At 35.0% G+C, this 72,089-nt stretch overlaps 3 protein-coding genes and 1 long non-coding RNA gene across 4 annotated transcripts in view; 2 read left to right on the top strand and 2 right to left on the bottom strand.

The window, feature by feature from the left end:
• The window catches only part of LOC128997431 (sarcoplasmic reticulum histidine-rich calcium-binding protein-like), an 18,791-nt gene extending 6,083 nt beyond the window's left edge, over positions 1-12,708 (bottom strand). Inside the window, exons 1-2 of the mRNA XM_054423069.1 lie at positions 12,586-12,708; positions 189-255 (exon numbers count right to left, since the gene is read on the bottom strand). Coding sequence (XP_054279044.1) covers positions 189-255; positions 12,586-12,708 — 190 coding nt within the window. The remainder of the gene's footprint in view (positions 1-188; positions 256-12,585) is intronic.
• Positions 12,709-15,635: 2,927 nt separating this feature from the next.
• On the top strand, positions 15,636-45,639 carry LOC128996998 (UDP-glucosyltransferase 2-like). The gene is made up of 8 exons (XM_054422569.1): positions 15,636-15,767; positions 16,175-16,283; positions 18,130-18,363; positions 28,632-28,940; positions 30,505-30,690; positions 33,204-33,432; positions 35,255-35,474; positions 45,363-45,639. The coding sequence occupies exons 2-8, from the start codon at positions 16,182-16,184 to the stop codon at positions 45,628-45,630; spliced, it is 1,548 nt and encodes a 515-aa protein (XP_054278544.1). The 5' UTR covers positions 15,636-15,767; positions 16,175-16,181; the 3' UTR covers positions 45,631-45,639.
• On the bottom strand, positions 39,129-41,430 carry LOC128996999 (uncharacterized). The gene is made up of 3 exons (XR_008491078.1): positions 41,404-41,430; positions 39,669-39,778; positions 39,129-39,278 (listed from the first exon to the last, which is right to left on the bottom strand). It is a non-coding gene; the product is annotated as an uncharacterized LOC128996999 (long non-coding RNA).
• A 2,913-nt stretch (positions 45,640-48,552) lies between the features above and the next one.
• LOC128996681 (uncharacterized) lies at positions 48,553-52,531 on the top strand. Its single transcript, XM_054422115.1, has 2 exons — positions 48,553-49,483; positions 50,273-52,531. The coding sequence occupies exons 1-2, from the start codon at positions 48,619-48,621 to the stop codon at positions 50,767-50,769; spliced, it is 1,362 nt and encodes a 453-aa protein (XP_054278090.1). The 5' UTR covers positions 48,553-48,618; the 3' UTR covers positions 50,770-52,531.
• The last annotated feature ends 19,558 nt before the right edge of the window (positions 52,532-72,089 follow it).

Genomic DNA, 72,089 nt, shown 5'->3' with positions numbered 1-72,089 from the left:
CGTTACAAAGTAAATACAAAGTATTATATTGCCTATCGTTAGTGATAGAAGAATTCACGGATAGGTCAGTGAACTTTTGCCAGTGTTAAACTGAGTGTATAGTTCAAAGTTTGGGACAGAGAGTGAAATTTTCTTGAATTAAAACTGTAATCGGATTCAAACAAGTATACTATAAATAATTGTACTACCTTCAAATGTAGGTTTGTCCACAGGTGTAGCTAGCACAGCCGAGGACGCAGTTAGAGCTAGCAATGCCTGTAACATGGGCATTTAACATTCAAATATTAAATATGAATAACATACAATCTAAAATACTGGTGGAGACCGAAAGTCCGATCAGAATAAAATCTACTTCGTTTTCCTATTTAATTTCCAAAGAATCAGTGGTCCAAATTTCAGCCTCCTAGGTAAATGGGAAGAGGTAGGAGAGTTAGTGATAGTGAGTGAGTGAGTGAGTCAGTGAGGGCTTTGAATTTTATATGTTTGGATTACAGATTTTTCTGTACATTGCATAGAATCAAGGTTTTTGGTTACTTTTACGTTTAATGGCCAAGGAAAGCCAAAACGAGTCTTATATAAGTTTGTGTTTGTCTGTCATTATGCCTGTGATGCTAAACCGCAAATTTATTCATCCTACTCCAAGAAAACCAGAATATATATCAAAATTCAATTCACTGGATTGACGAGAATGTCTTTGGACTGAATAAAATGACAAACGTTCAAAACAACAGTTTTGTGTGATTTTGGTCAAACTTTCTACTAGATGTTTACTACATACGTCAATAGTCAAATACCAACAATTTGTATACAGAGTACGTAATCTATGAAATAATTAACTCATATTAGATCAAGATCCTTTCTTCAAACTGTCACTGACATGTTTACATTAGGTATACAAGTTGTGTACAAGTAGTGCAATTATCGTGATCACGTTTTGTAAGCAAACCCAAAACAAATTCCTATGTTAAATTATTTGCGTTTTCAGGAAATGTGTAATGTTTAACTATAGGTCTATATCCCTATAAATAAAATGCGTATACAATATGTTATGTCATGAAATATTCCGTCTGGGTTCTAATAATAGTTCATGCTATGAAATATTAAACACATTTGTGTGAAACATTTTTTGGGCACACATCATTGAATTGTTTACGCTTTACGTTGTTTACATATTAATAGTTCGTGGCCTTTATATTGTACACTGCCTAAACTATTTATCCAAATCGTCTTTTGTACTTCATTTTATATACTAAACAGTTTTTTGAACAACAATCTAGGCAAACTTTGGAACTAAGTAAGTTTAAATAGTAATAACACGTGTAAAATTTTGTATGAGACTACAAATGATTTAAAACGTTAATTTTTAACTGTTGGGTTGGAGTATTATATTTTTTCCATATAATACAGCACCTGTGTCTCAACTCAATTGTGTCTTCATTCTGTATGTTTGTGTACATGTCCGTTATTAGTGCATTTTTTCTCAGCATTTCACGGAAAAGAGACCCGTAATGAAAATGTGAAACGGGATAAAGTGTGTAATTGACCCGTGTGGAAAGTACTCATTTACCTCAGGGCTCTGCCTCAAAGATCCATAACACTGCTGTTTCGCTCTAAAGTGGTTTGTATCAAGTATAGACTAAAAAAATGTCTATCCACGTGACATTTACTTGAAAGACATTTTGTTTCCATAATAGTTTTGTCTGCATACCTAGAAAAATTTGCAAACTTGATATGCACACAAACTGCTGTTCTGAATATTATAATATTTAAGTGACTCCAAAATCCCCGCCCGTAGAACGGGCACACTACTAGAAAATAAATATACAGTATAACATTAAAAGAAGTACCGTCGTCTTTGGTACTGCAAGTGGAACTCTTGTAATCTTATTAGTCCGCAGCAAACGGTTATGATTGGCAACGTTATCGAATAAATGTGGCTTCTATATTAAGGTCAATTTGACAGTGTGCTATAATATCAGTGAATAAAGAAAGAACTAGACAGAAGCAGAAGTTTGTAAATATATTGTTTGAATTGGTTGAAATTGGGGTTTTAAGTTTGGTAAAATAAAAAATACATAATAAACACCCATAAAAATTTTATAAACAAAGCATAGATTAGCATTATTTCCATGTTAACTTTAGGGATTACCGATTCATCAGGGATTATGTTTAACACATAGTGTATCATTAGGTGGTATGCATTATACAAATAATTATCCTAGTAGCCTAGTATTTATAGAGTGCAAACTCGGGTTCGTTATATTCTAATAAAATATTGACAGTAAAGGACAAATCATTTTTGCAAACATGCTTTAGATTTGAAATATTTAGATGTAACTAAACAAAAATAACCAAAGTGCCTAAAGTATAAAAATAAAATTTTAGTAATATCTAAACATTTTCCTCACTCCTGCAAAGTATTATTATAGTGTGAAACGGAATTTTTAATTTTGTCTCATTTTGAGAACTATTTGATCCTGAAATCAATGCTTTGATGATCTTAGACATTTATCATCTGATACGGGAATAGTTTTAGTTTATTTGATGTGCTTCTAAGCCTTGCCAGTGATTGTAAAAATACAATAACGCTTTAAAATGTTAAGCGACCCAGCAAAAGTCGTGCCAGAAGCGACCCTGGTAGTAGCGTGAGTGCCACTAGCGACCCATTGTTTGATAAAGGGTTTTACAATGTTTTGTTCAAATCGGTGTTAATGGCTTATAAACAAATCCTATTCTTGTTATAGTAATATGTACCACCTGGAAGATCTCAATATTCGCCTAAAGAGCTGTTTTAGCATCTCTAGTTACCAGCTGCTAGCATAGACTCGAGTTATGTGTGTGGTAACTTAATAGAACAATTGTTCTTGAATTTTTATCATTTTATAAAAGCCAAATATAATCAATTACTTTTCTTTTCTTTATTTTTCAATTTATTAAATAAATATGTAAATATGAGATGGTGGATGTGTGTTTGTATAGGTCTACTACTTAATCGCATGGGAACCACTCAAAAGATCTAAATAAAACTTCACATGGAGGTAGTTTATCAAATATAATCAAAATAATGTTTATTTCAGTAAGTAAAATACTATGTTACAATACTTTGTCAGTACATATTTTATAATTATGCCATAGTTATGTAATAATATACTGACATAGTCATTAAATAAGAAATCCCCCTCACATAGGCTACTGTCCGTGCGTGAGAAATTTCCTCTATCAGTAAATAAATATTCTAAATTGAAAAAAAAAAAATAGATATTTATAAAACGCTAGCTGGCCCGACAGACGTCGTCCTGTCCTAATGTGGTTTTATGTCAAATGCTTGTTCATTTTCAAAATTCAAAAAGCAGAAACCATTCGAATCGTCAAACTTTGGATTTTTTCTACTAGCCTGTTTGGAGATAGTGGCTTCTTGGAGCTTAATGAAGTTGACGTGTTAACAATTATTGTTAACATATTATGTTTGGATTAGGATTTGAAATAGATAGTTGGACTCTTTCTTCAACGTCCTGCCTGTTGTAAAGCGTAGGCCTAATTACAACAGCTTGTTTTCATTTTACTATTTTATTTCATTTCATTACGTTTAAAATGGCTCTCCGATGTTTATAAATGATTCCTTCCCTTCCCCCAAATTTACTGCATAATAGAAGTAATTGTATTTCCAAAACATATTTCGAAACTGAAATGAAATTGATCTTTAGGAAATACATATTTCAGTTCAGAAAACACAGCCAATCAGATAGGGACTTTCATAATAAAAAATCAACAGTCTGGCTACAAAGTTTTTTTTTTTATTTGTGTAACAATAACAGTTGGAATTAAAAAAAAAACAAGATTTGTATAAAGATGAATTAAGAGCAATAAACTGTTTGGTGATATAGCCTACAAACAGATAATTATATAATAACAATGCAATGGAGTTATTGACCTAAAAATTTTATCTAACGGTGCAAAAATATAAAAACAATAAAAATAGACTATATATTTTAAATCATTAAATTAAAAAAAAAAATATTTACAAATATATAAATCGTACATTTACTACAACATACTAGCAGGTGCAAAAGAAACAATATTTGTGACATAACCGGGATTATAGGCATAACAAAAGCCACAATTTTTATAAGCGTTTTAATTTTTTGGGAGTTTTTTTTATCTAAATCATCAGCTGTATAGATAGCTTCGTCATTATAAATATATAGAGTTTTTCTACAATAAATCCCTACCCTTTTCTTGCCTCATATTATTATTTTTGAGTTAGTAGAGTCTTAGTCATTTTTCGTGATAGCAGGTCAACAACATCAGGGGTTGTAAGCTGCCATACTATGACTAGAAACCTCAAAATCTTCTTTATTTAGTTGAGCTAGAATACTCTTTTCCATTTAGGGAATAAGCTGTTACCGTAGGTCTCATTGAAAGATCTAGACCCGGGACCTATTTTATTTCTCGTTTTGATGCCCCGAGAGAGCAAAAACACCATTCGTAAAAAATATATGTAATTTGTAATTTAAGTAATTTGGTTATAATTCATTTCCATTCTAGCTCCTGAGTTGTAATATTTAATGTGATAAATAGGTTTACATACCTTATAATCTGACAAACAGCTCAAATAGTAGGTTGTTTACATGTTTCGGCTTGTATCCACCATTGTCAAAACATTGCAGTTGGAAAAAAATACTTATCATTGTTTACTAATGTCCATAAACTTTCACACACACATACACGAAAGAATAAAAAAATAATAGGCCTATTACAATAAATGCACCTGGAGTCTACAAACTGTTATAGTTTGCTTATTTTATTTATGGATATGTGTTGGTAAATGTATAGTCGTATGAATTATACGATACAATTTACATAAAAAAACTATTATTTCTTCCCCAAATGGGAATAAATTTAGTCTGCAGGACTGCTGCGCAGGAGTACTTTGTTATGTATTTAATGTGACAGCAAATCGTTTTAATGGTTTTATAGTGAAATTCTGTTTAGTTTTTGTTAAGAATATAAGTTGAATCGGCGTTAATTCATACTCGCCTCCCGCCTTAAATTCTTGGGTCGCTAGCGGCACGGTAGAAAATTGGTGGGTCGCTAGCGGCACGGGTCGCTTCTGGCACGGTCGCTTCTGGCACGACACCGGCTAGATTTTAATTTTTCAAAAACTGTTCTCAACTATTTTAAACGCAAATCTGTGGATATAAAACTATTTGCTGTATTAACATTTAAAAATAAAGAGAGTAACCTGGAAAATACGTAGGATTAAAAAAATAGCCTAATACAAGAACTTTTTAACGAATAGTATGTCTTTAATTATGGCAAATCCCTAACTTATGACTGATAGTTGTTCCAATAGTCACTTGAGACAGGTTTTACCGTGAAATGAAAACACGTGTTTTACTTACATGATTCGTCACGAAAGCAATGTGGCATAAATTACCTTGATTGCATCATACAACTATAATCATTTTATAAACTCAACCCCATTTTCTTCCTTCAATTTATTAAGATATAAGCTAAATTCAATTAAATTATAATTGCTGTTATTTAAGATTAACTGACACATTATCTTTGCAGGCGTTAAGAACTGTAGTATATTTAACGTTATTATAACCGGAAAATAAATAATCAAAACTGTAAAACTCACCAAGATTGCGTAATTCATTTTCGCAGATGCAGTTAAGATGTCATTGGAGATCTCTAGCAGGCACAACACAAATCAAGACTGAACGGCTGAACTAGATGACAATTGAGGATGTAACCCTTATTTGTAGGAGGGGACAGGAAAAGTGGCCAAAACGGTCAACGCACTTTGGACCTTAAACATGTGGACAGTTTTGACGTAAGCAGGACTGTTGAAATTCTGCAGAACTCCGTTATTCTACGTCAAATTTATTGGAATTATGTGGGATTTCCTGGTTTGCTTTGGTGGAAATCTTGACTATTATCAGAATAGAAAATGAATAGCATTCATCTAGGATTAGTGTGGCAAAAAAATTATTTGGATTAGTATGAGAGTATTAAAGAAATATATAATATTAGGATTGTGTTTTCTAAATAATTCAAGTCGATTAGATGGACAAATTCGTCTATAATCTGCTTAAAGTAATTATTTAGTATTGTTTTAGAATGAATTTTTGTTTTTGTTTAGTAGTGCTATGTAAATTATTTTGTAATGTTATTAAGTGATTTTTTTGCCAGTTGATTTTTGTCATTAACATTGCATTGCGATTGTATTTAGAATATACAGATTATAAAGTCAATTCAATTATATTATGTTCTTCGACGGACTCTTTGGTGCCCATTTCAAGCAGAATATGATAAAGGTTGAGTGTAGAATGAAGTTGGATGATATGAGTTACTTTGTTACTGACTAGATCAGGTGTTTCTTTAGTCATCACCATTATTTTATTAAAGTTTTATTATTTTAAAAATAATATAATTTATTTAAATATACATAAAATATTATTTATTGTTTTATCATTTATTATATTAAAAGTATTATTTTAACAGGAGTTAGACTGCAAAACAATATTTTTGGGACAGATGACATTGACCAAAGAATACTTTCAGAGTATACTAATAAAGTTCCCTGTGCAAAGCTTAGTCCCCATTTACTTATTTTATTAAAAGAACAATAATCAATGACAGTAGGGTTCAGTTTGGAACCATCAGAAAGCTTCTGACTTTTCTCTGGATCGAACCGGGACCTTCTGAGTATAAGTCACAACCACAACTACAACCACTTAGCTACCAACCCCTACATGATAGGCAATTCAACATTTTGTAAACAAAATTCAAACAATCAACTTTTTGTGCTAGTGTTGCTTGTGTGGAAACATAATGAAGCAATTTTACTTTGCAGTTGGTTAATTCGTTTCAATTATATTTCCCAATGCATACATACTTAGAGTGTTGTTATTATCAAAACAAAAAGAAACCTTACACTGATCTCTAGTTTATGATTTTGCTTGCAGAATCGAAGGAGGTTTTGGTTTCAGTTTACCGTGAAATCAGAGTAAAATCAATAGAAAAATATCAATTGCAAGCCTCTTTAGTTTAGATATCAAAAGTTATTGTTTTAGTTTTCACATTTTACGTTATAGCAAGAATAACATGGTATTATTTCGTGCAACTGACTTATTTGTCACGTTAAGAAGCATATGGAATTTGTATGGTGATTCTCGGGTTTAAAAATTTGATTGCTCCTAAATGTTAACTTATATATAATTTACATCGACGTTACATATATAATAATTCCAGGGTGAAATCAAACGTAAATATAAAATGACACATACATACACAGTTTGAAGCAGATTTTATCAGAACATTTCGGGTTGAAGTTTAAATTGTTCACTATTATAACAATACTTTCAGAGGTCAACTATTTCACTTTTTGTCTGTGATGTCTAAGATACATTATCTAGTCATTTTAATTTCCTAATGTAGAATGTGACAAAATATGAGTTTTCAATGAGATGCTATATTTTACTAGGGAATTCTTTAAAATGGCTTTGACTGATCTGTTAATCTTCCCCAATTATTCTTCGTTCAACTTAGCCTAAAATTAGAAACAATTTAGTTTGCTACAAGGGCAAGTAGCTTTTTGATGGTTCGAAACTGGACTCAGCTTCCCTTGATCATTGGGCTTTAAATAAATGATCTCAGCTAGTAAAACGGCTTAACTTAGTCAGTAACAAAGCTACAAAAGGCATCACACTCCATTCTACATTCAATTGGTTAAAATACGCACCTAGGAGACGTCCACATCTCAATTAATAATTGCTTATAGATAAATTTAAATAATAAATTAAGTATATAGTCTTTTACGTAATTCTTAATGAAAAATAATCAATAGTTTATGTTTAAATCCTTTACGATTGTATTTTAAACGTAGCTAGAACTTGATAGCAGCAAACTTGTATGTAATATTTTTCCCTTGATGTCGAAAAAAAGGAAATTTCCGTTTACCAGCAACCTATTTGAATTTAATTTCAATAACTATATTTCAAATTGGAGTTAATAACTTGACCTAACTTATCCCTATAATACCTACCTTCATTTAAATACTACTCATTTTAACTTTTTTGAGGGAGTTCCCAATAAATAGGCGAATTCACTCTCCCATTTTTGCTATGTTTTTACTTTTCTAGATAGACTTTCATTGTACATGAAGTGTGGTCCAAACCACCGATCACGGTATCATTGCATATCTAGAATTGGCCATTAGTGGGATTCGAACCCGGATCTGTAGTACATAAAGCACGCGCTCTAACTAAAGCCGTGACCTAGACTCGCAATAAAACATGACCTTGAAACAGGATTGATTGTAAATGTAAACACTGGTTTTTACAATATTTGAGTCCTTGAACAAATTCACACACACGAGATGGCCATATACATGACTTATACATGAATAAGGTGTATATTTAGCAGACTATGCATGTGTGTGTGGGTGTATATTAGTGTGTGTTAGTGTTTGTGTGTCTCAATGGTTAGCTTGTATGACGTTATGCTTTCTCTGTAATTATAAGTTAGAAGTTCCACAAGGTTTAGCACTTGACGACTTCACTTGGAGACCTCTTTATACATACAGGGGGATTCGCTCTTCAGTCATTAACAGGTAAACTATTTTTATATTTGTAAATAACTTATTTAAGCACTGAACCAAATTGCAACACTCTAGTTGTCAATAAATAAATATTGCTTAGAATAAAGATAGCTCTATCTTTACATATTGCAATGATAATCCGTTTAAGATTTTCCAACCATAATGATAGTTTGGCATTTGATAGAATGTTCGAAATTTTGTCAATCAAACCTTCAGCTTGGGTTTCAAACCATAGGGCCACTGTGTATTGTAGTAGCGTAGTTTATTGTCAATACCGGGATTTGAACCCGATACACCTCGAACGTAGTTGTGCGCTTGACCAGTCGGATTTAGTCACAGTAAAAATATTTCACCTGGCTTTGTTCCTACCCAATTAGACATTTACTTAGCTTTACTAAGCTAAGAAAAATTATGTTTTGCAAATAAAGTTAAAATGTAAATAGCAAGTTAATTTAATATAAATAAACTCTTTTAAACGTCCTTTTTGTCATACGAAGCATTTATTGCAGTGCAAGATAATACAATTAATTATCATTCAAATTTAACATTTTTAAATAGGCCTAGTTATTACAGACGTTTAAAAATTCACCCGAACTTCCTCATAGTAAATTCAACAACTGAATGGACATGTTTTTACTAATGTACTGTTAATCTTTTAATCCCATCATCCGAAGTAATTTAACATTCAAGTCCAGTAGGATAGCGTTGATCTAGTAGTTATACCAACAATTCACCACTATTGGACCGCCTACAAATAGAACGATGACTGTTGAGCTATGTTGCTGAATTTACAATGAATATAGTGACGCATTTCATTATTGTTAGGTTAATTTTTTTTTTTGTAATGTGACTTTAGAAACAGAAAAGAAAAAATTGCATTGTGGTAAAGTAATATGAAATAAATAAACTTGGTCAAGTAAGCTTTTTGATTGATTATTTTAACCCTCTTAAGTGTGCTATATTTTTTCATCCTTGGCGATAAAGTAAGATTACACTTGTCCCATACTTCAAACCGCACGTTTTAATATTGTGAACAAAGGCATAGTATTATCTGGTACACAGTTCCGTAGCTGATTCTTGAGATAAGGAACTACGTTTTAAAACCTTGTCCTGTCCAAAATTGATACTGTTTGAATAAACCTTTGCTCTCCCAAAAAGAACGCCTTAGCCTGATACGATTTGTCGAATGTGATCGAAAAACTTGAATGATGTGCAGGCATGAAATAAAGGAAAATTTAACACTCGTTTGGTTAACATTTTAACCATTGCTGTAAAAATTACGGTTAAAAAATATTGTGTTTCCTTTGTGATTTCCTCCGTAAAATATAGTTACTCCCACCGCTTGCCAATGATAGAGGAAAGGGCTGTTTACAATATAATGCGAGAAAGGATGTGTCAGAATAATGGTATAGCTAGTTTATAAACTTCGTGGTAGTTTAGCTACGGTAAAATATTTTAGCTGATATTTAATGAATATAATACGTTTTATCCATGATATGATAGAGATTCAGCTATAATGTCTACCACGCCATTTTCGTCTCAGTTACTATCTAAAGTAAAATTTTGCATTTTCATGAGTTCAAACACATTTTTTACAATAAACAACAATTTAACAAATTTTTATTTCGAGTTTAATATTCAACACCATACTTAATACTTGCATGAAATGCCATTGAAATGTGTCGTTCTCATAACTGTAAACTCCAATTCACATTTGGGTGGCAATGAGTGGTTGAGAGGTTATGTTTTTATCACTAGTGATTTTTAGTCATTTAGTTGGTGGTAGTAGATTTAGTAGTATGGCATAAACTATCATACGTAACTCGTCCAAAATGTGTGAACCGGACTCATATGGTAATCCCGTATTCGACGTCCGGTAAACACTTATTTTCAGGACTAGTAACTTAATATACTATTAATAAATTAAATTATACATGAATTAGTAGAAAACAAATCACAGCTATAGCTCACATCTCATTAGTTTGACCTTGACTATAAACGATTAAGTAACTATGAGCTTTCTCCGGTCATCAGCCGTGTAGTGTAATTTCACGACTCTTGAGTTTTTTGACCACACTCGTCATTATTTTTGTCAATTCTCTCTTCTCATACTTCCTCGTCATTTCAGTTTGGAGCACAGTGTAGACAAGAGGACCTGAGAAGTGAAAAAACCCTTCTGTAAGTAAAGCCATTTACAAAAACAATTGTAAAATTCATAAATATATGGTTGATAAACACAAACCGATTATTTTCTACTTAATATGGTCATCTATAACATTTCGATTAGATTGATTGATTTTTATCATTATTAGACTTGAACCCGTCAAAATGCGAGACACTGAGCCTCATTTTTAGAATTTCTTATTTTTATTTTTCCTAAAAATTTTATTTTATAATGATAATTATTTTCTTACTTTACATAATTTTATTCTCAGTCCTCAGAGTTTTGGTCTAGGGAATATTATATAACATTCTTATGTATGTAATTTAGTGTTCCTGTAAACTAAAACTTCAGTGCCGATCTTATACTACATTTGAGAACAATCTTATCAATTGAATTTGTTGAAAGAATTATAAATACCAAGCTTTATTCATCAGAAGGTTAACCACTGTTTGTTATCAACTGACTATCTTCGTTATCTATTATTTACCTTACTTGATGACCTTTGAGTAAGTGGTACTTGTTTAACCACAATTTGAATCCATTGCCTTATTAAATAACAAATATATTTTTTTTAGAACGATTTTGATCATTTATAGCTGTCGTCATTGTATTTAAAATCTCAAATATCAGTAAAACAAGTGAGCTTGTCGGGAAACAAATTGAAAAGAATTCTTTACTAACATTGGCTACCTATATAGATCGATTTACTCAAAGCATCATACTATTTAGACAAAATCTGTTAACTTATGTTCCTAAAACAAAAATGGTTAATATGTTGATTTTTGTTATTTTTAATGCAGTGTTGTAGAACAAATATTTTACATTATTTAAGTCAGTGCTCTTAATGTTCAAGGGCCATTTACCACTTTCAGATGTTAAATACATTTTCATACACTTTTTATATACAAAAACTAACTTATATTTTGAAACAATGCATTATTTCTTAATGGAGGCTCTGTTTTAAACATGTGAATTAGAAAGTTTTCTCAAAATAACAATTTGGTAGAGTCTCTCAGTCATTAAACACAATATATATTTTTTTTCAATTAAATTGTTGCGTAAAATTGAACAAATTAAAAAAAAATGAATACACTAAAATTTATGTTTATTCCGTAATGTTGTAAAACGACAACTAAAAATAAATTTACCATAATAATGTTTTCAAGCATGACTGAATATTGTTTTTCTTACTAATGTGAACAACTAATGAGGGTTATGCAATCAAGATAATTATCTTTCAGGCCAGGAAAACTTTGCAATATAAAATTTGTATTTAGCATAAAATTAGTTTTTTTTATAAACTAATTTGGGTGTTAAAGCGTCGATCACCTTAGGTTAAATCGTAGCAACAAAACAAAGGACTTATTTCAATTGAGATTTGATGGAGACCTTAATCTACACCCATCAGTTGTAATTTCAGTTTTAACTATACTTTGAGATAAAAATAATCATCATGGCTATAATAACAATAAAGAAATTATCTTTTGGTTTCAATTTATAGTAATTTGTTTGACGCACAATATAGTCAAAATAGAAACTGTTCAAATATTTCTAAAAACTGTAATTTTTTACCCAGCTGTTATTTAGAGCTCAAATTAACGGCATTGTATTCTACTAAATACCTGGGTACCAAGCTTTGCTCGGGGAAAATCATTAGATTATTCTGACAGCAGTCTTAGTATTGCAGATACATTAATCCAACATTCCACAAACAGTTCCCACACTCCGCGCTGCTTGCCTTTAATACTTCCATCACCACTTCCTACGTATTACAGATACTATATTATTATTATATATATTAAGCCCCCCATACACTATCCAACGTCTTGTCGAACATATTGGACGGTGTGTGGGTTCCGACCCGACATGCTCGACGGTATGTCAGGTCGGATGCTCGGTCCGATAAACCACCCGACTCGAGCCGTCCGCCTGACATGTTGGACCCATCGCGTATAATACTCTACTACATACATCGATTATACATAGATTTTTATGCATGGGAGTTATATTATACATCGATGGTTGGACCGTGTGTGGGAAACCGTCAAACTGCTCGCCCAACTAGCCACAGTTTCCAGTTGACTTGTATTTAGCGAGTTGTGTGTGATAACCGTCCCATTTTCCCTAATGTAATTTAATTATAATAAACAGTTCTGGTCAGAATTTATTTAACTCTACAGAGACCAGAAGGTGTTGTGTGATGTCAAAAGTAAACTCTATTGCAGTAAACATGTGCATAAAGAGGAGCACGATATTCTGATGGAAAAGTGCAAGGAACTGTATCCAGAGTGTGATTTAAAGTTCGTTAAAAATAAAATTGAAAATTTAAATCATCGCTAAAAATCCCCCACAAACAGCTACAGTCGTCTTGAAATCCATCTCAGAACTAATATTTCACCTGACTTGTTGGGTAACATGCTCGAAAGTGTGTGGGAAACACCCGAAATAAGTCAGGTTGGATGATGGGTCCGTCGTCAGGTCAGGTTGTCAGGTCGGGTGGCATGTTTGATAGTGTATGGGGGGCTTTATTCTAACATGCCACAAACGGGTCCCACACTCCGCAATGCTTGCCTTTACTACTTCCTTCACCACTTCCAACGTCATGGACCTGTTTCCTTCCCTTCCCATAGCATTTAAGTATTGCAGATAGATACGTTATTCTATGCCACAAACGGGTCCCACACTCCACAATGCTTGCCTTTACTACTTCAGCACTTCCAACGTCGTGGACCTGTTTCCCTCCCTTCCCATATATCATTTAAGTATTGCAGATACATTAATCCAACTGCCATAAACGGTTCCTACACTCTGCAATGCTCACCTTAACTACTTCCTTCGCCACTTCCAACGTTGTGGACCTGTTTCCCTCCCTTCCCATAGCATTTAAGTATTGCAGGCAGATAAAAAAAACTAACTAACTATCTGCCACAGACGTTTCCTTCTTTCAACTATCAACTACTCATCTTACCTCTCTGAATTTTTTCCACGGGCGTCACCCAAGGGTTTGAGAGAAACATTACCATTACGGTATATGGGGCAGGCCACACTAGAGTAAAAATGTCCGTTAAAACCAGCGAGACTGACAAACAGATTTGCACGTGTATTCTCTACTAACATTCCAAGGATGTTGCACGTAAAACTAGTCACGGGTCATTGCGTCTTATGGGAATGAACACACTCAACTTATCTCGCTGAATTTTTCCCACGGACGTTTCTAGTTTTAACCTTACTTTTACTGTGTAGTGAGCAAATAGGTGGGGGGGGGGGAGTGTGGATCACGGACATGGACAATTTTTATTGCTAGTGTGGCATGGCTCTATCAGTCTCGCTGGTTAGCCTGAAAAACCTCAGGTATTCAATAAACATGCTTGTCTATTAATATACAGGGTGACAAAAAAATCTGGAAACGGCTAGATATCTTTTTAACTGAATTCATTAGAAAATTCAAACCTTACACACCAATAACTTATATGTATGAAAACTACTTTTTGCAAGCATTACAATTTTTTTACCTTCACCAGGGGACGGCCCATGAGGAGTAGGTACATAATCTTCAATGTAAGCATGGGTTGATATGCACATCATTTTAAAGGTCTGGTCAAGTGGAGTTCATTGCTGGAAACCGCGTCAAAAAAGGTTCATCCGTTACAAAATGGCGGCAGTCCAAAGTTCTTGCAGAATATATCTGCATGCACAGGCTTAGTATTGGTAAATTCATAGACATCATTAGCCGGGCAATCTGAAACCCGGTTAAATTTGTTTTTAAGATTAAATAAACTTAGTCTATGAGCTATACTTTAAAATACAATTTCAGCTCTCAAGCTTATGTTTAATACGAGTATTTACCAATACTAAGGCCTGTGCAGGTATTTTTCGCAAGAACTTTGGACTGCCGCCATTTTGTAACGGATAAACCTTTTTTGACGTGGTTTCCGGCAATGAACTCCACTTGACCAGACCTTTAAAATGATGTGAATATCAACCTATGCTTACATTAAGGATTATGTACCTACCTACTCCTCATGGGCCGTCCCCTAGTGAAGGTAAAAAAAAATGGTAATGCTTGCAAAAAGTAGTTTTCATACATGTAAGTTTATGTGAAAGGTTTGATTTTTCTAACGGATTTAGTTAAAAAGATATTAAGCCGTTTCCAGACTTTTTTGTCACCCAGAATGCCCATGTTAAATCTCCATAAGAATCCCACTTGTAAATCAGTCCAGTAGTATGGTCAGGTTGGATGTCGTAAGCTAAAAATTTGGCCCCATGTTAAATCTCCATAAGAAAAGTTTAATTTCCATTTTTGACCCAATTAACATAAATATTCTCAAAATACAAATAAAACCTGCACTTAAAGGACTCGATAACCTTTGTTTTAGTACAACCCCTGTGTTATTCGGTCCAGTAGTATGTTCAGGCAGTAGTATCTGTCATAAGTTTTGCAAAAGTTTTAAATATATAAGATTGCATCATAATTTTGAAAGCCCAATGAAATTGGGACCGAAACGTCACCCATCAGATGTGAAGGCAGGCTTTCTTTGTCCTAGTACACGAGGCTCTAGCCCGAGATCGTTTTTCACATCACTTGAGTTGCGGCATTATCACTTAAAAATCCATTGGTGATTTGTCAGGACTTGAACCCCGGACCTCAGGAACTGAAGTCCCGCGCTCTACCTCTACCACTAGACTAGCTAGCTCCCAGAAAGCATTAACCACTTAGTTACCTAGACTAGGTACTGGAGAAAATGTTGCTGCGTTTACAAATATAAATTAACATTACACCACTGAAGTCGAGCATAATTACATACTATTAAGCATATGGTAGCTGTTATCAACCATGTGTTGCTTAAACATCTGTGCATAAGTTGCCTGTGTACATTTTTTAAAATCTACTATGAAAACCTGAAACTTACAGCGTGGTTACGTTTCTAAGCTTATAGCTCTTCAAGGTTAGTGCTTCTTCATCTGTGGCATCGAGCGGTCGAGCTACCCTACTTGGTAATGCATTCAAAGTGTAATACAGTACTTGTTTTGTGACTAGTTGTCTAAGTTTCAGCCCAACTAGTGACATGACTGATTTGGAAGCTGCTTCCACTAGAAGTTTTATCTACCTTCACCGGGCAGGAAAAGATTTAAAACAAACTTCTGAAGCTGCATAACACATACCAATGTTGATGGAGGGTTGAGGATTTGTTTCCAATGAATGTGTGTCAAGATGTTATCCAGGTTGTATTGTGTGAGAATTAATTTTCTGTCAGTTACAAAAGACAATTTGTTATGGTGGATGCTGGATAAAGTAATTTAAAAAGAGTAAATCGAGTAATGTGATAAAGTTAGTGTATGAGTCATATTGCAAAATGGTTATGTGTACTTGTTGGCTCATTGGCTATTCTATTATGCTACAGATCCACAATGAAGTCAGCTTACTGGATGTCCATGTTGTTGCTGATTTGTCACCATGCAGCCGCTTCACACATACTTATGATAACACTTGGGGGAACTCGCAGCCATAAGGTTGGTTGTTTGTTAGAAATTTACATTTCATAGTAAGTGTTAAGGTTACAACACTACAGTACTGCAATAGTATATTTTGTACCTAGGTTGAATGAGGTACCCTTTTGAAAATGAGGTTTTGCCGGCTCGAGATAGTTTTTAAGTTAAACGATCGAGAGCTGCAAAACCATTTCGGTTCGTGGTACGAACGCTTTTTTTAACCACACTATACCTTATTACCACTATTCACCACAATAATAATGCACACTGATAGTCAACACAAGTACAACTTTTAGGTTATGTGAAGAAATACTTCAAGGAATCAGCAAAAATAATAATAAATAGTTGCTAGGCAACGGTGACAATAAAACAATTCTATTGCAATGCTATGGATACTGATTGTGTATGTCATGTTTTAAGAAAGTAAGCGGGTAGCTGATTTTGCGGCCCTAGGGATGTAAAAACCTGCTCGGTCCCCAAATGACGATGATAGCTGGCATGGCCAGCAAAACGTAACTTTCAGCCACCAATTAATGTATGTAAAACAGCTAAAACTTCATAGTGTGGTGAAAACATTATATCATAGAAAAATATAACTAAATATAGACCCACAGCAGTGCTGCGGTTAGCATTAGTTCTGACGTCCACTGCTGGGAGCGCCTTGTTGTTACGTAGCACGTGCGACGTAACTACACGGCGCTCCCAGGGGTGGACGCCAGAACCAATGCTAACCGCAGCACTTCTATATTTCATTATATTTGTCTATGATGCAATCATTCAACGACGGTAACATTAGTCATCTTGATATTTTATGCCGGGAATAATGGTATATTAAATTAGTTTTTAAAAACTGACCTCCCAAGGACAAAGAGATAATGTATAAGGGCAGAGACATAGTGGATCTCTTTATATTCAGGTAGAAGTCCCTAGCACCCTGTACCTCCCTTCCAATACTCCAGAGGAGAAATTAGGAAAATAACCTTACAATGCAATGATTAGTATAGGGGTAACAGGTGGAACTAATGTTGAAAAATCTATACTGCCACAAAGATCAGTGGTTTCTGTAGTCTAAGGCATTAACATCTTTTAAGTCCAAAGCCAGTTGATGCATGTGACAATATTATTAATGCGTACAAGGAGTTTAAAGGTAATTTTATCCGTTTGCACAATGTTACAGATTTGTTCCATGCTGATTGGGTTTCTTTCATCATTCTTATTTGAGGCAGTGTTTTAACTTTCGGAAAACTTTGCATGTGAATCGTGGTGTACCTGAGCGAGAGATTAACTTACTGATAGTGGACGTTCCAAAGACTACCAATGACAATATTAAATTCTACTAGCCTTAACAGCAAGCAAAGTTTCCTTAACTTTAATCACTGTCTCTGTTGAAACTAATGAACACGCACTGCGCGCCTCTTGAGACATTAAGTTAAGCCTTCTGCAAACTTAACTCTCAAAATTCCCAAAGCCACTCATGCACATTTCCTACTTACACATCTGTCAACTACGGTAACGACAGATTTCAATAGGGGTTACCACCCACCCACATAAACTTAATCGCAGAAGGGGATTTATAATTTCTAGGAGCGTCGACTTTCCGATGTTTTTCTCATGTCGTTTTCTGTAACCACAACCATCACATAGAGATGGGGACCAGCTGTGTTATTAGTGGATGAGAAAATTAACACTCTCTTGGTCTCAGTTTGAGCTACCTTGGTTGGCCGTTACAGGAGCTAAATTGAGATTCCAATTTACAGACAGGTCTCTTATCAGTATGCTGGTAATTTTGGAACAATTTGAAAACCCACTAACCCATGTACTTTCCACATACTTTTGACACTTCTCTAATACATAATCTGTCCCCCAGGTGCCGTTCATAGCTCTAGGTCAAGGTCTTGTGTCTCGGGGTCACAACGTCACCCTCCTAAGTGCCTTCCCTTCAGGCACCAACAACCCTCCCCCAGGACCTCATGTAGTGGAGATCACCCCTCCTACTCTAGTAGAGGCTGTAGAAGGATTCAGTCACATGGACCCCCTCGGGAAAAAGCTGAAAGGCCAGAGCGCATACTCTGTATTGGACGTATTCAACTTTGCTTACAAGGTCAGCACATTGTCTTATGTCTTTGACTTTTATTGATAGAGCTTGTCACATTAAAGTTGTAGCCAGTGTTTTAATCGAAATGGACGTAGTTGAACTGAGTCACCAATATAGTGCGCTTATGTAAATTACAGATTTTTGTCAAATACCCAAAATATTTAAGTCAAACTTATTGTAAGCTAGAATCTTTTATATAACATAAACCACCTCAGTAAAAAAATAATGCACAAAATAGAATTTCATACTAGTGCACTCTATGTTGTTTTTAAATTAAGAATTGGCCACAAACTGGTTTCATACAGGGTGATTAACTCAAGGTGGCCACCATTGGAATATCGGAAACGGTAAGAACTACAGAATACTTTAAATGAGGGACATTCCTTTATTTTTTGTGGAAGTTAAAAATATGAATTTAGTTTTTTGAAATTCAGCCGCCATTTTTCAATATGGTGGCCAACGTTGAAATTTCTTATGGAACACCCTATATTTGATCATGTTTTCAGATAGAACATGCAATTTAAAAACTTGTTTATTATTTTCCAAAAACCCATTCGTTTAGGAGTTACAGCCTATGAAAAAATTACTTCCAGTGTACATTTTGCATCATATGTAGCTCCTAAAATATTAGGTGTTGAAATTTCAAAGTTGGCAGCTATATTGGAAAATGGAGGCTGAATTTCAGAAAACTAAATTCATATTTTTAACTTCCACAAAAAATAAAGGAATGTCCCCCATTTTAGTTTTCTCTCATTCTTACCGTTTCCGATATCCCAATATTAAATAATAGTGGCCTCCTTGAGTTGATCACCCTGTATAGATGGCATATCTACTTCGGTATACAACCAGGCAAGTAGACATCAATATGAAAGAAGCTATTTATGAAACTATATGAAGAAGCTGGTATCCAACTTTTCATTCATGCTAGAGCAATCACAAGGTGTGCTGTTATCAAAATGTTATGTCATTTGGAGAACTGTATTTTTGGAAGAAGATGCAAAAGAATGCTGTTCTTTAGATCTGTGTCATGTATTAGTTATGCATCTATATACCGTACATGAAATATGGTGTTTGATGTCACCTAAAACATGCTATCCACAATAAATTATCCTTTTTACTAATAACTTTGTTAAATAGTCTGCACTTTTGTCAGAAGTTATACTAACTGACATCTCTGCACTCCGTCAGTGGTTCAATTGAGTTATGTCAATTTCACCAAATTTACCCTAGGGAAGAAGCTAGGTAGGTTGTAGAGGACTGATTTACTTTTCATCTTGTTGTCCCCTGAGTGAGACCATAAACACAAAAATTTAAATATACGAGCTGCTAGTGTTTCTCAACAAGAATGGATGCAAAATTAAATAATGCTATTCTTTAGATCTGTGTAAAGAAATAGTTAGATTATTCATATATTATTCATTCTACTAGAAACAAAACTTAATCTTACCACTTTGAGTAATCATCTTATCTTTTAGATAAGAGGGGTTAAAATTGCATATAATACCATGAGGCTGATGCATGCTGATAAATGTTTTAATTCTATGATTCAATTTAAATAAAAACATAACTCTGACTTCAGTGCTAGGGGGATGTGTTGAACCTTATGTTATCTACTTTCCCTTGAAAGTTTTTGAGATTTTTTATACCACAAGCCTCTGAAATGGACGGTAAAAAATAAGATAATGAATATAATTGAACAAAATAAACTGTTTAATTCCTCTATTAATTATACAAAAACACATAGGCTTACTACATCGCATCATATAAATCTACTGTACAATATGTAGACCTGTAAAATATTGAAAATATTATTGTAGGAAATAGTTTACTTATGCTACAAATGAGGTAATCCAGGTGTAAGCTACTTTGATTTAAAAATCTGTAGGGGAATATTGTTTTTAAATTAAAATCTATATCCATTCCTTACCTAATTAATGTAATTTTTAGTCTAGATAGAAAATATTTTTTTAGCCTGGATTAGAATAAGGTTGATAATAATTTTGAAAAAGCTTCTAAAATACTATTTAGTTGGCACAAAAAAAGTCATATGTACTTGCTTTGTGTACTACATAATTGTGAATTTGAATTCTAAAGTCATAACTGCAGCTTGGCATAAACATAAATAAATCATCGCTAGAACTACTTTAGTAAATATTTGCACTTTTGACCTTTGTAAATAATATGTATAGAAACAAGGAAACTAACATAAATTCATAACCAAACCTCACTAACCTCACATACAATATAATTTAAAACAAATAATGTAAGTTAGGTCCTGCAACTCAAAGCCTGTGTTTTTCCTTATGCATGTTTACATTTCCCCATAAACCTCAAGGACTGCTAGGTTTACTTGACTGATATTTAGTATACACTTTGCTTACATTGATTTTTAGGAAAGTAACATATTAATCTAAATTAGGATACTTTTTGATTCCTATACAACATCAAGTTATTAGTGTGGATAAAGTATACACATTCTTATCTATTGAAATAGCCTAACAATTTTATTTTGCTAAATAAATCATACATATTGTCCTCTTAGTTGAAGTAATGATTCATAATGTCCCTCACTTTCTAAAACTGGAGTTAGGTGGTTAAATTTTGTCTCATTTACAATGATTATAACATTTTTAGTTTCCTCCTTACTCCACTTAAGGTGTTGTTGATTGATTGCTTCAATCATTAAGACTGCATTTATCTTACAAGAGGTCTAACCTAGATGTACCAAACACTATCTCATAACTTCACTCTTTTTTCATTTTAAAGAAATTTAATTTGACATTAGCCTCCTTCTTTGTTTTTGATTTCCAATCATTCAGTCGCCATAGTGGAATTTTCATACAAAAACTTTCATCTAACATTGTGATTTTCCCTTTGATCAAGTCAGAGAATTTAATGTTCTCTTCATAAGATGTAGCTTTTAGAGTGTTAGTTACAACAAAACCCCCATTTTCAATTGTAACACGTACATAGTAATCATGGTCTAGTTTACCAATTGGTGTTACCAGGAAATATTGTTTGGTTACAAGAACGTCTGATTCTGTATCAAGAAAACATAGAATCCAAAAGAAATTGTCAAACAACCATACTGGAGTGAAACCATATGGATATTCTAACTGCTCTACATATATTTTTGTAATTATGCCAATGTTACCATGATGTTCCCTCAAATGATCCAATACCTTCACAACTGGCATTTTAACATAACAACCAAACTTATTACAAGTAATTGGTCTGTAGCCACAGATCTCTTCATGATCATTACCTGGTTTCACAATTTCCTTACATCCATCTCGACTGTAGATACAATTGCGAGGCAGAGCTTCCAGTATATTTTTTAGACAAACTGGATTTTCCTGTGTGAACGGCCCTTCACATGTAGGGCATTTACTTATCTTGGTGGTACATGACACACATACAACATGACCTCTAGAGCACTGTTTAAAAGGAACTTTTACAGTTTCTAAACACACTGGACACTCAACACAATTTTCAACAATGGTTAGAAAGGATTTGGAACTTTCACTTTTATCACTTGCACTTGCCATTTTTGTTATAATTTTAACATAAAGCTGAACATACTACACAATGTGGTTATGGAGCACTTGATGTGTTGGACTTATCTATCATCAGTGAAAAGTATCTAACAGACTGACAGGAATTGCTACTGACCACTGGACAAACTCCTTATCTCCTATTCCTTATCTGTTCCTTATCTGTTGGAAGCCTGTATCAGCTGGACCTAGACCTTCACTTGTTTTCATTGTTTGAAACTTTTATTGGTTTTTATTTCCCACTACATGAAGACTAAAAATACGGTACTCATAAACTAAAACTATACTTTATCTATTTTATTTTAGAAAAAATATATTTCTTTTTAGCGAAATTCCCTATGGGGAAGTAGTTATTACCGTAGGTCTCATGGTAAGACCTAGGCCCGGGACAGATTTACATTTTCATTTTGATGTCCCCAGAGGCCAAAAACACCATTCGTTCAAATTTGGGTACTTACGTATTATACGGAGGCCACTTATTTTACAGCGCGCTGCGGTGGTTAGGTTAGGTTGGTCTATTATAAATATGTTTGTAGGACTTTCCTACTTTCGTTATGAATCGAACCAGACAAGTCATAAAAGCTTCATGATGACCAAACCTAACCGCCGCAGCGCGCTGTAAAATAAGTGGCCTCCGTATAATACGTAAGTACCCAAATTTGTATATATGTATACATATATATATATATATATATATATATATATATATATATATATATTTATGTGTCCGTCCAGACGATAACTTGAGTAATTTTTGTCCGATTTTGATATAATTTGGTTTGAAGGTGTAAGGCAGGATAAACTTGAATGAGTTCGCGAACCAGCATGATCTGACCATGGGAACGGGGTTTAACGGGGGGTTTTATGGGGTAAAAATGGTTTTTCTATTTTTTTACCCTTAAAACACAAAATTTCTCAATTTTTCTCCAGACCTTCTTAAAGAGCTTAAAAAAACGAGTAATTTAGTATGCCAACGTGTTTTTGTACGGTGATTGGCTACGGAGAAAATTTAAAAAAATGTTAATTTAAAATTTCCATGTTATTCTTATGGAGAGTATTGTCAAATGTTGTAGTCTTGTAGTTGGCTTGTTTATGGATATATTTTGATCAAACTAGGCGAATTTATTTATTTCATACTAGTCAGCGTATTCATCATCATTAAGGTCCCATAATAAATCTGCTACACTGTACTTATTTTTTAAAGCAAGAAGCGGTCAAACCTAAAACTTGCTAAAATCTTTGCTCCCGTCTGTCTCTCTCTCTCTGACTTCCAAGATCACCACGATAGCTGCCACGAACAATGTCTCTTCAGCGCACATTTCGATACAGAATGCAAATGAGGTTGTGCTACATATAACATATAGCACGAGCACCAGAATCACTAAAATTGTTTGTAAATTCTTCATACAGCAAAAGTTATAAAGCAATGTTATATGGCAAAAGTTATATAGCAGGTTTTGCTACATAGTGTAAATCCGGCTTTAAACTAAAGCTATAGACGCACCATAGATTTGCTATTAAGCATCAGCACTCATTTTGACGTATATTTTGAGTTATGCACAATCTGCCTCCCTGTACATTACTTACGGGAGTTAAATTTGTTTTTTTCGAGTTCGGTTAGCTCTTCTACCGGACCAATTTTCATAATTTTGGTCTCAAAGCTATGCAAGCACATGTCATCATTAATCTATCAAATGTATTACCCTAAAAAAACAATTAAATTGGATTTTTTCAATTTTTACTTCAATTAAAAATGTATTCCAGCAGTTACATTATCCTATACGTTTTTATCTAAAAATCTTCAGTGAAATACCAAATTCCATTGGAATTATTGATTATTGAGATCGGACGTACCTAAAGCACACTGCTAAATCATAAACGACCCAAATTGTTTAAAAATGGAGTTATCATCGATTTATATTTTGCTTGCAACCTCAACAGTACCACCTAGGCTAATTGTCGACGTTGACGGGTTTCACCTAGCAAATCTTAAAAAATCAAACTATCATAATTATTTGAAAATCTACACGAATTGCTTTCCAATGACCCATTAGTTAATAAAATCGGTCAAGTAGAACTCTAGATTTAGTTGTACAAAGATTTTTAAAACTGAATTACTAGATTTAATTGCAAATCAATTAAGACAAATGGAAATTCGTTTAGTCTGCAGGTTTGCTGCGGTGGGGGTATTTTGTACTAAGATCGTATTTCTAAATAGTGCTTCACTATTATAACATTTTTCAGCATTAAATTTCCTATAATTTGATACCCAAAAAGTTATTTTTACGAATATTAAAATGTTGACACTTTTTTCAAGATGGCGGCCAAAAAACGTATTTTGCGCCACAGTACGGATGTATATTTTTAGTATTTGAATTAGAAGCATACTACCTACCATTCACAGCAAGAATCATTTGTGTTGCAATTAGTTCCACCTTAAGCTATATTTTAGATTATTTCTACTGCACTACTAGGACACTCTGTGAGTGATCAATCAAATATGTTGTTTTGAAATTAAAAATTGGTTACAAACTGGTTTCATATAGATGGCATATCTAGATATACAACCAGGCAAGTAGACATCTAGGCTACAGTATATGAAAAATCTATATGAAACTACATTAAGAAGCTGGTAGCCAACTTTTCATTCATACTAGAGCAATCACATGGTGTGCTGTTATCAAAATATGTCATTTGGAGGACTGCATTTTTGGAAGAGGATGCAAAAGAATGCTGTTCTTTAGATCTGTGTCATGGATTTGTTATGCATCTATATACCGTACGTCAAATATGGTATTTGATGTCACCTACAACATGCTATCCACAATAAATTATCATTTTTACTAACTTTGTTAAATAGTCTGCATTTTTGACAGAAGTTATACTAACTGACATTCTGCACTCTGTCAGTGCTTCAATTGAGTTACGTACATTTCACCAAATTTACTTCACAAATTTTCACTTCCCAAATTTATTTCTATAGGGAAGAAGCTAGTACCGTAGGTGATAGGGGACTGATTTACTTTTAATTTTATTGTCCCCTGAGCGAGACAAAAAACACAAAAAAATTTAATTTACAAGCTGCTTGTGTTTCTCAATGGGAAGAGGATGCAAAAGAAAATAATGCTATTCTTTAGATCTGTTTGAAGGAATAGTTGGACTATTCATAATTATTCATTCTACAAACAAAACTTAATCTTACCACTAAGAGTAATCATCTTATCTTTCAGATAAGGGGTTGAAATTGCTATACAACCATGGCGCTGATGGGTGTTTAAAAATATTTTAATTTTATGATTTAGTTTTAAAACATAACTCTGACTTCAGTGCTATGGGGTTGTGTTGAACCTTATGGCATATCTACTTTCCCTTAAACGCTTTTGCGATTTCTTTTATACCGCAAGCCTCTGGAATGGATGGTTAAAAATAAGATGATGGATAATTGAACAAAATAAACTGTTTAATTCCTCAATTAATAATACAAAATACGTAGGCTACTACATAGCATCATATAAATCTATCGTAAAATATGAAGACCTTTAAAATATTGAAAATTCTATCATAGGAAATAGTTTACTTATGCTACACATGGAACAGGTAATCGAGGTGTAAGCTACTTCGATTTTTAAAATCTGGGAATATTGTTTTTAAATTAAAATTTATATTCATTCACCTATTAAATGTAATTTTTAGTCTATATAGAAAATACTTTTCAGCCTAGATAACAATAAGGTTGATAATAATTGTGAAAAAGATTATGAAATGGTATTTAGTTGACACAGAAAAAGTCATACTTGCTTTTTGTACTACAAAACTGTGAATTTAAATTCTAGTCATAACTGCAAATTGCAAATGCAACATAAAATCATTGTTAGAACTAAATATTTGCACTTTTGACCTTGTAAATAATATGTATAAAAACAAGGAAACTAATATAAACTTTATAACTAAACCAAACCTCACATACAATATAATTGAAAACAAATAATGTAGGTCCTGCAACTCAAAGCCTGTGTTCTTCCTTAATTAATTTTTTTCGACAAATAGATACGATTGTTTACATTTTCTTATAAACCTCAAATACTGCTAGGTTTACTTGACTGATATATGTAGTATACACTTTGTTTACATTGATTTTTAGGAAAGTAACATATTAATTTAAATTAGGATACTTTTATGATTCCTATACAAAAATATGTTTCCTTAGTACATCCTGAAGACGGATTAGTGTAATAAAAATAGTGTAGATAAAGTATACAAATACTTATCTATTGGAATACCCTGTTATTTTGCTAAATAAATCATACTATTGTCCTCTTAGAAGTAGCAATTCATCTAATGTTTCTCAGATCCTAAAACTGAAGTTGGGTTGTTAAATTTTGTCTCATTTACAATCATTATAACATTTTAAGTTTCCTTCTTATTCCGCTTACAAAGGTGTTGTTGATTTATTGCTTCAATCATCAAGACTGAATTTATTTTATGATAGGCCTAGGTCTAATCTGAAATGTTCCAAAAATCTCATACTGTACCTTCATTCTTTTTTAAAATAATGTAGCTTGAATTTTGTCTTCTTCTTTGTTTTGGATTCCCAATCATGTACTTGACAACATTTAGTTTTCATACAAAATCTTTCATTTTCAACTGGCATTTTAAAATTCCCTCTCAACACTTCATAGAGTGGAATTTTGTTGTCCCAAGATGTAGCTTTCAGCGTGTTAGTTACAACAAAATCACCATTTTCTATTGTAACACGAACATAGCAATCATGGTCGAGCTTACCAATTGGCGTTGCAAGAAAGTAAACTTTCTGTATTGTTAATTCTGATTCTCTATCATTAAAATTTAAAATCCAAAACAAATTGTCAAACAACCATACTGGAGAGCAAAAATATCTATGTTCAAACTCTTCTACAATTCTTTCTGTAACTTTGCCAATTTTCCCATGATGTTCATTGTAATGATCTAATACCTTCACAACTGGCATTTTAACATAACAACCAAACTCATTACAAGTAATCGGTCTGTAGCCACATAACTCCTCATGATCATTACCTGGTTCCACAATTTCCTTACATCCGTCTTGACTGTAGATACAATTGCGTGGTAGAGCTTCCAGTATGTTTTTTAGACTAACTGGATTTTCCTGTGTGAACGGCCCTTCGCATATTGGGCATTTTATTATCTTGGTGATGGTGGTACATGACAAACATACAACATGACCTCTAGAGCACTGTTTAAAAGGAACTTTTACAGTTTCTAAACACACTGGACACTCAACACAATTTTCAACAATGGTTAGAAAGGATTTGGAACTTTCACTTTTATCACTTGCACTTGCCATTTTTGTTATAATTTTAACATAAAGCTGAACATACTACACAATGTGGTTATGGAGCACTTGATGTGTTGGACTTATCTATCATCAGTGAAAAGTATCTAACAGACTGACAGAGGAATTGCTACTGACCACTGGACAAACTCCTATCTCCTATTCCTTATCTGTTCCTTATCTGTTGGAAGCCTGTATCAGCTGGACCTTGACCTTTACTTGTTTTCATTGTTTGAAACTTTTATTGGTTTTCATTTCCCACTACATGAAGACTAAAATACCGTAATCATAGTACAGAAAGCTGCTAATTGCTGCATATTTATACTTTGTCCTACGGTTTATACTTTGTCGTACGGTTTATTCTTTGTCGTACAGTTTATACTTTATCGTACGGTTTATACGTTGGCGCACATCAGGATTCCAACGAAACAACACAAAATAGCGTGGTTCTATTATGCACGTAATCCATGTACGCTTGGAAATAAGGTTGGCAACACTTAAAGATAATAATACTATGAGCAGCTGATTGACTATTATAACTACAAGTTAACCTGTCATTTCGTGTTTATAGTTTCGGTATTTCTGAACTTTTTGGAGTTTTCTTTTAAACGTTTTTAAAACATTCCTACGATCTTAATAAACAAGAAAATGCCTTTAAAGCATTTTTTAGGCGCGGAAACCACTTCAAATTACAAAAACATACGGAAATATTTTCTCAAGTCGCGGAGCACATTGCTTGCCGATGAGAAATAGCGGAGTGATACGGATCGGGGACTACTTTCTCTAGGGCATCTATTTGTGTTGCCAGCTGAACCTAAAAACGTGTTGTATAGTGTTTGAAAGACTAATTATACATATGCTTTATAGTGACTGTAGGAAAATATAATGTGTAATACGAGTGCAAAAGGCCTTTGCTGCACACGAGATCATTCCGCACTCGCCTGCGGCTCGTGCTTAAACATTGCTGTCGTGTGCAGCAATGTGCCACTTTGCTCACTAGTTACACAAATAACTATTTCTTACATGAAAAAAAACTGTCTTTGTATTGAAGAGGAATTCTCTCCACTGAAAATTATGCAATCGTTTTGAAAACATTGGAGGATATCTTTTCCTTTTGCTAGAATAATAACCAAGATCAGTCTTTCCTCCCACATTAAAATTTTTGTTCAGGTTCTGATTAAAGTAGTTCAGGCCCAAGTAAGGTAATGGAAGGATGTTTGGAATCAGTTTCTGAATCAGGTCCGAATTAGGGAGTTCGGAAATCGTTTCAGGATTTAGGTCTGAATGAGAAAATTGTTGTTATCCACTCAATCATGATCTACACCCATATCCTTATTTTTACTGCTTACTCTATCGTCACATCTAACAATATTCAATTTATTTTACAGATTTGTGATGCTTTCTTCACATCAACAGAAACTCAACAGCTTCTCTCTACGAAGGTGGATCTCCTGATTCTAGATGGTGCGTTCCCAGAATGCTTGATCGGACTGTCAGTCCATTTCCACTGTCCTTTTGTCTTCCTCAATACTGTTGCATTCCACACCATACAGTTCTCCCTGAGCGGAAACCCTGTTCTTCCTTCTGTTACTCCCTTCCTGGACTCTCCCTACTCCGACAGGATGGACCTTTGGGAGAGGACCATTAACGGAGTCTACCATATAGCTGGACAGGCTATATCAGTAATTCTCAACAAGGTACGATAATAGCACTGAACGATTTTGGATGGCAGAATGTTTTCTATATAAACTATGCATATTGTAAACAAGGTATAATATAAAATCAGGCAGATGAGTTAGGCTAGTTGTACACACTCCGGTTTCAGACAGCCAATTACCGTCCAAATTCCAATAGTGAACCAAACCAAAAGAAACGTCTTTTACCGTCTTATGAGTAACAGTATAAGCATAATTTACTTTCCATAATTTAAAACTTTCTTTTCCATAATTTTTTTTAACTTTACTTTATTTACTTTCCATAAATTTAATAACATGTACAATGCTGATCAAGAAGTTATTTGTTAAATATCAGTAGAGTTTTTATTACTGTCCAAAATCAGGGTGTGTGCAACTAGTTGGAGATCAAGGAGATCACAAGAGACCAGCTGCCAAAAATTGTTGTTAGTTTAGTTCCACATCAAGAAGAGTTGGACAGTTACTGTAACACCCATGAAAAAAAGTAATTCATCAAGACATTTTGAAACTTCAGTTCTAATTAAATTCCAATGCCTCAAGCCAGTGTTTTTACCCCTAAAGCTGGGTTTTCCTAGGCGCGTAGTCGGCGAGCAGAGAGAGGAACGCGGAGAGCGGACTTCACTTGTCTTAGGCAATTTAATGTTACTGTTTTCCTAGAAGCGGAGCGGAATGCCATGTTAATTTCAATTCTGCTCTCCGCGTTCCTCTCTCCGCTCGCCGACTCCGCGCCTAGGAAAACCCAGCTTAAGATGAAATTTTTTCACCAAGTACAAGAATGTAGTGGACACAATTTTCAATTTCTTTAAATTAGGATTGGACATTCATGCACATTGCTACTGTACCACACTGACTCCTACCTTCCACTGTAATTTCTTTTTTCTATACCAATCTTCTACTCATAAAATACAGTGGCAGTGATACTGGGCCCTCGGGTCCGCAAGCCTTGATCGGGATTTTCCTTGACCTGGACTGCAACACCCTGCCACACGGGCCCTCCCTATCACAATAATATTTATATGAGTTAAATGTGTTCATATATTTGTCAAAGTAAAAGTGCTAGGACAAAAGAGTTGTACAACAGCTAAACTGACTTTTGACCAATCTATAGAAATTCTCTACTAACCTAATAAAAAAAATGTTCTACTGGCATGCACGTTCCATCAACTGGCCTCCCGGCCTGTGTGATGGTGATAGAATAGGTGAAATACAAGTGATCTCTACATCAGAAGTTAAAACTAATAAAACTTAGTATTTTGTGAGTCAGTAGCTGAATGTTTGAAGAAAGATCTTTGCCTAGCCTCCATAGCACCCACCCCTGCCATCACTGCCGTGCCAAGCCCATTGCAAGCTTAGGTAGAATTACCTGTAATAATGTTTTTAAAGTTTATTGGAAGAAGGAGGCCAATGAACGAACTTGCGGGGGAGGCACGTGGGTTTTTTCACTGCCACTGACTATACAGCATAGTATATGACAAACATAGTTTAAGCAACTTACAACAACAACCAAAGATGAAGAATATAAAATGAGTACTAATATAGACACTAAACTTATGAAATGTTTGTTCAGGTATTTGTGGAACCAGTGGTCAGAAGACATCTTGGAACAAACATTCCACCAAACAGTTTGGTAGGGAGGAATGTCAGCTTGATCTTACAAAATGGACATCACACCATAACCTACCCTCGCCCCTTCTTGCCTGGGGTGGTAGAAACAGCTTGTATACACTGTACTGCACCTCAACCTCTATCACAGGTATGATTATACACAGTATACATGTCTCTGGGGTGGTAGAAACAGCTTGTATACGCTGTACTGCACCTCAACCTCTATCACAGGTATGATTATACACAGTATACATGTCTCTGGGGTGGTAGAAACAGCATGTATACACTGTACTGCACCTCAACCTCTATCACAGGTATGATTATACACAGTATACATGTCTCTGGGGTGGTAGAAACAGCTTGTATACACTGTACTGCACTTCAACCTCTATCACAGGTATAATTACACAGTGTATACATGTCTATTAAAAGTTGAGTGTGTTAGCCGTTTATAATGTTGTATTGAAGAATCAAAAATGCCTATAATATTGTTGTCTGACCCAATTCCTTAATATGAGAAGAATTGAACCAACGTCTCTTGTACCAAAGTCTGAGCTGCTAAATATTCACTAGAGACCACTGTGACACAAAAAATAGTAGATAACGTGATTCTGTCTGTGTTAGGAGCGACTCCCTATTTTATTACAGTTCACAGTATGTATGTAGTATGTGAATGAATAAAGTTTTGCAATAGCCATGTGACTTGGAAATGTGTTCTGCGCATGCGCCAACTGAAGATGCACGCTGCATGCAGCACCAAAACACCGACGAATCGGTTCCGAGTGGCGCTGCGCACTGCATGCTAGCAGCACCGTGCCAGTTGCATATGTGTGTAAGCTACAATTGATTAACACAGGTTGGTCTTCAAGCTGCATGCTAGTAGCAAGAAAAATGCTAGTCGCACCATGCGAGATGCATATGTGTAAACCGGCCTTTAGGTTAGGTTGTTTAACTTTTCACGCAGCCACTAGTCTTAGCTTTAGATTTTGAAATAATATATATGTATATTATATTATTGAAGCAGACATCTTTAGGCACAAAAATGTTTAGAAATGATACAATATTTATGTTGAATATTAAAACCACAAAAAGAATGCACATTCAAACAAACAAAAAGCGATGGAAAAAGTAAGAACAACAAGGTCTACATGCAGTTCACTGTGTCGTGTCTCCCACATAGACCAAGGGATTTTACATTCACATTTTGATTGCTAAGCTATCCCGTTCCCAATGCACTTTAAAATTTACAATGTCCTAATAATAATGAGTTTTGTAGCTTTTCATCGTGAAACTGAAATTCGAAAGAAAAAAAAATATTCTTGTTGGATTAAACGTCATTTAATTGATTTAAAATGATAAATTTCGTATATTTTGACCCAAAAAATCTTTTGTTTGGGGGGGTGACGTTCTCCCAGTCCCCCTCCCTGTTTATCCGCCCCTGACTGGACAGGCAACACACCCAATATTTTATATTCTTTCCTTAGTTTGGCATTTTTGCTAGATTTTGAGATTAATACTGTACTGTAACTAGATAGTATCACAGTTTGATATTGGGGCCTTAAAAAGATTAAACTTTTGATTTGAGAGAATAATTTAATAGATTTTTGCCGTCAACTATCAATTATCAATCATTCAGAGGGGGATGCCACCCAGGTGCGTATTTTAACCCTATAGTGTGAGTTAAGGATGAGTGTAGAATGGTGTGAGATGATCTGTGTAGCCTTGTTACTGACTAAGATCAGCTGTTTCATTAGCCAGTATCATTAATATAAAGAACAATTGTCAGGGTCAGCTGGGTCCGATTTCAAACCATCAAAAAGCTACTGAATTTTCTCAAGATCAAACCATTGGCCTGTTGATTGATTGGCCTGTTAGGCAAGCACCATAACCACTCTGCTTCCCAGCCGGATACATGTATTACTTTTTATCTTTTGTAGAATTTGAAGTAACCAAAAAGAAGTAATTATACAGGTATGGATTACAAAGATCGAAGATGTAAACCTACCAGGGGTGCCCAGAGGGGGGGACCGTGGCGCATTGGGGGGGGACTTTTTAGGGAGATTTTGGGGGGGGGATATTTTTTGTTAGCTGTCATAATGAATGTAGAATTCTGTATAATCAGACTGAAAAACTTTTTATAACTAGCTCACTATCAACACCAACAACATTCTGCCATTCGTAATTAAGATTGCTTCTAAGAATGGTAAAACGCACCTTATCAGACAATCCTTAATATGTACTAGTGTCGACTTTTTTATTCTGTGTTCGCTGACTTTTACTTGCTAACCTACTAGTATATAAGTCACTGAAATGTAGTTGGTTTTAACACCACTTGCTGTATATATTTGAAATTTGTGTTTGACCATACACCTTGTGTGTAAAGTAAATCTTAAATAATTGATTAATTGATTAACTTTTTATAATATAAGTAATAGATAGTCAAAATACTCGGCATAGTACTAGGTCAAAATACGGTTAGAGCTATGAAACATCATTGCAGACAGACACATCTTTCACAGAATTCTAATGGAGTTACTCAAACGGTTTCTTATGATGCTCTTCATACTACTTTACAGAGTTTTTTTTTTTAATGTACGTTTTATTAACCATGCTTGATTGATATTTAATATTTATCTTTTTAAACACCCCACATTCATACAGGAGCTGGAAGAGTTTGTGAGAGGAGGAGCTAGTAAAGGTTTCATCTACGTCAGTTTCGGCACGTCGCTGAGATCGGCGCAAGTTCCGCCACAACTACGTCAGCTGATAGTAAATGTACTCGGCACACTGCAGCATCAGGTGTTGTGGAAATACGAGAACAACAACGAGACACTTGAGCTGCCTCCCAACGTGAGGATCAGCAACTGGTTCCCTCAGCAGGACCTGTTAGGTATTCATTTATCTTTGACATGTTAAGACTCTCAGAACTCGGCATTTTGTCGGAATTTTGTATGTTAAATTATTTAAACACCGGAATAAAGTTAGGTGCTTTAGTGACAGCTTTGGTTCTTCGGTTAAACCATCTTCTGCCCTTTAAGAAGTCAAAAACAAATGAGCTGTATGTGACTCATGGCAGGCCTGAAAGATTGCTCAACATAATTGAAACTAGTTGCAAATACAGCTACCAAGGATAATGACTTTATTTGCAAGTATTTCAACCATCTATGCACATGTATTTTCATTCGCAACAAGTACAGGGATAGTGAATACTGACCAATTTGCGTTAAATTTGGTACAAAACGATAGCTTGTCCTTGAAAAAAGCCTTACAGCTGTGTATGATACAAATATTCTTTGGGTGTTTAGTGCCATATTTAGTTTTTGAAATTATTTGTGGAGCGCCAACAGAGGACTTGCACTCACTCACTCACTGGTATCACACCCAGAAACATGCTACCACTCCTCCTCATTTGAAATTTTTGACCCTCAAGGGCTGTTAAAATATCCAGTTTTTGTATCATAGACAAAAGAACTAAATATAGACTGACAAAGGTTCCACGATGTGCCGCTTGAGTCGTCAAATCACCGACGTCGACTCACCGTCTGCTACCAGCACTACCACCCTTGCAAACGAAATGCTACCAACGTATCAGACCCACTTTTCAATTTGGGTAATGTACAAAATTCTGAAATCCCGAAATATTAACAGAAAAGCCCATTTTTTTATAAAAATCCCCAGACATTTTTAAACACGGAGAAATACCTGAGCAAACTCCAACACTCCGGACTCCGAGGGATTCTCCAGAAGTTGGTAACCCTGGCTCCAACTACCGACTTGTCTTGACAACGCTCTCTAGCGCTTGACGCTGCAGCACTATGCACCAAAACTACACGGCACTCGCGGTGGATGCCAGAATATATGCTAACCGCAGCACTGCTGTCCGTCTATATTTAATTCCTTTGTCTATGGTAATATTATATCCCCATTTTTACGTACATTTTGAGTGAGTCTTTTGTCTACTGTTTACTGTCTACTCCACCAAGATGACTGCTACTTTTCATTGAAGCCGTCCTCGGGCCTGTTTGGGACATCACTTCATAGTTTCCAAGACTTCTGCATAAGTATTGGTAGCTTCACAAATCCCTTTGATTTATTTTATTGTCTGCCTGCATTTTTAAAATTAATTTTGCTAAACCGCAAATACCTAACAGTTTGGTTTGACTTAATGTATTTGAAATAATATTTCTTTGGTGTTATCTTAGTTTCAAGAACTTGAATTATTACTGTACTTAACATTTTTGTTGCCTTTATTATTAAGATAAAGGTTTGTGTTTACCCTTTTTACGTTTTACCAGTATAGTTGCATTTTCAGGGAGTCTTCTATCTTCATATCTTCTATACAGTAATACCACAAATTTTTTATTGCCCCTATTTACACAAAATATTTACACTTGTCACTAATATTGCAGTAACAGCGAATGGGTGACTTTCCAAGGACACACAATAAAGTCATAGGTCTTTCCTCCTCAGTTTCTTGCACTAGGGTTGTTGGAATTTGGGTATTGGACGGTTGAGGGGACGACCTTTCCAAATTTATGGCCAACACCAATGAAAGAAATTAAACACATTATAGCTATTACAGCATAAACTGATACTAAGTGTTTTGTCTCATTTTTCTATCTGATATAGAAATTTAACAAAATAGTTCTGAATCTCCCTTTATCCACCAAATTCTTCTACATTTGTCTAATTTATAAAATTAAACGTCGCAGGTCACCCGATGATCGTTGGGTTCGTCAACCACGGAGGTCTGCACGGACTGATGGAGGCAGTTTACCATGAGGTGCCCATGGTGTTGCTGCCCATCTTCTGTGATCACTCGGCCAACAGTCGTAAGGCCAAGGATGACGGATACGCTGAGATCCTGGAGTGGCAAAACCTTACGGAGGAGGTTCTCAGATCTACTATCATCAAGGTTGTGACGGATAAGAGGTTTGTAGACTGAAGCTAGCTGTAGGAAATTCCTGGAAAGAACAGAGTTTTGTAAACTTTTGATAAGTGTGGAGATGAAAGCTTAATGACGATTAAAAGAGGTTATATTTAAGACTACAAGATAGCGCCACTTATCCTACACTCATCTCCATTCATATTTGGCTTAAAATACCTACTTTGTATGGTCGCAATTTCAATGAAAAGTATTCAAGTAAATACAGTATTTCAAATTTTCTTTTTAAGAGGGCATCAGGGATTCTTAGACCTGTGATTTATGTGCATTAATCTCACTATGCCTATGCAAGGAATATTTAAAAAGCAAATAAGAATGGTGTGTAAACCCCATGTAATAGTAGGTACTTGAACAAAAGCGTGTGGTGACAATAGTATGGAAACATATCACTGTGTTGCACTGCTTACAAAAAAGGTAATTGCACTAAATATGTTTGAATTTACAATTTTTCATTAGAGGAAGGTGCTTAATTGATATTGATCGTTTGCATAAACACCAGCCTTATGAGTTTTTTTTATTAAATTTTAGCCAACAAACTATTTTAGTAACATATAAAAATACAGTAACAACGCCAAGTGTGTGTAAGGTAGTAAGAATAGTAAGATTTCCTAACAGCTAACAGTACACATATATCCTTCTTGATTGATGGGGGTCTCTGGTCTTTTTCAATCAATTGTTCTGATTCTATTTATGACAGCGGTAATAATACAGGGTGGGGCAGGGAAATATCCCTACTTTTAAGATGGTACTGTGAGTTGTGGGGGTGTGCTGGAGGAATGGGGTTAGGCTCAAATGAAGCTTTTGTTTTGGGAATTTCTAAAAATATCACTATCAGTAGTAGATATGGCTTGTTCGAGTGACCAATGTGCTTTTGCACTCGAGATGTATTTTTTTTTCAAAAATCTGTCTATTGTTGCTGTGCAGCTACCGTTGGCTGTCGGGTTATCGGGTGGCCTGTCGCAAAGCTGTTACAATTTGGTGTGGGTGAATTACTTTCCTGTATGTGGTGGTGTATTTCGAAGGATATTTGGAGCTCAAAGAACGGTCCGGAGTCCTGAAAACATTGACCTTGTCAGAAGCTACATACGGGCGGGATTGATTTTGAAGTCTCCTCAAAGTTCTCCTTGTAAGCATGCATCCGCGCTGGCGTTGTCTAATCGTACTGTGCCTCGTATTCTCCATGAGGACTTACACCTCCATCTATACAAGAGGGTAGTTGCTCATGAACTCACACAAAGGGACTGGCAACAACGAATGCAGGCATGTGAAATCCTAATTGCGGGAAGACTACCTCATGCTGCTCGGGTTTTGTTTAGTGACGAGGCACACTTCCATATTCCTGGAGCGGGTAAATAAGCAGAATGTGCTCTATTGGAGTGATGCTAACCCTAGGATAGTTCAATGGAAGACCCTAGATGCCTTGAAGGATGCAATTCACCTTGAATGTTGCCTCTTTCCACAACAAATGCTTCACAAAGTTATAATGAACTCCAGAACCAGAATACAGTAATGCATTTAAGATTTAGTCTAGTCAATGAATGATCCAAAAGTAGGTGTAGAGTGCGTGAGCAGGTAACTAAGCGATTCCTTCAGAAACTTGTTCAGGGGGCTTAGGGTGTTAACATACCAAAAGTCCTGACTCCTAGGTGGTGAGCCAGTGGGTGGAGGGGGGGAAAAGGGGGGAAAAAGGTACGTATTTTGGGTTTTTTGATTATATCTCGAAAACTATCAACTTTTTGTATACTATAGTAAATTATAAAATTGAAGAAGATTAAATTTTCTACAAGAAAAGTATATAATGTGTTTATTTTGGTTCAACAGATTACGAGTTATAACTTATTTAATTGATATCTTATTAAAATACTCCTTCCATAAGAAATACATGTAAATTAGTATGCGAAATGGGGCGAATCCTATCCGCCCAAAGGAAATATAAATGATATTCTGGAAATCTTGACCAAATTTCCAGTAATCCCTAGTGAAAAAAATCCAGTTACTGGCCAGGTTCTGGCCCAGGTTCCAGAATTGGCAGGAACCTGGGCCAGAACCAGAACCTGGCCAGTACTGTTCCAGAACCTGGTCAGTACTGTTCCAGAACCTGGCCAGTACTGTTCCAGAACCTGGCCAGTACTGTTCCAGAACCTGGCCAGTACTGTTCCAGAACCTGGCCAGTACTGTTCCAGAACCTGGCCAGTACTGTTTCAGAACCTGGCCAGTACTGTTCCAGATCCTGGCCAGTACTGGTCCAGAACCTGGCCAGTACTGGTCCAGAACCTGGCCAGTACTGTTCCAGAACCTGGCCAGTACTGTTCCAGAACCTGGCCAGTACTGTTCCAGAACCTGACCAGTATCAATCTAGAGCCTGGTTAGTACTGTTCCAGAACCTGGCCAGTACTGTTCCAGAACCTGGCCATTACTGGTCCAGAACCTGGCCAGTACTGGTCCAGAACCTGGCCAGTACTGTTCCAGAACCTGGCCAGTACTGTTCCAGAACCTGGCCAGTACTGGTCCAGAACCTGGCCAGTACTGGTCCAGTACCAATCTAGAGCCTGGTTAGTACTGTTCCAGAATGTATTGGTTGTTTGAGCTTGCGAAGACAACACACTTTTACATGAGAATGATGTGAAAAAAACATAATTGTGTTAGTATTTTATCACGTCTTTCACATTTTCTCAAATTAAAATACAGTAACGTTTTTGTATCCATAGTTTTTTGTATTTTACGTGAATAAGTCTTTAAATAAATTTACCTTTTTACATGAGGGAAAGGAATTTATCGATGGGTTTTCCAAAAAATAAAATCTGTATGCTGATATTTTTACGTTATGGGTACATGACGATTGTTTATGTTATTTCCATTTATATAACTCTTTTGTAGAAAATGATTGTAAAGGGTCACTCTTGCCTTACACTTTCCAATCAGACAAATACTGCCATTATCTTATCACAATTTCCACTCTTTTCTACTTACTGAAGTCAATGGTAAGACTCATTAACTTTATATAGGCCTAAACCATGGTTATTGATATGAGCATGTTTACTTCTTACTGAAATGGTTGAGGACCCCATAATTCTGCATTTTATGTAAGATTAGGTACTCAATTACAATAGACACTGTTATAATAAAAAAAAAAAACTTATTTGTTATTTCCGTGCTATTCAAACCGTCAAACGAAATTAAAATAACCAAATATATATTAGTCTTAATATTAACAAGAATCTCAATCATACCTATTATCAGACAATTTTACGGATTGTTACACAATTTGTAATTAAGGTTAACTAACTTTTTAAAATATAACAATATTGATTGTTAAATTAACAAATTTCTATTGAAACTGTTGGTAAAGATGGCTTTAGGCCAGCATTTTAGGGATTTTTATATAGGCCTATACATTTTAGGCCTACCTTAGTGACAATTCAAAAGACAATGCACGATTTAACATAGGATTATTAGGTCTGCTAGCTCCTTTGTTGGTAAAAGAATTATTATTTGTGAATTTTCTTCTATTTTAGTCAGCAAGGTAATACTGCTGTTAAATTGATCATCCATTACGAAATCTTTAATTTTGTTAATGTTTTTCTATATTTGAAAAGTTATCTCACTAGCAAATGTGTAGGCCTTAATCAATAATCAGCATTACACTCCAACATGTATGTATTTAAAAATATTACATTAGATCTTTGCACTTATAAATGATAATGAATTTTAAATACATAAAGATTATCTAAAGATTGAGTCCATGAGCCATTTATGGGATGCAGTCTTCGTCCTCCTCAGTCGTTTCTCTCCTGAAAAAAAGTAACATTATATTATTAACATTGAATATATTCAACTGGTATTGGATGTAAATTTTTAAGAGATCACTCATAAACAGATGTCTTATTCTAAAGCACAATCACCTGGCTTCTTTCAATTTACTGAGCCTTTTTTTGCCATTAACTCCTTAAACATATCATTTTGCTTTGGTTGAGAAAATGTTGCAGTTTCAAAAACAAAAAAAGTGTTGGTTTTAATTTGTTTGTCTATATTAGTTTTGATATCTTAGAGGGATTGGCTATGTGCAAATAAATCAGGCATCAACTCTGTAAGGCAAAATGAAACATTTAGGCTAAGTTTTTACATTTTGCTTTGATGGTCACTGACATCATCTATTAATCAATCATTTGGTATCAAATTACCTTGCTTCCTACTTGCTAACAATTTGATTTCTTGACGGTCTTAGCCAATCTTTTATCACCGTCTCGATGTCTTTTTCTTTGGCCTCTGGAAACTGGTTGAAAAACAGCTTCTGTAAGAAATAACAAGAAGTTTGCTATTATTAAGTAGGCTATGTAGCACTAGTAATGTGTCAAAATCTAATCTCAAAACCACCAAAACTTTGAAAAAGGTTTCAGCTTGAAAAAAGGTTCTATCAGCAAGTTTCTAGATTCAAAACTTTAAATGGGGGAAGACAGACAAAAAGAAATTAAACCTTTGACAAGAACTTCATGCAAATTTTTTTTTACTTTAACTTTTTGCAATCTCATGTAACGACAATTTGACGTTGGGAATAAATAAATTTGATTGAATCAAAATCAGCATAATATATTTCTCAATGCTGTAAAAGGGTCTAAAAATCAACCATAATAAAGCTTTCCCAGATCTACTCAATGCTTAAATAGGGTACAGTACACAAAACTCGGCATGGTACAATAAGGCGCTTCGACAAGCATAACCCACGCACATAAAATGTGCCGCAGCGGGTCTGCCTCCGATTCCCATTCAATTATCACAAATTTCAAAAGTATAAATACAATAACCAAGCTATGTAGGGCCTACATAAATTTATTAACAACATAAAATTTGTTCTAGCCTAAGTACTTTCAGTTAAGAAGTAAACAGGCCTAGAAAAATCCATACCGCTGGAGAAACGTAACGGATTTTGACGCAAATTGGTTAGCTAGAACTTAACATTAACTTATACTTAACATACCGTAATGAATAAATTATTAGTAAGTTAAGCCTATCAGTCGAGAAAAATGTAACCAATAACTTACTTATCCTATAAAATATGTAATAGGCCTCGTCCATAGCGTGACAATAAATACGGTAACAAATTAAGTTATTCTAGCCTAGATAGGAATTGGTCAAACAAATACGTTAGATAGGAGTACATTTTCGGTTTGTTGGAAGTTATTTTTGGTAAGCTAATGCTCCCTAGCCTAAGTTTGATTTACTGCGCTTGGCTGGATTTTATTTTCATCCTACCTAGCAGTAGCCCAACTTATGCCTAAGGAATTTATTTTATGAAATCAACTATCCTTTAATGGCATAAGAATTATTTAGGTAGGGCCTAACAATTGAGTTACGGTAGACTATTTAAGATAGTTAACTTGTAACCTAACTTTTAATCTAGGCTTTGACCAAGGCTGACTGCATAGGTTTAAGAAAATGATTGTAGTAACTTAAGTTAGGTATATTCCTATATAGCCTAGGTTATTAAAATTTGCAGATTTGAAACTGTGGCCAATGATTCACCTAAGTAAGGTTAAAAAGTTATATCGCATTAGGACATGCAGTAAAACGTTAGGACTCCGTTCAAGTAAAAACCGAACTTTCAAAGAAAGCCCCATCAAGGCTATAGGCCTACTAACAAATGCACTAAGATTAAACCCAATGCAACTTTGTTAGGTAGTGTACAAACTTATAACTGTAAGCCAAAGCCTGACTAACTCATTTTAGGTTAGTTTTCTATAAGTAAGTTAACTTTACCTACTTATTAACTACCGGTTTATAACTTAACCTAACTTTAATCAGTTTAAAGTAAGATTAGATGTTGCAGAATTTGTATTGAACCTAATTTTTGATGTGTAACTCACATGAAACTTATGAACTAAAGTAGGCCTAGGCCCAATGTTGTTTTGAATTCCTTACCTTGGTTTGGGAGACAGCGCCTCTTCAATAACGATATTCTTTGGTGAAAGAAAACTAAAAAATGAAGGTAAACTACCTAACAACATAAATCTTAGGCTACTAATATAATATTGATACGATTATACACTAATACATTTTAATTTTAAATGTAAAGGACTAAGTTATACTTTTGCAAAGTCGAGAGGTTGAGGTTAGGCACAACAGCCAAGCAAAGATGGCGACGATCTTTTGACAGTTGGACAGTTGGAACAGAAAAACCAGTCCCCTCCACAGCCAACACGGGCATAGAGCCTGTCATTACCTCATTCTGGCGCAAAAATTCTTTTTTTAAATTGAAATCTTGCTAAATTTTTCTAAACAATAGTTAGTTATCTTAATCAATCTTTTATTTTGGTTTTAGAGATAATTATTTAAAAATAAACTGTATCCAATGACACATACTTGTCCTTTGTATGGGTATGTGCATTGACTATTTAAATGTGGTAGTAGTATATTTTACAGGAAAAAATCACAAAAGTTGCAATAAATATAAACCCTAATTTTCACAACACTGAGAGGTTGCACCATTTTAATTTGAATTATAAGGACCCAAATATACTAATTTTGATAAATATATAAAAAAAACACAGTTTTCCTCTATAATATATTATGGAAAAAATAACATACAAGTTACAGTAACTTTTAAGCCGTAATTTTACAGTAAAAGGAGTTGTAACGTTTAGTTCAGAATTTAAAGGGCTATAACATACCTACTAGTTATTTATAAAAAAAAATTGAGCTATTTTTTTTGGAAAATAAGATTTTGCTATTATTTTATGGAAAAATCGCCATTAAAAAATAAAATTAAAAAAAAAAATAAAAACACTTTGAAAACCCGTGGTTTGGTAGCCTACCTACTTGCTGAATTTCATCACAATCGTACAACACTTTTTCAGTCTGTAGCTCTGTACAGATCCACCTTCAAAATGTATAAATTAATCGTTATCAGTAATCTCCAATTTACCAATGTTAATAACTTAAGTAAATAACAACAAACACATGGACCAGAGGCCATAATCAGCCAAAAAGAACACTGCCAGATATCAGCCCAGAACCTGGCCAGTATCAGAATCAGAATATAGTTTTATTGCCATTAATAATACAAAGAGGTACTGGGCTAAAGTCACTAAAACTATCAAGTAAAACCAGACCCATTAAAATAAAGATACAAACTTCAATATCAGCCCAGTACTCGCCAGAACCTGGCCAGCACCCTCCAGAACCTGACCAGTATCGCCCAGAACCTGGCCAGTATCAGTCCAGTACCTGGCCAGTATCGCCCAGAACCTGGCCAGTATCAGTCCAGTACCTGGCCAGTATCACCCAGAACCTGGCCAGTATCAGTCCAGTACCTGGCCAGTATCGCCCAGAACCTGGCCAGTATCATCCAGAACCTGGCCAGTATCGCCCAGAACCTGGCCAGTACTTGTCAGTACTGTGGCAGAACTGGTCAGTTCTGTGACAGTACTGGCCAGGTTCTGGACCAGAAAATTTTTTTCACTAGGGATTTGTCACTTAAATCATGAAATTTTGTCAAAAATTAAAGCGAGGGTGAGCGTTTAAAAATGGGATGATTTAAGGTTTTTTTTATATTTCCAATAAAAAAACACCAAAACTCGACATTTTGTTACCTCACCCTCGCCTTAATTTTGGATCAATTTTAATGATTAAAGTGTCAAATTACTTGAAATTTTGTCAAGATTTCCAGAATATCATTTATATTTCCTTTGGGCGGATAGGATTCGCCCCATTTCACATACTAATTTACATGTATTTCTTATGGAAGGAGTATTTTAATAAGATATCAATTAAATAAGTTATAACTCGTAATCTGTTAAACCAAAATAAACACATTATATACTTTTCTTGTAGAAAATTTAATCTTCTTCAATTTTATAATTTACTATAGTATACAAAAAGTTGATAGTTTTCGAGATATAATCAAAATAGCTTATTCCCTATATGGGAAATTCGCTAAAACCCAAAATGCGTACCTTTTTCCCCCCTTTTCCCCCCCTCCACCCCCTGGCTCACCACCTAGGAGTCAGGACTTTTGGTATGTTAACACCCTAAGCCCCCTGAACAAGTTTCTGAAGGAATCGCTTAGTTACCTGCTCACGCACTCTACACCTCATTCCTTGACTGGACTAGGGACACAACTTGCAGGATATGCTGTTTAAAACCAAGTAAAGTTATATTAAAATAAACTCCCAGATGTAACCTTTAAATCTCAATAAAAAGTTTGGCTCTAACATTTTTGGTCGTCTTTTAATTTACCTTTAAAATTAGGGATACTTCCCTGCCCCACCCTGTAGATACTGATACAAGGGATGTTCCTAAATTAAGGTCTCCATCGAGCAGCTGTGTTCCCAAGCCAGCTAGATCAAACCAGAGACAAATGTCTCACCCTCTACTTCATCCAACCCACTACCGTTCTAGGTGAATTCCACCCCTATAGGAGGATAATAAGGACCATAGACCAGAGTGACCCCCATCAATCAAGCAAGAAGAAGAATATGTGTACTGTTAGCTGTTAGGAAATACCTTACACACTTATTTTCATTTTGACAAACTCTAAGCTTGACAGAGACTCTAAGCTATAAATTGCATTCTCTGGTTTTAGGATTCTCAGGGATGGGAATCAATCCCAAATGAAATCCATTGCCAGTTGACAGGTGCGTTTTCAGAAAAGTTTTTTTTTTTTGCAAAAATGCAAAAGAAGGCCGTACAAATCTACAAATAAATAGGAGTAGAGGATGGGTGTAGAATGTTGTGAGATGACCTGTGTAGCTTTGTTATTGACTAAGATTAGCTGTTCCATCAGTAAGAATCATTTATTTAAAGCGAAATGATCAGGACCAGCTGGGTCCAGTTTCGAACCATCAAAATGCTACTGACTTTTCACAGGATTGAACATGCGACCTTGTGATTGCTAGGTATGAGCACTATAACCCAGCCAGTTGTGTGTTGAACTGGTGATATAACTAGACCGGCTGCAAGTGTGGAAGTGTGTGCAGTTTAATTCCTTTGAGGAACTGGTTATACAATTTATGAATGCTTCCTTGCTGGTCAGGGTTTTTAAGACCACCAGTGTTAACTACTAGTCTCTTTGTTATTCTTTTAGAGATCTCCTCTATTGCTTTGGCTTTCTCTTTTTCATTCGTACCGCAATCTACAACAAAATTCCCTTAGTTTTGGCCACTCCGTCAAACAAGACGTTTATGACCTCCTACAAGTCCGAGGTCCCTGCTCTATTTCTTTTTTAACGTTCAAATACTTTACTTCATTCGTGATGTGAACTGGCAATACACCTCAATAGCAGCTAACACCTTAAACCACAGACATTTTATTTCAGAACGTGATTAATACTTGGTAGACAGGTAGATCTTCTTTCACAATGTTTTTGGCTACTATGACTTGACTATTCTGTGTTATAACTGTGGCATTGATCTAGAAAGGTAGTGGATGAAATAATGAACACAAGAGTGATCTCAGATTTGAGCTATCTCGCTTCACTGCGACAGCCGACGGGAGCTCGTTGGAGACCCTAATTTAACCCTTGTATTTTCGGCTATGGATGGTACTGCGCCCTATGCAAACATTCAGAGCGGGGCCCCTTAGTGCCAAAAATTAGTATCCTAACAACACTAACTAACAAAAATCTCAGTGTATAATATTAGTATCCATGCTCCCCAATTTCTAATTTCATAATTGATGTAAAATTCACAGACTTTACAATTGTTTGGTATTATACATACACCAAAGAGCCCCGGACCCTGGGCACCGCATAAACCTTTCATACATGCCTAAGGTCCACTCGGGCTCTGTTTCCATGTTCTATGTCATTTACCTTTCTTTTGTCATTGACATGACACACACAAGGATTAGCAAAGTTTTAGTATTTGTACACATTTTTACAGATACAAAGAGAGAGTCAGACACAGGTCAGTGCTACTCAAAGATCAGCCTGAGTCACCTCTGCTGAGAGCTCTCTACTGGGTAGAGTACGTACTCAGACACAAGGGAGCTCCGCATCTACAGAGTCCAGCCAAGGATCTGTCAGTTACCCAGTACTACATGCTGGACTCTCTAGCAGTCCTGGGTGTCCTGATATATTGTGGTGTTAAACTGACTCAAGCCACAGCCACTATCTTTACCAGGAAACCTGCCAAGTTTAAATTAAATTAGAATTCTTAATTGTCTTTTTACTGTTACCTGTTTCCAGTAAGATATTCTTAGACAAGATTGATTTCAGTAGCGAAGATTACCGGAACAGCATTTAGGTACAGCTCGTGACATCTAAGCTGGCACTTGGCCGACCGCCACTAGTATCTAGTTAAAAAACATTATGTCCCGTCATGCGGGTTGCATCAACTGTCCTCGCGACCCATATGAAGGCGCTCAGGTACATAATACAAGGGGAGTCAACCCCTTGAGGCAGCGGAAATGTTTGCAGTCCGGTCTTTTCCCTACCTCCACCCTCCTCCCGCCTACACTGCCTGCGCTAGGCCAAGTGCCAGATTAGATGTCACGAGCTGTATTTTTTTTATTTCTATGAAACATTCATGAACTTAAAAACTATTTGTATAAGGTTAAGGATCTATATGTTTTATTTGGTGGGACTAAGCTCTGGGAAAGACAGAAGAACCAGTACCAGACCTGGCTGACTAAGATGGGATAAATACCCTCTGGTGACTATGGTACTTCTCCTAGGCCAAGAGCAAGACCAGGAGGCAAGGTAGGCACGTTCTTAGGAGTCTGCATCGCAGTTACAATTTATAAAGTAATGTCAAAGGTCATGCACCTATTATTATTGTAGTATGTTTGTCTGCCACAAGTATAATGATGAATACTCTATACGGTATATATACAACATAAATTTGTCTTCAGTAGTATCTTATCTCAAGATCACTTTTAGCATATAAGGATGAATTATCTATTAGAGACTACTGTACATTGTTTGACTACCTATCACAGACTATGGATAACCAACGACCTATCCTATAAACACTAGAATACATATAGGAGTATACGAACACATAATCAACAGTATTTATAATTATTGTAGATTAAACATATCATCTTCAAAGATGTATCATCTGTATAGATCAGCTGAAGACAATTTTTAGGTTGGATCTGTCTAGTTTTTGTAGAGGGTGTTTTGTTGCTTACTATTTTGTTTCTTGCTATTTAACTTTGTTTAAAAATATTTTAAACAAATCTCAATATAAACAAAAGATGCCCTCTAGTATTTTAATCAAACAGTAAAACCCAGCACTCTAAGGGTACAAACACACAGAACGATGAACGTTGTGGTCCGCGGACCGCGGCCACCTTTAACTCCAGGTCGCGGACTGTTAGAATTGGCAACGTCGCAAGTAGTGTTGTTTAGCGCCAGCCGTTCCATAAGAAAACATGGCAGGCAGATGATACCAGCTCATTGATTCGCTTATTATTTATTTAAATGTAATTTTATGAACATAAATTTATTAACGAATTGAAAATAAAACATATAAAACTGAAAACCAAAACAATATCAATTGAAAATTTATTTCTCTACCTACATTTAAAATGGAGTCAATATTTTTACAGCCCAGTAACCATAAGCTTTTGTGTTCTTAAAAAAATACACAAATACCCTCCAATACACAAAGCTGCCTCCAAACAAAACAGCTGTAACAACACACTACTCCTGGTGGAGGCCTTCATTACACGGTGTGGAAGATCCTAAATCGAATTAGGGTCGAGGTACCAAAATGCAAGACAAACATGCAGAAATGGGGTCTCTTACCAGACGAAGAAAACATCTTGTGCGCGTGTGGTGCTGTTCAGGATCCTGGCCATCTGCTGATCTGTCCACGCCTAGACCAGTCTTGCACATTAGATGATTTTTTACATGCGAATGACAAAGCCTTATCGGTAGCTAATTTTTGGAAAAGCGAAGTCTGATTTCCGGACACGGAAAGTAAGTAAGTACTCTATGCACTTATTATAATCTATTGTCGGTGGCACTATTTTAAGACTTGTAATAAAAATCTTTTACCATAATCCTATGTTTAAGAGTAATTCATCAAACTAATCCAGCTGTCTGCTTAAGTAAATTTGTTGTTGTTTATTCCTAAAAGGAAATTTAGAATCAAAATCTATAGTTTGATTAAATTAATTGTTTAAAAACTTTATCTTGGTTAAATATTGGGTAAAATGTCAAGATCCTGTCCAAAAAGCCCATCCGATCAGTCAATATTGACTGATCTCCGAGTTAATATTGGAGTTATGAAGCCCGCTGGGACATTTTCATTTTGGGATTGGTTTATTCCTAGCAAAAACAAACAAGTGATGAAAAATCTTCTAAATAACAATATTCAAATAAAACTAAACACCGAGGAATTGGAAACTTTGAAACGCAATGGAGTTGATCTACAACATCTACAAAACATTGCATCAAACAGAGGCAAGAAGACTAAGAAAAAATTTATCATACTTGCCAAAGGCAAAGTGGATCCAAACAAATTTAGACACCTCAAAAGTGATGTCTCATGTAATATATTGAAGTGCAAAACTGTTTCCAAACAGAAAGGTCAAAAACATTGTTGGGAAACTTCTAGTAATGTGTCTATAAAGTCAAAAAAAGTTCTTGGTTCCAACATAATAAGTATCAACACAAAAAAGTCTTCCAAATCAATAGTGAGCATAGTACATAGTAAAGCAGGTTTGACGGTTGGATTGCAAAGCAATGTGAACAGATCGAGTAACATCAACAAAAACATTTTAATGAAGGAAGTGTCACAAGCGTTATTGAAAGATTATGTAAAGAAAAGGGTATTCATACCTATTTATCTGGGAGGGAAGAATCTTGGCACTAGAAGAAATGTTATAGAGGAAAAAACAGGTCTTAAGGATGACCAAAAAGGGAACATTGAGCTAAACCAAAAAGAAACTGATGCTTCCTTTTTAAATAATCCTAACACTACTTCTACTTGTACTGATTTTTCTTTGAGGAATATAAGTGTTTTCAGTAATCTGCCAGAAGTAACAAATGATAAAATCAAAATTGAAAGTATAAAAGACATTTTTAATAATTCCGAGAATACTTTTACACTTCCTAATATAGCTAAACTAAACATCTCTTCTGGAAACAATAATGTACTTGATAGGAATACCAACATTGAGTGTGATATGATGTTGAAGTTATTGGAAACACTGTGTAAAACAACCAATAAAAATAGCAAACCGATTTTTTTGGCTGAAACTCAAAAACAATCAAAACCTCACGATATTCCAATATTCAACATTTGTGATGCAAGCTTTAAAATGAATGATGACCAACTTAAAGGTCTGAAAACATCAATTAAAGACTCTCGGATTGATTTGCTCAATGAAAGACATGATCAGGAAAAAGACTGTGCAAAACTAAAAAATACCGAGGTAGACAACTTGTCTAGTACGGTTACCGTAAAAGAAAATCGCTGGAGTCAAAAACTGTCTTCAAGGAACAGTTTGTCAAGTTTAGCTGATCAGTCACCTGAATGTGTGAAAAATAAGAGAACCCTGGGAAATTATGAGAATCCACTTACAAATGTATCTAATGAAGTTGAAAAGTTTATAAAACACTCTTTAGATAAAGAAAATTATATTGCTTCACCACAAAAGAAATTTGAACTACCTACAAGTGATGAAACAAAGATACAACTCAATAGTAAAGCTGGAAACATTGTCAAAACAAATTTAAGCAATCAGGATAAAATTCCACTTCAGTCGATGTTAGAAAAATCATTTGAAAATAATCTACTAAAATTTCACCACGAACCTTCAAAAAGTAAAATTCTCAACAACTTTGTAAAAGCCAACAAAAATGACTTGAATCTACAATGTACAGAATATAAAAATGTTAAAGAAGTTAAACTAAGGATATCAGATGACAAAACCAAGAAAAACTTCATTACACTACCTGTTGAAGGAAATTCCAGTGATATATGTAGCATTTCCATTGAACAAAGTGAACACTTCAACTCAACAACAAAGAAAGGAGAAGAACTACGAGGTAAGACTTTCTTAACCCAGTAGAGAAACAATAACTAATTAAATTAAGTAATTTATCAAAAGTTTTCTCTCTCACCAGAAAAAATTACCATACCGTACATTAAATTGAGATTTTTAATCTAGTCTTGGCCAAATTCTTGTTTGCAACACAGCAACACATGTAGGAGTTGAGGAGTTCACCTCTAGTGGTATGAGGGCCTCTTTAGGGGTCCCAGTTTCCAGGAAGCACGTATATTAGTCCCCGTAATTGCAACCCCTAATGATAGTTTTTGGGCTAGGTAGAGTTGGGTTAGGATGGGTTGGTCTAGGGTAGGTTTTAAAACGCAGAAGTATGTTAAAAAATCCAACACACCTTGTCTATCTCAAAAATGGACTAGCACATCAAACGTAAACAGCACATAGACTGACGCGCATTCTAGGTACAACGTGCTGTCCACTCACGATATTCTACCATTTTCCCTGGCTCGCTCAGCCCACAGCGCTATCGCCTCACATAATTGTAATAGAGGTCCTATTGTTAGTGGCTCCCGAGGAAGTTGACAGGTTTGATGAATTTGTTAAGATTTTATCCCCAAATCAGGTGTTTTGTCGATATTTTCTCATCCCTTCTTTGTGTGAGTCCATAAAAACGGATTAGATCTTAATGCATTTTTCAAGGAATTAGTTTTTTTTTGTCATAACATGAGGGGAGGAAGGGAGATCATGCAGTAAATAAGTATTATTAATTCACATAGGGCATAGTCACTGAAACTCCTTTACTCTTTTAATTGGCTGACACGTTTGTTTTCAGAATCAGAAGTGTCAATGGATTTAAAAAGAGAGCCAAAATTAAGCATCACAATTCTACTTACAAATAATCTTAATGGTGGTGGACAGATACAATATAATGAAACAGAAAGTGAAAATGTCATTGAAACGAGAAACAAAGCTTCATGTCATAATAAGAACAGTAACAGTGTTATGATTGAGAAGAATATTTCAAATCCAAATGAATCTTCAATTGAACACCGACGTTTAGAAAAGAATATCAGTTTGAAAGCAAACGTTAGTTTTGAAAATATCATCTCACCATCAGTATTTGAAGCTGTTAATAAACCTGATAAATGCTATGCTAGATTCTCTGGTGATACAAATGACACTCACATTTTGAAAGCAAAACTTTTAAGTAGACCCCTCTTAAAGCCAATACACCAACAGCAATTTGGTATTGAGGGTGCAGCTTACTTGAATCAGGAACAGAGAAAAATGTTGGAAACAAAAATTGCTAAAAACTTTGCCAACATGTGAAACTTCTATACCTTCTAAATCACCTGTTAGAGGAATTTTGCCCAGCCCTAATGTTCACGCAAATTTGAAAACACACAATAATCATGTCAAAAAGCTAAGTAACAACCCTTATTATGTACTAAATAGATTAAGACCTAGAAGCAGCACATTTTCGGTAGATCACTCAAAAGACTATTTTTTAAATTCAAATTGTGTGAAGACAAGATCCAATAGATATTGTATGACCTTACATCAAGAGCCTATTATGGAGGGTAATGCAGAAAAAACTAAGAAAATTAATACAGTATATATTGGGGATCATCAGAAAAATGTTATTCATACTTATCCCATGAAAGTATGTGGTGCTAATTATGGTAATTTGTGGGAAGATTTCAAAAGAAGTTCTGGAATCGTAAACAAAAACAAAGTTTCACACTCAGAATATATAGTGAGTAGTAAATCTGAGGTGTTAGTAAAATCTAATCGCACAAAAAATATATCGAAATCATCGCAAAGAGCAAAAAGTTGGCCAAGAGTCAATGTTATTAAGAGAAAAAATATCTCTATTGGCTACGAAAAAACTTACAAAGATCTAATTACTTTAACAAATAAAAAAGTGGATCCGAAACAAAAGAACTCGGTTGTTCCAGACATTGCCCTGACTTCCATGAATATGTCTGAGATGATAAAATGTTGTCCATGTATAATTGAAAAAATTAATGCTACTGAAACATTTGTGCAAAGTCAGGCTGAAGTACTGTTGGAAAAATCTGGATATCTTACGGACACAATATCTAACATATCTATATTTTGTAAAAATTGTGCAGGCATGTCAAAAAGCGCTTTTCAGGGAAAAATTAACACTCCTGATTTTAATCATTACAGTTACAAAATAAATGATTCTAAAGAAGCCACTGGATTTTTCAACAAGGAAATAATTTCTAAAATAAACAATCAATATGAAAGTGAAAATAAAACAAATTCGTTCTTAAATGAAACTGATACTAAACTTTTCGATTGTGGTAAAAATATTACTTGTAGACACACTTGTTTACCTGTTCCTTCCGCTGATTCTTTATTTTTAGACATTTCTGACAGTATAATACCAGATAAATTTATATTCAATGTAACATCAGATTTGGATTTATCTCAAAAGAATAGGGAAGATGAGAGACATTTTCAAGATCACAGCAAAGACAATAAAACATATTCAATGAAAGTTAAGAGTAATTCAAATACAAATATTAGTAAAAAGGAAGATGGTACATTTTACAGAGTTTTAACTGATAATGGATTAGAAACCTGCTGCTGTACAGATAATTACTGTAAGACATATTTTAATTCTTCAGGAAATGACAATATTTTTACTCTAAAGAATGGAAGATGTAATCAAAATGAAAACTTTGTAATGAGTGAAAATATTAAACCTAAGAACAACTGCAATTTTGTTGTTAGAAACACTGAGTTTTCCAATTGTTACCCAGATGTTTTTAAAACTTGCATTGACGATGCACAAAACAGACAGCATCAACCTTTCTGCAAAAAGAAAAAAGCTTTGTGGGTTACAAAAAATGCCAATCAAGATCATGAGTTAAAAACTCAAAATGAGAACCCAGCCATGGTCCGCTTTGAAAATTGTCATGATAGAAATTAACAAAATCTTAACAAAAATTGAGTCTCTGCCTCAGCATAGTTTTCCCATTATAAAGGAATGAGACAGGACACAGATGATGACTAACTATTGTTTATCTGATGCTTCTTTACCAATAAACTTACAAATAAACAACATGTGTCTTTATATTAAGTACCTGGGGACCGAGCTTTGCTCGGGGAAAATCATTAGTTTACTCTGAAAGCAGTTTAGTATTGCAGATACATTAATCCACTCCCAAACTCTACACTGCTCACCTTTACTACTTCCTTCACCCCGTTGTGGACCTGTTTGCCCTCCTATACCATTTTAGAATTCCAGACACATAAATGCCACGGACAGTTCCCACACTCTGCACTGCTAGCCTTACTACTTCCTTCACCATTTCCTACGTCATGGACCTGTTTTCCTCCCTTCTCATAGCATTTTAGGATTGTAGATACCTTAATTTAAACCCCCATTAACAGTTCCCACACTCCAGACTGCTCACCTTTACTACTTCCTTCACCACTTCCTAGGTCGCGGACCTGTTTCCCTTCCTTCCAACGGCATTTTAGGATTGCAGATACCCTAATGTAATCATCATTAATAGTTCCCACACTCCAGACAGCACGCCTTGACTACTTCCCTCACCACTTCCTACGTCACCGACCTGTTTCCCTCCCTTCCCACGGCATTTTAGGTTTGCAGATACCTTAATCTAATCTCCATTAACAGTTCCCACACTCCAGACTGCTCACCTTTACTACTTCCTTCACCACTTCCGACGTCGCGGACCTGTTTCCCTTCCTTCCAACGGCATTTTAGGATTGCAGATATCCTAATCTAATCGTCATTAACAGTTCCCACACTCCGGACTGCTTGCCTTTACTACTTCCTTCACGACTTCCTTCGTCGCGCACCTATTTCCCTCCCTTTCCATAGCATTTTAGGTTTGCAGATACCTTAATCTAATCGTCATAAACAGTTCCCACACTCCGGACTGTTTGCTTTTACTACTTCCTTCACCACTTCCTACGTCGTGGACCTGTTTCCCTCCCTTCCCATAGCATTTTAGGATTGTGTATAACTTAATGTAATAATCATTGATAGTTCTCACACTCCCGACAGCACGCCTTGACTACTTCTTTCACCACTTCCTACGTCACCGACCTGTTTCCCTCCCTTCCCACAGCATTTTAGGTTTGCAGATACCTTAATCTAAGCGTCATAAACAGTTCTCACACTCCGGACTGCTTGCCTTTACTACTTCCTTCAACACTTCCTACGTCGCGGACCTGTTTACCTCCCTTCCCATAGCATTTTAGGATTGCAGATACATTAATCTAATCGTCATAAACAGTTCCCACACTCCGGACAGCACGCCTTGACTACTTCCCTCGCTACTTCCTACGTCGCCGACCTGTTTCCCTCCCTTCCCATTGCATTTTAGGTTTGCAGATACCTTAATCTAAGCGTCATAAACAGTTCCCACACTCCGGACTGCTTGCCTTTACTACTTCCTTCAACACTTCCTACGTCGCGGACCTGTTTCCCTCCCTTCCCATAGCATTTTAGGATTGCAGATACATTAATCTAATCGTCATATACAGTTCCCACACTCCGGACTGTTTGCTTTTACTACTTCCTTCACCACTTCCGACGTCGCGGACCTGTTTCCCTACCTTCCCATCGCATTTTAGGATTGCAGATACCTTAATCTAATCGTCATAAACAGTTCCCACACTCCACACTGCTAGCCTTTACTACAATCATAGATAAAAAAAGTCCTGCTACAATGTATCGAGTAATCTTCAGTATAATCTTTGCTCAATAGTAACAACTGATGTTTTTCCTTTTGTACTGTATTTTGTAATTGCTAAAATACTGTGGATAGACTACTTACAAGTCTTTTGTTTACTTTTTCCTTGTTATTCAATTCAACCAACATGGTTGCTTAGCAACCCATAAGACTAATGTTAAAAAAATGTGACTTTCAGTTTCATTTTTCTACGTAATTAGATTTTTGTTGGCAGTTCTAAGTGCAGTAAACTCGTTTTTAGGCCAAAAATAAGCTATTTACAAGATTTGAAGAAAATCGTCGGAGCCGTTTTCGAGATCTTTCTGCAAGCAAGCAAGCATACATACATACATACAAGCAAACATTGCTCGTATTAGAGTATAGGATTTAATTATATAAAGTACTAAGAATTACTAATTATAGAAAGTAAATTAGCAGAATTTAAAAGTGTAAAATTGTTATTGTATTGGCCTTCACAGTAAGGAGGTGAAATGACGACACACAAGCTTTTCTATAGTATTCTCATTGTGAAGGTGCGACGTGGAACTCTTAACGACGTTAGCAAGAATTCTTACTGAAATTTAACGGCAGCCTCTCTACAGTACTTCGTTTTGTTGTTCTTCGTCTTGATTTGACACCAGTCGAAATCAGACCCAAAATTACTCTACTTGAAGAGTACTATAATTTAAAATATTATCTGCTATGACAATTTCAGATCTATTAAAACACTTGTGAAAATAGCTTCCCCTTCAGCAAAGTTGGTAAAGTAGAACACGCAATAACTAATTCAGTTTAGGGTTCAGAAATCATGTAAAAACAATTAAAACTATTTCTAAAGTGATTAAGTCTTAAGTTAACAATACCGCACGATGAGCCCTAGGTAGATTAGTTTTTTTTGCCATCAACATTTATTTCCAAGCTAGACTCCGAATTTGTTTTTCTTATCCCCGTTTTGTTCCAACCTGAATCTTTGTTTCTCAATGTTTTTTTTTATTTTACATAATTTTATATGTATTTTCGCCTGGTTATAGGACTTTTTGAGCATTATAGAAATTTCCCTCCTTTCAAAAGTGATGCAATGAATTTTAGTTAATTTTAACTTGCTGTCCTAATTAAGTGAAAGAAAATTAAGTCGGGATTTTCCGATGTCTATCTAAACATAAGAGTATTCGGGCCCAATTATTTTCATATTAATCATCACCATTATTAAAAGATGTTGACTATGGGGAGAGAGCTGGTCTAGTAGTAGACCGCGAGACTTCGATCCAGGTCTTGGTTTCAAATCCATATCATCAATGGATATCCTTTTTGTCTATGATATTATCTATCAACCCCTACGTCTAGCCTGAAGTAATGTGAAAAACTATCCCGGGCTAGAACCTAGCGTCCTAGGACGAAAAGTCCATCTTTGGCTACGTATATGTCCTACTCACGTTTCGACTTATGCTTGCACCTGAGCAGTGTGAAGTGTGGTTACTGTGGTACACTGGTGAACTATCACGCTCTAGTGTGTAGACGCTGACCTTTCATTTCACCATAATACTTACTATGTTGCTGTTACTGCTACTGGCAATATAGATCGACATTTACATGATATTGTTTCCTTCAATATATCAACTATAATGGGAGGGGGGAGATTAAATACCTGCGTAACTGAGTATCCATCTTTTTACTTCCAATCTGATTATTTAATGTTTTAACATACAATCTAAGCAAATGTTAAGGTGATTTGTTTATAAGTCTTGTAGCAATCCGTGTATGCAAGAGTCCCGTGGTGTGAATACAGGGTGATTGATATAAGTGTGCCAGCCGTTTTATTCAAAAACTATAAGAGATATCAAAAAAAGTTAAATAGTAAGTGCCTTGGATTTTTATTTAAAAAATTATAGTCAAGTCAAAAAAATTATTTTAGCCGCCATTTTTCCAATATGGCCACCAACTTTGATTTTTCTTATGGAACACCCTGTATTTTATGATGTATTCTGGTAGAAAAAGTAATTTTGTGACGATTTTATTCTTGTGATTTTTTTCATAAACCTAACCGTTTCAAAGATAATAATGGTTTAAGTTGTGAAATTTTGAATGGTTTTCGATCAAAACAGCTGGCATGCTTGCTTAAGCCTTTATCGAAACTCTTTCTCATGCAGAAATTTCAAAACTTTAACCATTATTATCTTTGAAACGGTTAGGTTTATGAAAAAAATCACGAGAATAAAATCGTCTTAAAATTACTTTTTCTACCAGAATACATCATAAAATACGGGGTGTTCCGTAAGAAAAATCAAAGTTGGCGGCCATATTGGAAAAATGGCGGCTAAAATAATTTTTTTGACTTTACTACAATTTTTTAAATAAAAAATCCAAGGCACTTACCTTTTAACTTTTTTTGATATCTCTTATAGTTTTCGAATAAAACGGCTGGCACACTTATATCAATCACCCTGTATAATAATGGACATGTAGTGTCTATTACTTCATTGGTGTATTCACACAAGCTACTTTAATTCTTGGAAATAATAAGTAAAACACCAGTAGGAAAAGTATTAAAAAAGTTTTCAAAAAGGCATTTACAAATGCTCACATATATTTAAATAAAGACAATCAATTAGGCCTACGTAAACTGTAAACTAAGAATTTTTTATAGCTCATTGCTAGATATAAATTACAAATTGTTTACTACCATGTCATTTTTCACCTTAAAAAATATGAAAACATTGCATAGTCATATTGTTGCCACAAATAAACAACATTGAAATAGATTGGTCAATCGATGTTATAATATTGTGGTTGAACATTTAGGAATTAAGATCAAATTAAAAGAGGAAGGATAAAAAGGCGTGGGTGTCTTGCTAAAAGACTAATGTAATTTATGAAGATTGCTTGTATATACAATATCTTTGTACATTTTTGGGTAATTTATTTTACAAAACTCACCATTCCATTGTGAAGATTTTCTTAATTTTATTAAAACCTATCAGAGTACCCGTCCTTCGTACGGGGTTGGCATATAAGTATAAAATGCTTAATTGCAGTTATAATTATGAGAGAACACGGTTTAAGAAAATTTGGTTCTTTTAATTTATACGTTATGCTATAGTATAGCACATAACATAGCCATAATTTTCTACCACTGCACCTAAACGATAGAAAAAAGTTAAGTTCTCGTTGTGTACCACAGCTTTTTGTTGCTAGTTGGTTCAAATTAGCTGTTGTCATAAATGCACAAAAATAATAGTACTGCACCCTGTTGGTAACCTTATCACTTTGCAATGCTATTTAATATCATAGAACCAACTTGTGCAGTTGCAACAACTGACAAAATTCTTTAATTCATTTTAAATATGAATACTCATAAGGTTAACACAGGAAACTCCACAGCCACTGGGGCGGAGCCCGAAAGGATTTTTGAGGTAAGAATGTGTCTATTTGTTAATCGGGAATGTGAGCTATCATCACACCAAATTTCAACCCTGTCGGTTTAGTAATTTTCGTGTTTACTTGTCACAAACATCGGTACACAAGTGGTAGATGTGGTATAGTCCTCGCCACCCTAAGTTGAGGCAGCCCGTTAGGGCTATGGTAGATGTGCTATACTATAGCATACCGTATAAATTAAAAGAACCAAATGTTCTTAAACCGTGTCCTCTCCCATAACTGCAATAAGTATTTTATATTTATATGCCAACCCCGAAGGACGGATACTCTGCTTAGGATAAAACCATCGAGTACATTTGTATAGTATCAGCACAGATTAAAAGAGAATCCGTTTAATCTATGGTATCAGCTAAGATCTCTTTTAGTCAATATTACTTATATTTGGCGTGAATAGTGTGCATTTCCTTTTCCTCATTATGTAAACTCACCTTAAAATATTCATTTTAAGCTAGGCCTATTCTACAAATGTTTAAAGTTAATAAGTTAACAAAGATATGGATTACAAAATGTGTTTTATTTAAACAAATGAACAATTAACATGCAATGAGAAAAGGCTTGACGTTACAATGAAAGGATTGACAATGGTGTATGGGGTTGAAATTAAATTGAAATAAAAAAATAAATTTGAATAATAACTTAAAGGTTCAAATAATTTAGATGTGACATCTCTCAGGGTAGGGTGTCGTGCTGGCTTGAATGCTGATAATTAATAAATTTAATAGCGTCCAAATAGGCCTAATTAAAGTGTTATATTTACACAATCTCAACAATGGAAAATCTAATTTTGGTGTTGTCCAAAAGGTAAGTCCAATTAGTACAAAATTTAAAAGAGTTTAAAGAAAAGGTTATACTTAATTTTGAAGATAATGATTGAGTTGAGTCCTCTTGAGGTTTAGGCTAAAAAAAACTGTGATATAACTTGAAACTGGTCTTCTTGATGAATGAATTTGATTTAGGTAAAATTTTGAGTCCTTCTTCTAACAATTTCAACTTCTCAATGGCTTCCTTCTCTCTCAATTTCCATGTTCACATCACTGATTGTTGAACACATGGGATCACTTTCACTGCTTCTTAAATTTTGATTCCTTAAGGACTAATTTTGAAATGATATTATAAGAAATTTTGATGTATTGCAATTCTCTTACATATTTAATAAATAATTAGGTTGTGGGCGTTGTAAAAAAAATATAGGCTATGAAATGAATATTATTAATGATTAATTGAACATATTAATGAAATTATATAAATTAGGAAAATGAATATTAGGACAGTCTTTCTGAGGAGTGATTATTAGGTGTATGAATAGAAGTTAACATAAAAAAAAACTTAATACTAAATAATGAATGAAATGAAATGAAATATTACAATTATGTACTTATTTAAATGAAAATTCAATCAATACCTAGAATCTAGAAATGTGCTTAGTGTACAGGTCGGCTTAGTCAATAGCTGTATGTTGAGCATATCCGTAGGTGTACACATCAGACATACCGCTACTGTAGCTGTATTGATATAGTCTAGTTGTCTAGTTAAGTTTATACCATCAAACCTGATAGTATTGTAGTACTGTAGTACTTTACTGAGTACTGACACATTAATATCTGTGTGTGTAGGAGTCGCTCTCAAGGTGAAGTATCTACAGATTTGTTGCTGACAGTGTTATCGGCTCAATAATATCAACTATTATACCTCCCTGTTGAAATACATTATTAGCTGAGGGTCGTCTATTGTTGTTGATATACATATCATGCCATTCGTTAAATTATACGTTGTATAAATAGTCACAGATGTGACGCAATCGCCACAGCTTCATTGCGTTACACGCGAGCCTGCCGTTCAACGGGGTATTTTTTCCTTGGTTCGATCATTTTTCTAAGCTCAACCGGCTTGCCCCGTCTCTCGGTGACCAACTTTTGGGATACCTCAGAATGTGATTGTGACGTCACTTAACTATCGTATAGCCGCGGGACTATCGATTGCCACAGCTAAACTGGTGACTCTTCGATTCGACTCTTGACACTTGAGTCTTGATTCCTCGAGTAAACTACCCCATCCCACCCGAATGATGAACTTACTTACGACTACGATACGATTACGAACTAAAAACGCCCATCCGGTTGTTGGTCGATTCTTGAACTATTCTATGACGTCACGATCACACTCCGAGGTATCCCAAAAGTTGCTCACCCTTGTCCCCCTACTGCCGATGTTTTGAGAGGTGCATTGTTCAATACTGGGAAACCTGGTACAGAAATCTTCTAATGAATGATCGAAAGCTAAGTTTATATTATTAGCATTAAGTAAACTCCCAGACAGCACACTTTATCCCAGGGACATCCCATAGTAGTCCCATATGTCCTGAGAATGTCTCGGGATATGTACGCTATCCTCAGGATATCCCGCAAAATCCCGGGACGAGTACGAAATCCACAGGATATCCTACAATATACCGTAATGTCCCGGGATTTGTAAGTTAACCTCAGGATATCCTGTAAAGTCCCGGGATTTGTACGAATGCCATAGGATATCCCAGAATGTCCCATGACATCCCGGGACATGTACAAAATCCACTGGATATCCTGTAATGTCCCGGTAACAAACTGAAGAAAAAAAATACTACCACTGATGAAATGTATATCTAAATTTAAATGTTCAACAAGGCCAATATATAATAATTTGTTTTTTTCACTAGCGCTTTCAGAAACTTGGTTTCCATCTTCAGGCTGTGTTTACAGTAGTACAAAAAGTAAATATTTACTTAATAAATTAATTTCAAACAAAGTTAAAACAGATAATTTAAAGGATATTGGAAAAATAAAAAATAATATTATAAAAATTAATCTTTTGAATTTTGGATATATTACAGTGTGTTTCTTGATGTAATTATTTTCAGTAATTCCAAATTTATAATTGGGCCGTCTTCATTATTTAACAAATAATTTTGGTCTGTTTTTTTTTTCTAAAAATAAGATTCCCACGCATTAAGATGTTGAGGTTTTATAATTTGTTTTAAAAGTTTAAGGTTTCCCAGATTGAAAATATGTCTTGTTAATACTGTGGCTAGCAAGGGCTGACTTAACTTTACTGACATATTACTACCACTGAGTTCAGAAAAACTAGAGTTCTATCATAGTTGTGTGAAATGTGAATTGAATTCTAACTTTAAATTAATAAAACAACCAAAAACTAATTTTAATCATATAACAATCAATTATAACAGTGCTAACCTAATGGTAATTAAATAATCTATATTCAAATACCAGTATCCTCTCCAACTACCAGAAAAACAATTCAACTACTTGAGGCCTAAACAGATTAACAGAATCATATTATATACTGTAGTATAAAAAATATTTTAAGTATTGCGACCATTGCAACTGTCGGCTACTCTTTCACCACTTGAAAACACCCAAAATCATCAAGCGCAGATAGCTCATAAGGCGAAGGTACCAGGTTCAAGACCCATCTTGGCCAAAAACTTTTTTCTCGTTTTTTTCTTCAAAATTTGTGTTTATTAACTATTTAATCAATTTACTAAACTTATAATTAAGCTTTTCATACTAAATCTATATTATTTTGTGTTTTTTATGTTCAGGCCCAGACCACATTTATCCCAGGGACATCCCATAGTAGTCCCATATGTCCTGAGAATGTCCTGAGGACTACCCTGGGATGACCTCGGATGTCCCACAGATATGCGTGTGAGCTTATCCGTAGGACATCCCCGGGCGGGGACATTACGCATTCCTGTGGATATCCTGCGATATCCCAGGTTGACCATAGGACCACTATGGGATATCTTGCATATCCTGTCGCAATATCCGTGGGATGTCCTTAGGAGAAAGTGTGCTGTCTGGGCTATTCAATATGTTAGGCTAGCAGTAAATTTCGAGGGGGGGAAGCCTACTGACTTCGCTCCTACGCTGAAAATTGTAATAATTAAATAGCAAGTTTGAAGAATCAAACAATCTGTTTCATGTTTCAAAGTCACATGTTCCAAGAGATTAACTTGCCGGTAAAGGGATTTCTTAGTTCATCTACCTGTTTCATATAATTAATGTTTACTCCAATCAGGTTATTTTATGTATATTCGTTGTTTGGAAGGTATCAAGTGTAATTAAATCTGGCTTGGGCTGTATTCCTGGTTTGGGTAAAAGGTCCCGTTCTCTGGGCCCCAGCATACATTTCCAAATACTTACAACCAAAACAAAATAGCTTCGACATTATCACTTTGATAAAATCCATTGGTCATTTGGCAGGATTTGAACCTGTGACCCCAGGGACCGAAGTCCCGTGCTCTAACCACTAGACCAGCTCGCTCCCCGACTATATCAGATAATAATATATCGTGCAAAGTAATGCATGAGTGAGAATGCATCAGGTTAACTACTGTATGAGGAAATGTCTCAATATTAACCGGTACTATAATCAAAAAGGTTGTTCATGCTGTTAGCAACAGCTTCAACAATAGGCCTACGGCAAAGTATACATTTTGTAAACAAAAGAAAATCGCTGACGCAGAAAGGGTTCTGTTTCCTTTGTTCTGGCTGCAAGAGGTTAAAAGCTTGTTGAGAGCCTTTCAACAAACTCCGAATCGCTTTCGGCGTTTGGAGCATTTACTCTAGTAATCGATAAACATAAATACCGTGATGTACTATCTTAAATGAATGTGACACATGCAGTTCTGTAGTTAAAAATACAGAAATGATTGCACGAATTGGGTATATAAACAATTATATATTTCATACTGTGTTGTGTTATATTACAATTATCGTGGTTTTTACATTAAGAATATTGTGTATGTTTTTTCTCAAATATTTACTGACTAACCACCTTTAATTTAAGTAAGCGACCCATTCTATGAACCAGCTGCATACTAGTTTCTCTTGAGAACATAGTTTTATAAGGTTTTCTTTCTAAAATTGTGCTTTAAGTTTTTCAACGGTCGTTGTCTTGCTCACTGGTTAAAATAAAAGAGGATAAACAATAGTTAGCAAATAGATATTTATTTTTGTATTATATACTTAGAAGACTACTTAATTAACAAGAAACCAATTCCGTTATAGTAAACAAAAACACCTTCTTAGTCCTTGTTTATGTTCCGTTTATGTATTTAAATGATAAGATTAAATTTGTGGTCATCATAAGGCCTTTATCAGATAACCAAATGACACATCAAATCGAAGCTTAACAGTGTGTATATTTGCCAAAAGTTATTGGTAAGAATTAATACCTTATATGGAATGTATGTATATTGTAAGGGCCGTCTTACAAGATTCCAAAGTTAACATTATTTAATTAAATGAAACAGCTGGTAGTTGAATTTAACAGCTGTTGACTTACTTGAAAGGGGGTTTTCATCACTCTGTATTCGAAAATAGTCCATTTCCATACAGCTGAGATCTTCGAAACTCGTCAATTTCCAAACACGAAAAACAAATAGGGATCAGCTGACTTTTCCTGACATAAACATTACTTTCGCTACACAAACAATACATTGCCTGACATCAAAAAAGTTACGTTTAAATTTTTTTTAAGTTTTATGAAGTAGTTTTTGTTTCATCGTGATAAAAGTATCGTTCAATACTCGTCACGATAGACCCATTTCGGGGCGAGATAGTGTTTCCCATGCTCGTCTTCGACTCACATGTAAACCATCATCTCGCCCCGAAATGGGTCACTTTCGTGACTAGTAGCATCATTTTATCTCTGCTAGTAGTGAAATATACCATTGATGTACAAATAAAATTACCTTAAAAAAACATAACCTAAATGACATTTTATTACATCTAAACAATTTATCTGTGTAATATTAGTTCATTACGGTGGTAGGAAAGTCGTGTTTGTATTACAAGGACAGTCATTTGTGCTCTTAATACTGTACACAAATAGCTAAATGTATCGATCTGCATGCAAATAGTGAATGATAAAATCGTGTACGATTCGCCAATCCTATTTCTCTTGCTAGTGTTAAATGTCAAGAATAACAGGTTGTATGAGATGATAGAAGCTTCTCTACGCCCACACCATTCAATTTGGAGTTGAATGATATACCTTGGAAATGATAGCATTGAACTGATAGCTCGCTGAACAGAACGTGGTTTTTTATACTATAGAATTGTTTTGAAGTTTTTTGTGGTTGTAGGAGTAAATATTTTACACAATCATGCGATGTGCGATGTGTTTTCGTGCGATGTGTTTTTTTCTGTTTAGTACTACAGTAGTATGATTACGATACTTAACAGTGGCGTAACTATGGGGGAGGTATGGGGGAATAGAAACCCCCTCTCCAGAACCCTAAAATGAAAATAAATATTTGTATCACAGCAATCCTACTTCGATACAGTTGCGTAAAGTTTATAACTAAAACTGATGATTTTTTTATTTGGTCTTATTAATCTAATTAGTTAATTATTTGTTGACTTGTATAGTAAACTATATTTAAAAAGTTTATTTAATGAATACACCCAGGCAGCAGGAGTAAATTAGGAAAGAGTGCAACACAGCAGGCTTGCGCGGTAGCAGACGCCAGCACAGAAAGGGATCATCTCATAACTCCAAGGTTTCACAACTCCAAGTGATCATAACTCCAAAGTTTCATAAGTCCAAGAGATCATAACTCCAAATTATATTTAATCCAAAGTTTCACAACTACAAGTACCCGAAAAGGGATAATTTCATTACTCCAAGAAAAATATAAGCGCAAGTGATCATAACTCCAAAGTTTCATAAGTCCAAGTGATCATAACTCCAAAGTTTCATAAGTCCAAGTAAAAATTAAACCAGAGTCTCATAACTCCAAAAGTTGAGTGGAGTCTCATATCTCCAAGTGGAATGTGTAGTACAGTCAGCGCCACAAGTTCCTGCGCTGTCCGCTCCGCTGTAATACTGTCAGCAGCCGTTGCCGCACCATTGTACAGTATCTATATACCTACCGTCGCCTGTCAAACGATTATGTAATTTTGTTATATACTTACAGATTAATTAATTGCTATACTTCTTACTTCTATGCTAAAGGGACTTTAACCTTTAACTACTCGCGCGGGTTTTACTAACGTATGTACTCGCGTGGGGTATTTTTGACACCCCGTTATTACATTTTTGTTATAATTGTATTAACACTAATAATTGGTAAATAACATTTTTTGTTGTTATTTAAGTTTATTTTACTGTATACTGTTTCCAATATGAAAGAGTTATTTATTTTAAGTTATACAATGTAAATAATATATTTCTTTTACCAACTGTAATTTGTGTGTGTTTTTGATCAACTTTTGCATATAAACCATTTGTTGTATTAAAAAATATGTATTTTGTCATTGAACTGTTTGATATTGAATAACTAGCATGTGTACTATCCGGAAAATATATAATTTTTAAAAGATTATATTATGTCTGTGAATGGTAAAGGTATTATTTTTTCCTAAAATGTACTACTAAAAAAACAGTTTTTAGGGGTGGGAGGATCGTAATACACACAAGTTTTGTGCAAACAAATTTATTTATATGTCAAAAACACTTGTTTGTTATCGAAATAAATGTAAATAAAAAATGTCCTTTCATTACTTTTAGAGTCTTTCGCAAAAAGAAAAAAACATTACCTTATACAGGAACTTGTACTTTTTACGAAACGTTAACACTCACGTGGGGAGTTGAAAACACCCCATACTTGGTAATACACATGTATTACCAAGTGAACACTAGAGATCGCACGGGGACTTTGGATGAGAAACGTTCACAGTTTTAACTTTACATTTCAGGTAATTTACACTAGGTGTACAATGCAGTTGTCTGCTTGCAATATTGAGCAGATATCAGACATAATAATCAAATAATTTTCTAAAGTCAATGTTACATATGTTTCTCGTAAATGAAATGCATACTTGCAGTATCCAATCTCATTAGTATATATTTTGTTTCAAATGAATGAAATGTCTAATTTTAATGTATTGTCTACTTCAAAGTATATATGTTTCATCTGGTTCTCATAAATTAAATGTATATTTGCAGTAGCAGTATCCTAAATCAATAGTACACCAGCTTCACAAAAATGAGAAATTTACTTGCAGTATATATGTTTCATCTGGTTCTCATAAATTAAATGTATATTTGCAGTAGCAGTATCCTAAATCAATAGTACACCAGCTTCACAAAAATGAGAAATTTACTTGCAGTATCCAATGTCAATGGTCCATTTGGTTCACATAAATAAGATGCCTATTTGCGGCATTCAAAGTCAATGATACGTCGGGTTCACTTAAAGGAATTGTTTACTTGAAGTATACAAACTCAATGGTACATATCGTTCACATAAATAAATTGTCTACTTGCAGGATCCAAAGAAATGGTTAATTTGATTCCCTTAAACGGAGTGCCGATTCGCAGTATATTAAGTCAATGTTACGTCTGGTTCACGTCAATGGAATGTCTACTTGCAGCATCTAAACTCAGTGGTATCTTCGGTTCATATTAATGGAAGTCCTAATTGCAGTACCTATTCTGCCTAAGTCTGCATTATTTAATTGTAAGTCTAGTTCACTGAAATGGAGAGCCTACTTGGAATTGCAAGTTAAATGGAAATATAACTCAATGGTAGGCTTATATTTGGTTAAAATGTAATGGATATTTAGATTATTTAAAGTCAAAGGTGTTTCAGCCTTATTCCGGTGACCATAATTATTGGTTGTTTTCATTTTGTAGTAAACTAGTTAACCGCCCGTGCTCCGCCACGGGAATATTACTGTTATTGTTTTTGAAATAATTTCTGTAATACCAGTACCTTGAAATTGCTCGAATTCGAGCAAAATGTACACTAGTTAGTATTGGTAACAGATTCCTTACTCTCATAAACATATGGTTTGACGCCACAAACAAATTAATTGGACAATCCGTTCTCTACAAATTATTTAAGTATCATCCACTTATTAGCGTTTGCAACATAAATAGCTCCATAATATCATATTTTAATTTGTCAAAAAAATGTAACAAAAAATGAACGGATGGTGTTTTTGGCCTCTAGGGATCTCAAAACAAAAATTAATTCGGTCCGGGTCAGGTCTTACATGAGTACTACGGTAATAGCTTATTCCCTATATGGGAAATTAGCTAAAACACACAACTGATATTGCTTACATATGTTGTGTATACAATTAAGTGACTCTCAAGGCCCATAGAGTTTGGATGAAGAATTATGTGTTCCAACTAGGGAAACAAAGAGGTGTGTGGTCTCTGTTAAAATTTTTTTAACATTTGCCCGTCCACATAAGACTACAGATCTGTGCGTGTAACGTATCCAGCAAAGCAAGGGATGAGCCAGTACTACAGTACGAAGGTGAACAGTACTGATAAAATGTTTGCGGCAGTTAACAGAATCCTACTAATTTTACTATATACTTTCGATTATTATTACTATTATCTCTCTTGTGAGGTTTACAAAAATAAATTTCACTGGCTATTAGAATAGCCTGCATGAAATTATGTGTCTTAAATAAGATCCTTCTTGTGTCTGCTTATTTATTCTCCTTATTGGTATGACAAGTATTAGCTATATCTATATATTAATAGGCAAATATGTTTCTTTAAGGCCCTTTTCTCAGCTCGTGTGCATCGCAAGGAAAATCTACGCATACTGTTAGAAACATATTTTCCTGTAGATAAACAGAACAACTTAATAAATTAAAAAAATGATGAAAAATAAGTACGAAAACGAATTTAACATAAACAAAAAACTAACATTTGGATTATGAGTTAAAATTCTGGTGACGCAATAACAACGATAAATACGTATACAGAAAATCAAAACAAATTGAAGACTGGTACACAATCATCACATGTTTGATTTTCAGCGCGGGATGAATACAGGGTGAGTTTTTTAAAGTGATCCAATAGCTAACTTTTTAATTACACGACTTAGCACCACACTTTAAATTTGAAACTTGCTCAATTTTAAGTTTCACTCAAGAATACGATTTCAGATTTTTTCATTGTGGCCACCATTTTCCAATATGGCTGCCAACTTTAAAATTTCTTATGGAACACCCTGTATATTATTTTGTTTTTAGATTTTACTCTAAAAAATAAAACATTTTTGTTCTTGAGATTTTTTCAATATCTCTAACGGTTAAGGAGCTACGAGGACTTAAAGTTTTCATACAAAGTTGCATGAATTCTAAAGCATGTTTTAAAACAATGTTAGTTTTAAGTGTTGTTACTGTTAATACTTAACAATTTGTCCTCGTAGCTCCTTAACTATTAGAGATATTGAAAAAATCTCAAGAACAAAAATGTTTTATTTTTTAGAGTAAAATCTAAAAACAAAATAATATACAGGGTGTTCCATAAGAAATTTTAAAGTTGGCAGCCATATTGGAAAATGGCGGCCACAATGAAAAAATCTGAAATCGTATTCTTGAGTGAAACTTAAAACTGAGCAAGTTTCAAATTTAAAGTGAGGTGCTAAGTCCTGTAATTAAAAAGTTAGCTATTGGATCACTTTAAAAAAAACTCACCCTGTATAGATAAGTTCATATTTTATTTGGATTGTGGTCGAGTTTTGACCACTGTACGACATCAATTCTTATGTTAAAGTACTTAACTCATTAAGGTACTTAAATAATACCTAAATGATAAATACCTTCTATTTAACTCAAATAAAACAATCTGGTATTAAGTATAGATGTATTTACTCAAAAACATATTTCTATGATAATTTAGTCTCGAAATCCAAATTTTTAGACCTATCTAAAGATTATATCCGCTTGTTTGGATCATACAAATCTAGATAGTATTTTGAAAATTGTAAATATGGTATTTTTTTTGTTAAACCCATTATGCAATATAGACATTTTGCGTACAATTTACTTTGCTAACATACACTCTCATATTTGTTACGGAATAAAGATTTATGAGGGAACAAGTAATTGTAACTATAATCAAATTTTATATTTACAAATGAATGCTACAAGATGAAACCTTAACGTGGATTAATCCTGTGTAAATTTTTTCCGAAAAATAGGAGATGAAAAATAGTGGAAAAAAGGCCCTACGACTTATTTGCGTTGTGCATCACGAATATTATGTAGAAAAAATTTCGAAATTTCGTACATACAGCTGAAGAAGTTAAGACTAAATATTTTTCATAGTTTAGAAATTTTAAAACGTGAACTAATACTGTATTTCCTTAATATTGTTGTTGGAAGACGGCAATTGCTAAAATACCGTGCGCGTAAACTAATTCATTCATACCTCGTGGTGGTCATCTAAGTCGATTATTGGACAAACTAAAAGTCTTACGAAAAAATGTTTGGAACAAAAATTGAAGAACATCTTATTATCTATACTTTTCTCGCTGAAAGTTTTCATCTGACCAAAAAATAAAAAAAATCCTCGCTCACTTACTTTTTCATGTTTACATTGAACAACCTTTTCATATTTTCCATTATTAAACATTAATCATCTGCACGAACTAAATTGTATTTATATAGTATTAAACATCAGTTTACGCAGAATTTAAATATGTAAATTTCATCCTCTCACTATTGGTATTACAATTTAGACGAACGTGCAAAGCGTCAGGGAACGCACCACTTCGAATAGTCTCGCCAACATCGGAAACTCTCTTCCAGCATAGCATGTGTGTGTGTAATGGGTGCGTGTGTGTGCGTACGTTATCGTTTCCTGCACGGACTGTACCCATTGTCACTTGGAGTTATGAAACTTGGTGTTATGAACCCTTGGAGTTATGAAACTTGGACTTGTGGTCCTTGCAAATCTGTACGTTTGGAGTTATGAAATTTTGTATTTTAATTTACTTGGTTTTATTTTAACTTGGACTTATGAATCTTGGAGTTATGAACGCTTGGAGTTATGAAACTTGGTCTTATGATATTTTGGTTTTAATTTACTTGGACATAATTTTACTTGGAGTTATGAAATGTTGTATTTAAAAGTACTTGGAGTTATGAAAACTTGGAGTTATGAACCTCACCCAACGGTAGTATGTTTTCTGTGACGCCAGCCGGCTTGTTTACTCTGTGTTCTAGATCTGTAATCTGTAGTAGGTAAAGACTGTTAGTGTTAGGCCGTTTACTTTCAACTATCAATGGTGGTACTTCTTAATCAAGAAATACTATTTCCTTAATCAGACCGGCCAGAGACAGCCTCAATTGGGTAGTATTTTTTTAGTTTTTTTTGAACGTGATTACACGTCTGGAATGCCTGAAAACGCGAATTTGGAGTTGTAATTTTTCCAAATTTTCCGGGGGAAGGGGGTCTTGTTTCAAGAATCGGTCATAAGCTAGGCGCCCACCGGGCAACTCAGCGGGTGACGCGGCGCGACGCCGTGGAAAAAAGTTGCCACGTATCCGTGCCATGTTATCTTATGGACTGACGCCCACCTAGCAACCCGGCGGGTGGCGCAACGCGGCGCGGAAAAAAATTCTTCTCGAATCCGGCAGTGAGAATTCGGTGGAGAATTTCTTCCTCTCGTGTTGCCGCGCCTCCGTTGAGTTGCCTGGTGGGCGCGGGGTAGAGGCACGGAAACGGCGTCTGCCCCTCGTCTGCCGCTCATTCGGGTGTTTTTGGAAAGTATCGTGAGCCCTTCGGGAGTGTTCGGGTTCGAATCGAAGTGCACTGTGCATCCCCTCCAAAAGAATAATTCTCCGCGCTGCCTCGCGCTTCCGCTAGAGTTGCTTGGTGGGCGCGAACCCTGGAGAAGCGGACGGAAGTTTTTCTCCGCGTCGCGCCGTGCCGCGCCGCGCCGCGTCACCCGCTGGGTTGCCCGGTGGGCGCCTAGCTTTAAGTTACCTTTTAATTTTTGGCAGTTGCCTTTATGTTAGTGAATACTAACGTCAAGAAAAAGTCAACTGACATAAATAAAAGGTAATTTATTTAAAGATAACTAAACCCATTGATTTTTGGGGGAAATTATCTCATATGGGTCAAGGGAACTGTGAAAAAGACTAATACAATCAATATGGTTTAGTAACCACCTAAAACAAGTAAAAATGCTAAATGCTTTTGCGTAAAAATCCCAAAATAAAATAAGACGCAACCATAGACAATAACGAAGACAATATAAAAACACGATTTCTCATACCAGTTGTCGTTACAAAAAATGCCTAGATATGCACGCCGCAGGTGTGGGTTCCATTGGTCAGTTCTGGTCAGTTCCCTGAACAGGTTCGCTCGAGTGACCTTGGTAGCGGTCAGCTGATACGGTATTGTCACAGCTGACTCATCTCCCGCCATCCCGCGCATGCGCCCACAGCTCACCGCCTCTGTCAACACGATCTCGTCGCCACTACAAACGCATACTATAACAAGGCTGATGTCGCTAGTTCCTACTTCCTTCCGTAATGCATATGTGAAGAAGGTACAAAGTTGATGTAATGCAAATAATGCGTTAACAAACAATTTCATAATTTTCTGGAATGTTTAAATTTTAGTTTGCTTATTGTTTAGGCGTCACCATAAATTAATTAATTATACTCCACTCTAAATTATTTGCTTACGTAAAATAATAAATAATGAATTATGCTTTTTGTTAATTTGTATAATACGAACTCATTGAGATAATCACACCTGCAATACTGAACTTTTTAATATTTACCTCAGAATGGCTGGGATATCAGTTTGAACATGGTAACTTTTCATAATAAATGAACACTCATTCACTACGATATGGTTGAGCTTTCTTCATTAAACTCTGGTTAACAATCAATTTCAGGAGTGGGATGTAATGCCAGGTATGATGTTATGGAATTTTGTTTGAGTAAGTTTAAGTCCGATCTTGCGAAAAGTCTGTGGTTTTTTATGGTTCCCTTCAAAACTGGTCCTAGCTGTCCTAGATCATTGCACTTTTCATAAATGGCTATACTGTATTACTAGCTGATGTTAGCCATTTAAAAGAATCATATTTTTTTCATATCGTATCACACTCGTAGTTCGACTTTGCCTTTAAAGCACACTCTGGTGTGTGGGTGTAAAAAATCCAATATCAATATTGTAACTTATGTAATTGAATATTTTTTACGTCTAAAACATAATGACTATGACATTATCAAGGTACAAGCCTAATTGAATAATAATTGTTTTTATCATTAGGTCTTATTTGAAATTTTTAGTGGTTAAAATCCATACTGGGACAGGATTTGCACAGTTCTACTTGAAAACCATACTCGCCAATTTAAGACAAGTTAACATTCAATAGCTTTCACACCTCACTGCGTTGCAAGATCGTGGATAACGGATTAGATAAGAGCGACAACTTGGCTAAACGGCTCAAACAGAGTTGACTGGCCAAAGACACGCGAAACGCATGCGTAATGGACACAGTGCCACTTGAATATCAACTACAAGATAAGGAGGCAGTGGCAAGTTAATCAAGGTGGCAGCGGCACGCTCCCCGGTGGCGGGACGGAGTGGAATGTGATTTGGCGGGTGTTTGTAGGAATCTGGCGGCAAGCTGGTGACTAT

This window comes from Macrosteles quadrilineatus, unplaced genomic scaffold (genome assembly GCF_028750875.1).
Source record: "Macrosteles quadrilineatus isolate MER2022 unplaced genomic scaffold, UCM_ALF_1.0 Scaffold_6__1_contigs__length_79288215, whole genome shotgun sequence".
Classification (NCBI taxonomy): Eukaryota; Metazoa; Arthropoda; class Insecta; order Hemiptera; family Cicadellidae; genus Macrosteles; species Macrosteles quadrilineatus.
The sequence above is the reverse complement of the archived record's forward strand: the minus strand, read 5'-3'. Positions and strand labels throughout refer to the sequence as shown.

Coding starts and splice junctions, on each gene's coding strand:
- LOC128996998 (XM_054422569.1), top strand. CDS start 16,182: ATGAAGTCAGCTTACTGGATGTCCATGTTGTTGCTGATTTGTCACCAT. Junction 16,284..18,129: donor GGGGAACTCGCAGCCATAAG/GTTGGTTGTTTG, acceptor TCTGTCCCCCAG/GTGCCGTTCATAGCTCTAGG. Junction 30,691..33,203: donor CACCTCAACCTCTATCACAG/GTATGATTATAC, acceptor ACATTCATACAG/GAGCTGGAAGAGTTTGTGAG.
- LOC128996681 (XM_054422115.1), top strand. CDS start 48,619: ATGATGTTGAAGTTATTGGAAACACTGTGTAAAACAACCAATAAAAAT. Junction 49,484..50,272: donor GAAAGGAGAAGAACTACGAG/GTAAGACTTTCT, acceptor GTTTGTTTTCAG/AATCAGAAGTGTCAATGGAT.